Source organism: Phoxinus phoxinus, assembly GCF_949152265.1.
Source record: "Phoxinus phoxinus genome assembly, chromosome: 22".
Lineage (NCBI taxonomy): Eukaryota > Metazoa > Chordata > Actinopteri > Cypriniformes > Leuciscidae > Phoxinus > Phoxinus phoxinus.
This window is the reverse complement of record NC_136897.1, coordinates 3508970-3578176: the sequence shown is the minus strand read 5'-3', so window position 1 is coordinate 3578176 and position 69207 is coordinate 3508970. Positions and strand designations below refer to the sequence as shown.

The 69207-nt window shown below is 37.6% G+C and overlaps 1 protein-coding gene and 2 long non-coding RNA genes across 5 annotated transcripts in view; 2 read left to right on the top strand and 1 right to left on the bottom strand.

Moving 5' to 3' along the window:
- Positions 1 to 14424: 14424 nt before the first annotated feature.
- Positions 14425 to 51355, bottom strand: lima1b (LIM domain and actin binding 1b). Of its 3 annotated transcripts, XM_079597700.1 has the most exons (13): positions 44786 to 44820; positions 44652 to 44748; positions 43077 to 43200; positions 40782 to 40827; positions 34565 to 34770; positions 33487 to 34489; positions 23817 to 23874; positions 23642 to 23739; positions 21384 to 21467; positions 19629 to 19665; positions 17765 to 17841; positions 16694 to 16827; positions 14425 to 15654 (listed from the first exon to the last, which is right to left on the bottom strand). In XM_079597700.1, exons 2-13 carry the CDS (start codon positions 44704 to 44706, stop codon positions 14466 to 14468), a joined length of 3111 nt encoding a protein of 1036 aa, XP_079453826.1. In that variant the 5' UTR covers positions 44707 to 44748; positions 44786 to 44820; the 3' UTR covers positions 14425 to 14465. The 3 variants fall into 3 exon arrangements, with proteins under 3 accessions (XP_079453826.1, XP_079453824.1, XP_079453825.1); XM_079597698.1 differs by having other exon boundaries at positions 33487 to 34770; XM_079597699.1 differs by lacking the exons at positions 44652 to 44748; positions 44786 to 44820 and adding an exon at positions 51168 to 51355 and having other exon boundaries at positions 33487 to 34770.
- On the top strand, positions 44965 to 51464 carry LOC306990611. The gene is made up of 3 exons (XR_013795901.1): positions 44965 to 45081; positions 50926 to 50962; positions 51343 to 51464. It is a non-coding gene; the product is annotated as an uncharacterized lncRNA (long non-coding RNA).
- Positions 51465 to 68915: 17451 nt separating this feature from the next.
- The window catches only part of LOC306990536, a 23062-nt gene continuing 22770 nt past the window's right edge, over positions 68916 to 69207 (top strand). Inside the window, exon 1 of the long non-coding RNA XR_013795883.1 lies at positions 68916 to 69042. This is a non-coding gene — a long non-coding RNA (uncharacterized lncRNA). The remainder of the gene's footprint in view (positions 69043 to 69207) is intronic.

Genomic DNA, 69207 nt, shown 5'->3' with positions numbered 1-69207 from the left:
GATGCCCGCGAATTAGTTAAAATCTCCGGAATCTAGAGCGAGCGCGCCCGCGAGACCGAGACTGTGCTCCAAACCGCGCAGCGCATGCACGGCAGAGAGGGAGAGAGAGCAAGAGACCGCGCGTGTGCCTCATGAAGCGCATCGCGATGTCGATGTTAAAACAGAATATCGTTCAGCCCTAATGCAAATCATGATAAAAACAGAATAACTCACATCACAAAAAATTGGACAGTGTTTTAGAGCTCCCCCTAAATGTCTCAAAGTAGGCTTTCAGGGGAGCCCAGGTCCTTTTCAGGGGAGCCGAGCTCCCCTTAGCTCCCCCGTAATTCGAACACTGACAGGTGTCTTCACCTCTCTACCTTCTACTCTACTCAGATGGTATTTACAGCACTGTACTACAGTATATCACATCACCACATCACGCGTACAGGGTATTGCAGGGTGCTAATGCTCCTTTTGCAGCCAAAGTGGTAGTTTTTGTGAAACATACCATGATTCAGGGTCGTCGGACTGGGGATAAAACCAGTACTGATTACCAGGGCCCCAAGGGGAGAGAGGGCCCTTGAAAAGTCTGGAATATATTTTATTTGGAACATGGGGGCCCATCAGGACTGCCTATCCATAGGGCCCGGGATCTTGTGCTACGCCCCTGCCATGATTACAGTACATGCCCGCATGCCTCTTCTGCAGGCAGTGGAACAGGCCTGCGGCGACATCCAGGTGACAGCAATCCACGGATGGTTTCGACATGCAAGGGGATATTTTGATCCATGAGCCCACGTATGCACAATTGCCATGATTTTATGTGTTTACATAGTATTTTTTCTATTATTTTTTATTTTTTTTGTTTTATCTGAATTCATGTTACTGCAATGTACAATATTGAGTAGGCCTATTTGCTTTTTTGGTTGTTTGAAAATGTGCCTCCTGAAAATATGCCTTCTGAATAAACAGTGAAAATCAAAGACTGCAGTGTTTTATATAAAGTAGACTAGTGTGTTCCCCCTCTTCTGAAAGTGTATGCATATGATGCAAGTATGTGTCATTTTGTCATCAGAGTTATATTTTGACAAAGGAATGTTAGGTTTTGATAGCAGAGTTTAGGTGTTGATAGTAGAGTTTCAATTTGACACAGATGTGAATGGTATGTTTCCCAGTGTTGTGTCATGTTTACTTGTGTGTAGAGTTTTGGCACAATGAGCGAAGTTTTGCAAAATGTATTCAAGCAACGGGCAAAAACTGTAATAAAACATGCACGTGAACATCAAGGTGCGTTCATGCCATGTCAGAATGACCATAATTATGTGATTCTGACTTGTAAAAATACATTTGCATAACAACTTTTACTTGATTTTATCAATTTATTACTCAAATTACACATTTCCATAGGTGTTAATAATGTTGACAAAGAAATGCATAATTCTGAGTCGGAGGATGTGAACAGCTCTGACTATATCTAGTAATTATGGTAATTAAGTTGTGGCATTAACATGAAACGAGGGTGAGCAAATTATATTTTATTTTGGGTCAGTTATGCCTTTAATATTGCTCCAACAAATTTTCAGGGAAAAGCATTACTAAAGTAGTTCCAGGCATAGACATGTATAGAAAGGCTAGATGGCTCAAGGCGGAGTCAGCTGTGTCGTCACTTGGCGGCCATCTTAGGTCAGGAGACTGCGCTGCTGCTCCCTGCTGCTGTGGACGGAAGGTGAGTGACATACGCCAACTAAAATGCTCGTAACTTGCTGAATTCTTGACGGATTTACAAACGGTTTGGTTTATTACAAACCTTATTAACGTGGCTATGATTTGTGCTGATGCCGATGTTTAATAAACTCCGTGGCTATAATTTTTCACAAGTATGCAGTTAAATAGCCGCATCCCTGACGTTTATGACACACCAAGCCGGTTGAAAATTGAGCAAAATATAGTTATTTCAGCACTACATGCACAATAGACTTTAATGTTATAACTGGACGAGCGGTCCTGTCCTAAGATGGCCGCCGTGTGACGTCGTCGGGTCCCATTGGCTCTCAGCGCCGGTAAGCCATCTAGCCTTTCTATACATGTCTATGGTTCCAGGCAGGTCTTGACCACATTATAGTTCCATATCACTCAGCCAATCGATTTCAGTTATTTTAAAGGTCCTTACAGCCTACAACAGCACCAAAAAAACAAAAAGAACAACAAAAAAACACACACAACAACACTGTTGTTTCACATTCACTGCAAATGAATATAGCGAAAAATAGGATAAAAATATTGTCTTTATTAGTCCTATGTTTTATTGTGTACGGTAAGCACAAACTCTCTTTTTCCTGCTCTCACTCACATACATTCTCACAGAAACACAGTTATCAGAATTTAAACATCACACATTTATCAGAAAAATAGTTTAGCAACTTAAAAGCTACATGAAATTTCTAACTAGCGAGGTAATAACGGCGCTGTCTTTGAAGCAGGTAAACTTATAGTTTCGCTATTAGTACAGACGCTGCCGCCGACCACTGTTGAGAGACACACAGACTCAGGTAATTCCCACATGCTCTCTCTCTCTCTCTCTCTCTCTCTCTCTCTCTCTCTCTCTCTCTCTCTCTCGTTACTAGCTCTAAAATTATGTTTTGGAACTACTGTAGCAAAGGAGGCGTGGGAAGAGATACGCAAGTAATTAGCCCTGTACACGAGAGCATTTTAAGGGCACAAACCCGACAAATGTCTTGAAATACAACATCTGAACAATGTTTTGAGGTGTGGTGACCATAGTATATTTGTATACTGAAAATGTGAGTTTTCCTTTTTTTACATTCTTCAACATTGATAATGTGGGCATTTACATCAAGGGCGATTGGCTTAAATCCCGTGGCCACATGAACAAAGATGGCAGATTTCAATTCACAAACTGCATCAACTGAGCAACATCCAGATAAATGAGATTACAAAAAGATCATAGTTGCGTGGATTAATTCCACCTCTATGTCCTTTTTTAGAACTGGAAACTTCGAAACACCATTGACTATTGTATGGACAAAAGAAGCTGAATTGTTCTTGAAATACTTTATGATCTGCATGAGAAGAAAAAACAGAACGAAGGTGGCACATTTTATTTTGGGGTTAACTATTATTTAAAGCGCATATAAAATACATTAGAGAAAGTTGTTTTCAACAGTTTATAATCACTAGTTCATTTGAAATGATCCGATAGTGTGGCAAATACGTTTTTAAAAGTATACTGTATATTCCAATGCATGCATAATAATTTAGAATAAGCAAAATGCTGTTTAAAATAGTGTTAAATATATGTATAGTATGTCACACACAGGAGACCTCAACTTCCCTGAAGTATTTCATTTCAATTCCCATTTTTAGAATAATTGCTTCCTTGCTTTGAGCTCGAGCGCTCGTTCAGATGGGGTTCTTAAGTTGGTGTTTTGAGTCATTTCCAGTGATTTTTCTTGACCCAACTCCTTCCCTAGTGGAGCAGCACAGCATTTCGACTAAATGGATAAAACAATACCTCTGTTTACTCTTAACTTCAGTACACCATGCACTGGTCCTTCCACTGGTCATATACTCCATGTCTCAGGTCACAGGAATCTCCCAATATGTCCTCCATTGGGCTTATACAAATAACAAATATTTTCCTTGGATATTGTGTTTCATAGTGGTCACGCTCCTCATAGCAGACGGAGTGACATTATTTAACAATGGAGCCAGTGACCTCAGCATTCAATAGCGGATTGCATGTGCCATGTGTCAAACAAATTTAGCACAAGGAAACTTGACTCAAAGATGGTGTAAGGTGGACTTTATTTGGAGCTCTGTATTGCATGTTGCATACTTGGACTGTAGAATCACCAGGGAGTTCACCTCAATCTGAAGTCTAAAGGATCAGGTCTACTTCAAGCCAAAGACAGTTTTTGGGAACTCCTTAGAGACAAAACTGAAACATCGTTTGTGTTATCACAGATTTCGAGATGGCATGGTCAGAATGCGCATGCAAGCACACACTCATGTATTATTTTCACTATAGCATTGAAAAAACAATTTTTAGTCTTGATTAGACCAAAGCCATTAACGTGTCACTCAACAACTCAGACAAGGGTCAACAAGAACCCTATTAAAGTTTGGGTGGCATAGTGGCACACATTCATGTCGGCGTGATTGAGTGAATGTCCTGAAATGCCTACATGAAATAAATGACACTTGCACACTTAAACATACAGTACAAAAAAAAAAAAATCAAAGATGAAAAATAATCACTAAATGTCTGGCTGATGCAGTGTTCTTGTTGCCAGGGCAGCAGGTCAACAAAACACAGTCAAGCTCTGTCCACACCTTACATCTGTGGTTAACATTAAAGATAGAAATGTAGGGATCTGTCTGCACGGTTGTCTAATGGGCTTGAAAGGTTGGAGGAGAATCTAACAGGAGAAGACAGGTAACCTTAGCCTTGGGAGGATAGAAAGGTGTGGTGAGTAATAATCAGATCTCTGTAATTCTGTATTACACCATCATCTGCCCTGGAGGGATGGCTCTGGGTGTTATGGGGAAGTGAAAGGGACAGAACCAAATCAAGAATCAAACAATGGAAATTTGCAGAATGTTTCTTTCTTTATTTTAATTAATGGAGGTAAAAGATTCAGCTAACAGAGAGTTAACTTTTTTTTAGAACTTTGTCTAACGCTCTGGCAAGGTTTTCTCAAAGTTATGAACAAACGTTCTTCAAATAAGGTTAGTGTTCATTCAGGGTAATCTGGAGTGTGTTTCCCGTACAACGGCGTACTTCAGTACTATAGTGCGATGCATCTTTGAAGAAATCAACTATAGTCACGACTGTTTCCCGAACTCGTATTGTCGTAAACTGGTCGTTCAACCACGTTGGTTAGTGATGTTACACAAGTAGTGGAGTAATAACTTCTTTAAATTAATCTGTTTGAGATCAAATTAATGCTAGATGTTTGCTATAAATTACGGACATGTCATCCGAGGATTATCTTATATTTTTCTCAGTTAATTCAATCATAGGCTCGGTCTTACATAGCAGAGCACGTTCGCACATGCGCATTCTTTAAAAACAGTGCTTTAAATCTATTGACAAACTAAAAGATGTAAAGGACATTTGATTGTACTGAATGTCAGCTTGCTTATTTGGCTCAAGAAAAGATTTATTAAGTCCACATGTTATAAAAACAAGAAACTATTCTTCTAACAACAGGTCGAGATCTGTCGTTCCAACCTGACAACTTTGCGAAGCTGTTTGCGAATGTTGGAGCGATGGTTTCGGGAAACACAGACTCGTTGAACTGCTGATAACGACGGAACATACAGTCTAAAAAATGCTGGGTTGTTTAAACCCAATTTTGGGTCAAATATGGACAAACCCAGTCTTTGGGTTACATTTTTAAATTACATTTTTAACCCAACGTTTGGGTTTGTCCATATTTGACCCAAAATTGGGTTGAAACAACCCAGCATTTTTTAGAGTGTAGTTGGCTAACGATGCTTTCGGGAAACGCACTCCTGGTCTGTAATAATGTTCTCAAAATGCTAGCACAAAAACATTATTTATACATTATTAATGGAACATGTTTTCTGCAAATGCATGTTTCTTTCAACTGCTTTGTTACAGAGAACATTCAAAAATAACCTTCCCATAATAAAACAATGGAAGGTTCCCTGGGTTAAAGGGATAGTTTTCCCAAAAATTTTAATTCTGTCATTAATTACTCACCCTCATTTCGTTCCAAACCCGTAAGACTTTCATTCATTTTTGTGACACAAATGAAAATATTTTTTATGAATATGAGAGCTTCTGACCCTCCATTGACAGTCTACGCAACAACCACTTTGATGCTTCAAAAAGTTCATAAGGAGATTGTAAAACTAATCCATATGAATTGAGCTGAACTTTCTGAAGAGATTCGATCACTTGATATGGTAAACCAGCCTGATCTCATGAAAATGTGTCTCTATAGCACGCATTGTGTTTATCGTGCAATTTATTTGCATATGATACGCAGTTTTCACATGCATTTGATACGCACTTTATTGCGTGTAATAGACACGCATCCCAGACCACTAATCCTAACCAAACGTATAATACATTAGTTTAGTAAAAACTAATTTTCGGGTATAAATTGCATGATAAACACAATGCGTGTTATAAAGACGCATTTAGTGTGACAGGTTGGCTAAACAGATAAAATTTTTCATAAGTTAATGGGAACATTAGCACAGCATTTTTAGAACATATTTTTTTGTTAGCTGGGAGTAGAATATGGGAGACAACAGTAACATAGATCGCATTGCATTGTTTTAAAACACAAATGCCTTTATTATCTGCACTGTTTTATGCTCAATTTATTCCCTGGCTGAAAGAATGAAGTCTATAAATGCCACTCTCTGCAGACTTATGCGACCGGGAGTTCATCAAGGCTTGAGGGGAAAAAATGAAGGAAGGAACTGTGGAAATAATAACAGACATAAAACAGTCGGCAATGGACATTTAGCAAATGTTGCCCAGCAGGTCAGTCTGTGTGCAATGATATATTGGTATGTGGAAAGTTTGATAGAACGGATTTCAACCATAATAATGCTCCCGAATAAGGTTACTGATCCAGTTATAAACATGCCGTAAACATACTGTTAATATTTTAATCCCCAGTGGATTAATAATGCAATGATGGATGACACTTGAAGTATTGCAGGCCTGAATGATTTTGTTGCTCAATTAGGAATGAACATTTTGCACTTTTAGTATTTTAAGGGCTGATCACCTTCATGGCAAATTTTGGTTACATTTGGCAAATCTTGCATAGATCTGGCATCAAGTTTACAACAGCATTGTGTCAAGTGTGAGTGTGGCTGACCACAAATAAATAAATAAATAAATAAATAAATAAATAAATAAATAAATAAATAAATAAATAAATAAATAAATAAATAAATAAATAAATAAACAAATAAATAAAGAACAATCAAATAATTTTTATTTATTTATATATATATATATATATATATATATATATATATATATATATTATTTTTTGCCTGAACTCTGGCTTTTAAACAAATAAACAATGACTTTTGGATGAAACCTCAAAGTCTTTTTGGCCATACTGCAAAGTTTGTTGACAGCCACATTTCTGTATATGAGAATTGAACTGAGCTGGACGATGACATCACTGTTTTATTTAGAGCAGCATATATGATATATATAGATAATAAAAATGAACCATCACTGAATTTACTTAAGCTGGATTATGACACTATATTCTTCTACATTTGTTGTACAACCGAAACAAACTGTTGCATTATTTTCTTGCTATCATTGTAAAGCTGCTTTGAAACAATCTGTATTGGAAAAAGCGCTATATAAATAAAGGTGACTTGACTTGACTTGAAAAGACAACTTTCTCTCTTTGTCAGGGTAATGGATATGACAATATTGATATGTTTGGTCTTAGCTTGTGCTTCTGCAGAGCAGGTTCGGGACTTGCTACTGCTAATACACACACGACACACTGCTGTGAGCGAGTAAGACATGCCGCTGATGCTGTACAATATAGACTAGCAGATCTATACAGGTGGAGCTGGGGAAGAGGGAGGGTTTCTGAAAGCGCACTGCAACTTCTACAGCAAATGTTGACCAAGTATTTGAATGTTGAGCAGCGAGCTCATTGGCTGCTGATACAGAAGGAACCAATCAGCTGTGCCCTATAGAGAATGGTGTGATTGCAGGCAGATTGACTTAAGGAGCCATCAGCCTGCGCCATCTAGAGTTTCATGACAGAATTTTGTATTTAACTGATGGAGTGAATCATCTAAGTATTCGATGGAAGACGTTACTTGAATTTCCAGATATAGTGCTGAGGGCCGATTAGATTGATTTAGATTGACTGTTTGACCAGTGTTGTCTAATCGAATCTAATCAGCCCTCAGCACTATATCTGGAACTTCTCTTAGCAGTATTATAGAAACACGAATGCAAACCATTTGGCATAGATGTTTATGTCCAATGTAATATTAGATTTCAGTATGGCAATTATTAGTAAACTGCAGCTGATTATTTGTATTTTGTTTTATGTGTTGCAAAAAAAAAAAAAAAAAAAATCTAAAAAGTACTTGAATTCTTAGTCACTGTCTGTTCATGGATCATGCAGTTAATTCTGTAATCATTGTACCTTCATTATAGCTGTCTGTTCATTTCCATCCACTTTTCACATTCATTTTCATGATAATTAAGTTATAGTTAAACAATTTGGTATTAATATTTTTTATGTGAGGACTGATCCTCTCAATACAACAGCTTTTTTTTTTTTTTAGAAAATCCAGTGTTTAGTTGCTCATGTTAACTGAGTTAGAAACATTAAAATATATTCATATTTTTTTAGGTGCTTTGTTGAACATAAAAGAGATGGATGTAAAAGAAATGCATTTTTGCATGTTTAATTACGAGAATATAAGAAATTGGAAAAGTAGCATTTTCCAAGCTTGGCCGACCCATATGAAAGGAAGAATGTGCTCTCACATCTATAATGGAAGATCAGGTGAAGTAAATTTAATACTGTATTTGGATCATCCAAAAAAAAAGTAGAGATGTCCTCCAAACAAACATGTACTGGGAGCATCTAATGACTGGTAAGGAAGTGCACCCCATTAAAATAATCCGTACTATTTTGTTTGAGATGGATTCAATTTCTGATATCAAACTTTACAGACATTTTTTTAATGTTGCAAAATATATTTGCTTTCCCTTGCATGCTGAGCTTGAATGAATGACGTGTGGTTGTACACCAGTCTGTCACCTTTGTTATTGTAGTGACATTTACCAGTCCAGCCCCAAACATGACAATGAACAAAACAAACATGCTTAAGATGTCAGACAGCTTGAATGCAAACTAAACTCAAGCTAAACTCAGGCTATAAATTAACTACACTACGGTCACATAACTCCAATGTCACCATCATTAAGCTTCTGACATCTCTTTCAGTCTTTATTAAAAAAAACTATTTCCTTGAAATAGAGGTCGTTTTTTTTTTTTAGAAATCTAGAAATAGATTTCCTAATTTGAGTTAGTTTGCAAGAGTGCATTTATAAACACAACGAGGCTGTGAAAGTGGACTAGTCGTTGACAAGTTCAGTATGGAGTATCGCAAGGCTCAGTACTAGGACCGTTGCTTTTCACCCTGTACATGCTACCCTTGGGAGATATCATTAGGAAGCATGGCGTTAGTTTTCACTGTTACGCTACGAATAAAACATGAAAATATCTTGAGCTTGTGTTCACCATAGACCTTATTTCAGGCATTTAACAAAACCCATTGACTTCAGGACGATGAAACGTGCTAAAATGCAAGTTGTTTCCAGATTTTGACCTACAAAAATATGTACATCATCCCTGCAGCCTAGACCTTATGCCTGCAGTTAAAGGTCTGGCACGTCGTGACAAACGATGCCCGGAAAAAGTAGGATGCGTGTGTTTCAGTGTCCGTCTCGCTTCATAGAGCTGGTGAGTAGCAGATTGCGTGATCCTATAGTGTAACGCTAACCACAGGATGTGGGGAAAATACATTAGCAAAACTACTTCAGGAATTAAAAAATGAATGGAAGAGGCTTGCAGTGATTCTGAGGCATATGCGTGACGGGCATGAATTCAACATTCACACCATTCTTTCCTCGGATGCATAACTCAGGAAAATATATTGAGTGATGTGGATTAAATTCTCTGTACACTCAGAAATGTGAGGCTTAATGAATGCATAATTTCCAGAGGCATCTGCGTTTGGTGCATCATTATGAATGCTTTTTAAAGAATATTATAATTTGTTTACAAAATAAACGTATTATTTGTTCCCTACACATGACATCAGAGGGTTTTTTTGTGGAACTTTAATTTATAATTAAGCTGTTATATAACAGTAGTCATTTCGTGACAAAGAAAGAAATAAACTGTCTAAAGCTATTGGTGGGCTCCTAAAAAAAAACTTTCATTAATAGTACAAAATATATATTATAATGTACATATTTTGTCTTTGCGACAAAAAGCAATATATGTATATGCTACATTAGTATAGGCTACTGTAATGCTATCTTCTCCTAAGGATAGTAAGGAGGGACATGCTTGGGCTTGTTTTCAAGGAAGGACTGTGCACATTCTCATGTCGTGAGCATTGTGAGGACACAATTTTCTTGCGGCTATAGCAGAGAATGAGAGCACTCATGGAGATCTCCAATCCGACGTCCAGCAGATTTCATCTCCAGTCTGCTCTCAAACACTCTTGGCTGAAAGTTCGTAATACTGAAGATCTTAATTGGCCGTTCGCAAAGACCCGCCCCCTTTAGTTACTGTTGCTATGTCCGACAAGCCACGCCTCTCTCACGCCCCACCATGTTCTCACGCAGTGAAAAATGCAGAGAGGACACTGACAACGCGCTGACAGACAGGACAGACCAGCTTACTCTTGATATAAAACAAAGTCTCAACTTTCAAATTTGGTAATTTTTTTAAGAAATTTAAACAATAAATAGCGTTTTGTGGCTCTTTAATGTGTCGACAGTGTCTGACAGATCGCTGTAGAGCATCAGTTGAAGCTGCTCGTGAACCGATCATCTCTTCCTTCTAGTTCATTTATAGCATTAAATAAACTTGAATGAACATCAGAAGGAATGTTGTTTTAACCGCGGATAGACGTCAGTACACTCCGCTTCTCAAGTTAAAATCCTCCCATGTTAATCTACTAACTCTCCTGACTGCTTTATAATGAAAATGGCGGATTCGGCGGATTATAATGGGTCAGATCGCCTGTCAATCAAACTCCCTGCTAAGGGTCAATTAGTATGGATTTTTAAAGAAATTTGTATGTACCGTTCCCTGGTCAAAACTGACCCGAATACGATAGGAAGATTAAAGGAAACGTAAGAAAGTTAAGTTACAATGGTAAAGATGGAATTTAAATGAGATTTATGTATTTCACATCAGTAATGTAAAAACAATTTGCTACTGTAACTTCTGATTGAGGCTGTACACATTTTCTTAATATTTTTCATATTTACATAATTGTACAGTTATGGGCCAAGCACCAAATGTTCTGTAGTGCCTATTTTAATTGGTACTTGTCTTATTATTATCATTATTCCTCCCCAATGGGAGTCCATGGCAGCCCTGTGAACTCTGTCCACTTTTACTGGTAAGGTTTATAACTCATGAATAGAGGGTTTTCACCAACCTCACGTTCTGGGCGGTAACCCGGATGCGCGGCCATTATGGAGGTAAAAACACGTGGTAGGTGCGAAATCATAATAGAGAATGACTTAGTAAGCAGGAGAGAGCGCAAAATTGTGTCAAAACTAAAGTTAATATGTGGTAAAGATCTGAACGAGGTAACGTTAGCTTCTCTAGCCCTTACTGCAATCCTTCCTTCTATTTATTATCCCAACATAGGCTACGTTCAGATTGTCAGTCCAAAAAAGCACATGGAATCCGTTTCAAGCTACATCCATATGTGGTTTGAAATCCTATTAAAATCACATATCAGGACATCAGCTTCAGTCTGAATGATCGGATTTCGCGTGGTATGTGACTCTCACGCCACTTAAAAATGTAAACGTCAGATGTTGTTATAGGAAACACGCTGAAAGTCGCTGCCGAAACCAGGCTGTGTTGTTGCAAAGTTCCGGGACGAGCAGAAAATTATTATTTCTGAAAACGGCGCAGACAAGAGCGCGAAGAAAAAAAGCTGTACATAACACAACACATAACCAGCGCGGCGGCTACACATTTCCATGTTGTAAAATTGAAATTAGACAACATCTCTATTGCAAATGCAAACCCCTCCATCAATGCAACGTCATTGCCATATTGCCAAAGAGCTGCATGGACACACACACATCGGATCTGAACAGTTGTGATACACAGTGTGGACATCATTTTAGATCATCAGATTCCAATCGGATACAAAGATAATCCGATTTGGGCTGACAGTGTGAATCTAGCCATAGTTAACTACGTCAATATTTTAGCCATAGCAAAGTCCTTTGAGTCCTTATATAAATTGTCTCTGGCCATAGTCAACGCTTAATTTAGACATGTGGCTGATGCTGTAACTTACCTCTCTCAACCACAAACGCTTTTTATCAGTTTTTTGCACTCTTCTCTTTAACTTTTGACAGTCTGTAGAACTCGAAATGTTTTTCCCCGATGCGACCGATTAGAACAGACCAAAACTCAACCATTTTTCAGAAGCAATAATCAGCCAAATTTGTGAGTCCGTTCAGTTCAGTGGCATTGTTTACGTTCAGTGCCTCCAAAATGGCCGACTTCCGGATTGATGACGCGTCGTGAAAACCCTCAAATGGTTTACAGGTGTTCACCCAAGTTTAAGGTTCAAATGTAACTAATATTAGAATATGAAAAGATTAATACTATCTCATGAATAAACAAGTTGTGGCCTTTTGCATCACAACCTGTCTTTTAGCAGATGATTAGATATAAGAAAAGTGACATGAGTTATGACACATTACAGTAATGAGCCGAAACACAAACACAACACCTTCAATCTCACTACAATATTTCTGCTGCATCATGATACAATAATGAATCTGATTTTGATTCAGATAAGTATGAATGATTTATTAAGCAATTATAACATGCAAGTTAAAAAGGTTAATGTGCAAAAGTCACCATTTTAAAATTATGCAGTTATTACTGTCTATAAATTATTTTGAATGCAAACATGTTACCGTTAAAGGTGTTTCTGCTGTTTTATTCAAGTATTATTTAATACTCACAATTTTTTATTGTTCTATTGCTCATCAACAGTTTGTTAGATAGCAACTACAATCTTATAATCGTATGCTGCCTGGAAGTGTGTCAATTTATTTGAGATAGCTGTGAGCAATCCTGTAAAAAGTGCAGCTTATCCTTGTCATAGACTCAGAACCATGATTGAGAAACACTGACCACTTATCAAAAAACATATTCTCCCCATACGGAAATGTAATATATGACATATATATCCCTATATCGCTAGTGACGCCGTCATATAAGCTAAATATAAGACAATATATTGCTATCACATATATCTCTACATATATGTTGATATAGGTTTTTAACATATATAAATTTGCCATATTAAATTAGTATATTGACATATATTAATATGATGTATATGATTATTATTTATATAATACTGTATGTTTTGACCATATATGTCACCGATATGTTTAATTTATATATATGCCAAACTATTTATTTCAAGTCTACATATCCACATTTCATTTCAATTTCTATCTCATTATCAAATCTTATAAATATTCTAAATCTAAATAAAATGTATTATTTATTATTATTTTACCTCTTCTTGACCAGCTCATAAAAACAAAACAAATACTACACAAATTCTATTTGAAAACTGATAATTATATATGTGACATGTATATAAAAAAAACACTATTATACATATATAAAATATATGGGCTGGTTTTATATGTCAATTGTTCCATCTACTAGGTTTTATATATGGGCATACATATTTTATATATGTGGATATATTTCATATGTGTACATATATTACATTTCCGTATGGGTCTGCTCACATGATTTTGTTCTATTTTGCCTAAAATAAAAATAGCAACACATTAAAAATATGACAGAATTGCATTACATGGTCACTTAGTCAACCATCAGAAATATAGTTTTAGACCTTCTAGCTTCTGAAATGCTGATAATTCTCAATCAGTCCCGAGTTCAACTCGCCCTGTTCTGGACACAACTCAGACCTGAGGTGGTGTCGAGCTTAACACTAGATGGCAGTATTATAAAGGTTGCAAATTATGTTTTATAAGCTTTAGAAAACTGTGTGACAAGAAAACTGGCAAATTGGGTGACAAAAAAAAATGCTTGCTAGCATTATATTAATTTAGGTATTCTTTATAATTACACATATTTTGCTCAATGACTTAAACATTCATCATTCAACATGAACCTGAAATTAAGCACATTATATCTCTGTTTGGTATAATGTTTATTGTGTAATTGTCCAATAATCTTTAAAACAGAGGAAAATACTTTAAATATGGGCTAGAAGACTAATCAAAATGTGTTTGGCTGACCGATTAACTGTCAAAGGCTGAGAATAATATGATTCTTTAGATTTGTTAATTAACTGGGATCAACACAACACATTCTTAGATTTAGAAACAATAATAGTGATTTAACAACTTTTTCGTAAACAAGTCATTTTTATACAGCAATCGAAATAAAACATAAATGGCAAGGGAAAAAAATACTTCCAAGCTCTCATAAGAAAGAGGTCCAGAGAAAAAGATGTACAGTAACACACACGCACGCACACACGCACGCACACGCACACGCACACGCACACGCACACACACACACACACACACACACACACACACACACACAGACTAAATAAAAGTTGGAAGGGATTAATGAGAGATATTGTCAAACTATTGCCACTTCCTCATCGTCGTCATCTTCATCTTCATAGTAGCGATTCCTCTTGATCATCTCCTCCACGGTCAGGCCCTCCTCGGCCTCCTCCCCGTCCCAGAAGCCCACGTCCTGGGATTTCCGGTGGGCCACGGCTGGAGAGGACGTGTCCTGGAGCTCAGGGGAAGTCTTGGAGTTTTTCACCAGTTTCTCCTCATCTTCCACACGAGCCTTCGATCCCCTCTGCTGTTGTAGCTCGGGCTCTTTATTTGCTAGTTTAGGCTGGGACTCCTTATTTCTTTGTCGAAGATCAGCTTCATTTGTTGCTTGTTTTGGCTGAATTTCCTCTGGCTCTTTTTTGGTTAGTTTTGGCTCCTCGTTTGTTTGTTTGGGACCAGCCTCTTTTTTGGTGTGTTGTGTCACTTTGAGAATGGAAGAGGGCATCTTCTCCTGACTCTCCATCTTGACAGGACTCTCCGCATCCTCTTTGAATTGGCTGTCAGTGTCCTTTGTCTTTTTATCTGGGATTTTCGCCTCTTTATCTGGGATTTTGACTTCTGTCTTTGGCTTTGACAGCGAGCGAAGCTCCAGCGAGCCTCGTCTGACTGAAGGAACCTCTTGCAGTGGATTATTGGTTGACGTCAGGCTTGGTGCCAAAGAAAAGGGCCGGCTGCGCTCTCTGAGGGACGAGCTTCGTCTCAGGCTTCTCAGCTCTGATCTTTCTGAGCTCTTCTGGGCAGGCGGAGCTTCTTCCTCCGGAGGCCACTTTGCTCGGAAAAGCTTGGATGGACTCTTCCCGCCTTCAGCGACTGGACTGGAGACTTTGGCGCTCCCATCACTGTCTGCAGGAGGTGGCCACGCGACCCTCAGTTTTCTGGTTTCCACAGAGGTGGTTTGTGGTTTTTCCGTGGAGCTGGTCACATGACTCCTGGTCTCTTGAGCTGCAGTCATGTCAGTGTGTTTGGCTGGTCGTGACTCCTCCGCTTTGGGCTTTGGTCGTTCTGTAGGCTTCACAGGCTCTGCCACAAAGGGCTTTGAGTTTTCACTCCCCTCGGGTTCCTCGTCGTTTGTTCGTGGTGTCCACATTTCCTTATGCGGTCGGTGGCCAAAGCCCTCATCATAGTTGCCCTTAGACTTGAAAAGCTGACTGAAGTGAGGTTTGCAGTAGATGTTGCCATGCAGGGAAGCATAAGACAGCAAGCTGAAATGACAAGGACATTTTATTTTTTACATGCAGGATATCTAAAATCTGACCTCCACAGGATTTTAACTCATATCGACTAATTATTTGTATATAAAGACTAAAGGAGAGGTGGGGTAAAGTCATTATTACCAGAGCTTCTCAGTGATTATAGTCCTGTCCGAATGTGCAATCTCAGTTATCATTACGGACAATACCAGTAAAGATTACGGCGACTTTTACCTTCTGTAAAAAGGTCCGGAAAAATAACCTTCGGTAATACAAATCCGTGTGAATAGACCCGCTGTAAATGTGTGCGTAAATATTCCGTCATTTCCTGTTTATAAAAGTCTTTTTCCGTGTTTTTTCAAGTATGGATGCACTTGAAAAGCATTCAGTTGCGTTCCAGACGGTGGGACGAGTCTGTGGCAAAACTCAAGTGTTTTCCAAAAAGAAGGTCGAAAGAACTTGTTAGAGGCACGAAACTTCGTTTAACGTTAGGTAAGTGCCTATTACCAACATAATCCAATCTGAAGTTAATTAATACATCATTCGACCGGACCTAACTGTTATATATATAGGTTATATGTGTTTTCGCATGATATCAGGAAGCAACGTACAATGCACATGACGACAGGAGTGATGGCGGTGTGTAAATCGAGTTACTCTCCCACTTCTGCTAGTTTTACTGACATTTCTTATCCCGTGCGAATTGTCCATTATTATTAAAGACGGCCTGTGGTAAAACTGCATTACTCAATCTACCCTTGTAAAACTAATCCTGTTCGAATAGGGCTTAAGGCTTTCAAAATGGATGTGTTAATATATGATTAATATGTTTTTTGCCACCATTTACAGTTTCTATTTGACTTTGTTCTATTGCATATTCATAAAACCGCGTATACTAAATGAGGCAAGGGTGTAGAGTTACATTCAAGCTATTTTAAGGCATAAAGAATTTGTTTTCAAGGGAAAAAATGGTTAAATATGTCATTTTGGTGACTACAGGGGGACTTAAGGCAATACATAATTAAATAAATAAATAAAGGATAAAATATACCTGAGTTTGGTACTACAATGGGCACAGCGGAAGCAAGTCTTGTGGTAAATCTGCTGGTTGGCAATAAGTTTTTCCACCGGATAGACAGTCTTTTGGCAGCACACACATCTTTCCTGGACAGGCAGATTAAATTTCTGTCCAGGGAAACACAGGAGTTATAAACATCTCTTTTGCAATGCAATCAGTATGAATATTTTTCTATGGCATAAAATCACATATTTCATACCGGCAATTGGGTATCATAACTTTAAATTAATTTAATATTCATATTCTACACGCTACCACCATGGATGGGCAGTATTTCAGAAATACGTATTTAAAATACAAAATACTATTTTGTATTTTAAAGCCTTTGGAAAAAATCATATGTAATTTGTATTTAAATACATTTAAGATGACTATTTTCAAAATACATAAAATATTTTTTGCCAGTTAACCTTTTTATCAGGGTGCTGATTTCGTGCATCAACTAAAGTTTTGTGCAAAAACAGAAGTTCACACACACACATCAGCCGTTTTTCTGGAATAAGGTGAGGAAGGATGTCATGATCAATTCTACTTGTTGATTAAAGTTAAAATAGTGCATTATTCAGATTTGCCTTGAAGAAAGAATAATAGAGCACAGACGAGTGGGAAATTAGCGTTAGCCAATAAGTCTTGATCGGTTGTTGATTTTTATCAACTAGCTTGTCAAATGTGTTTAAAGCATTACTGCATGTTAGGACATGCAAAGACAGACATAGAGGGCAGAGATAAGGTTAGGAATTAAAAGTTATCAGGCACGTAGTTTCTTCATTCACTGTGACCTATACCTGCACTGGATGGCCAATTTCAGTGTATTTTCAAAAATACATAATACTGTATTTGTATTATTTTTTTTAAAATTTCGCACCATATTTTGAATTTGTATTTAAATAATTTTTTTACACAGTATTTAGTATTTCTATTTTAAATGTATTTCCATGTATTTATGCCCATCTCTGGCCCAGGTAGAATTAAATCTGTGTATGCACATAAGATCAATAAGCATTTAAAGATCAATAAACAGAAATGAGCTTGTAGTCCACAGACCCGGAGCACTTTAGGGGGGTCCTTGCTCTCTGACGCAGGGTTTGCAGCGCTGGGACTCGCTGTGTGTACATGCTCTCCTAAAGGAAACACAAATACAGGACAGATCACGACAGTGCACACTACACTATATACTCATACTGTGCTGAGTTTTTGATAATGACTTGTTTACAGCAGCACCGGTAATCTCCATCCATGACAAAGAAAAAAACAAATCAACAATAAAATAAGCAAAAGGAACCAATCTTTACTCAAGTCATTTCATTCAAACGTTATATTTTAGTGAGTTTGTTTTTCTTTTTCGAAGTGTAAAATCACGGAGGATTTCCAGAGCCACGAAGGCTCAGACAGGTATGAAGCGGAATATTAAATTCTCCTGAAGTGAATTAATGCAAAGGGAAAAGTCCCTGCACACAAGCGTTTCAGCAGCTGTGGAAATTATTGTAACTATACTCCTGTGTCATTTTTCCAGGCCTTTACTCCGAGATGCATGCAGAAGTATCAAGTGCATCGTTCTTTTTTAACTCCGTGTCCTGCAGCTGCTTCTGGAGCCTTCAGTAAATCTCGGAAAACTGTGATTTTATAATGTTCTCTACCAAGTCTGATCCTTCCACACATGTTAAAGGGGAACTGTTGCCAAAATTGAACCTATAGGCTCTTTTTGTTAATCTACCCGAGGCAAACTTTAGTGTAAAAGCATAATTATAATGGAAACGCCACTTTTAAGATTGACCGTGTTTTCGTTTTAGCTCAAAATGCCTTTTGAATGGGAGTGCATGGGGCACGTATATGATAGCATCAAAATCGATATTTTTAAAACACTGGCGGCTCGACACAACATGAAACTGTGCTGGAAGTGTCACCAGCGGCTCTACACATGAACTCCAGAATTGACTACATTGGTTTGTGTGCACAGAGTTGACTAAAAAGAAAGGTTTTGTACGACTCACTTTATCTAACTTTAACACAGTTAGTATTTCTGGTGGCTGGAATTTTGTCAGTCAAAAGTAGTCGATCTCCGAATGCAACGTAACATGAGGAGAGTAAAGATGGAAAGCTCCTAAAGCTTAGTTCCATATAAATTCCCGGATAATTTGTTGTTTTGTCGTTAGTGAAAATAAATATTGACCTTGTATTTGAAAAAGGATGCTCATTTAATAACGAAATGATTCAGTGATACAGATCGACTACTTTTGACTGACAAAATGCCGGCAGCCGGGAAGAACAACAGCTACAGTGAGTTGGGTTAAAACCTTTCATTTAGTAAACTCTGTGTACAAACACTGTAGTCAATTCTGGAGTTCATGTGTAGAGCCGCTGGTGACATTTCCAGCACAGTTTCATGTTGCGTCGAGCCGCATTAGTGTTTTAAATATAGCGATTTTGAGGCTATCATATACGTGCCCCATGCACTCCCATTCAAAAGGCATTTTGACTAAAACGGAAATACGGTCAATTTAAAAAGTGGCGTTTCCATTCTGATTATGCTTTTATACTAAAGTTTGCCTCGGGTAGATTAACAAAAAGAGCCTAGGTTAAATTTTGGCAACAGTTCCCCTTTAAGGCAGCTCTCTTGAGTCTATAACTTTGGGCTTTAATGAAGAAACACCACGTTCGTATTTTTCAGACATTTTAATATTACAGCCATTGAAAGAAAAGACGCCTTTGATGTCAAGAACACATTATGAAATACGTTTCTGCTCTCTTTTCAGAAGCCTACTTATTTATTTCTGTCTTCATTTCGTACAATTACATGGTTGGTTTGCAGACCAGAAACTCATTTCTGTTGATAACCACCCTCATATAACTATAACTCACTATTTATAAAATCAGCTCCTGAATCATAATGGTAAACGCATAGACTCACCATTGATCTTCGCACAGTTTGATGGAGGGAGTGTTTTCTGTAGAGAGAGAACAAACAATGATGACAATGACAAACAGGAGTCTTGTTAAATCTTAAGGTAAACAATTTAATGTTGTGACAAACATTCATTACTGGTCAAAAGTGTGGAATAATTAAGATTTTGTTTAAAGTTTTTGAAAGATGTCTCTTCTGCTCACCAAGGCTGAATTTATTTAATTAAAAAAGCAATAATTTTGTGAAATAATATAGCAATTTAAAAGAACTCTTTTCTATTTTAATACATTGTAAAATGTAATTTATTCATGTGATCAAAGCTGAATTTTCAGCATTATTACTCCAGTCTTCAGTGTCACATGCAGAGGTGGACAGTAACAAAGTACATTTACTTGAGTGTTATTTTTTCTGGAAACTTTTTACTTTACTACATTTCTGTCAAGGTCCTTGAGTAGAAAGTAGTAACGTCAGAGATTAATTTTGGTTGCAGGGGATGCATTTTGGTTGTAAATGAAAGTCTGGTTGACGTCAGAACTCGACTGATGTTGGTTTCTGACGTCAACCGATTTTCAACCACAATACACCATTGGAGATTAATGTCAATCTGACATTGGATTCTGAAATCAACCTGATTTTCATTTTCAACGTTGGGTTTGGTCTTCTAAATGCAAAATTTGTCATTATTTTGGAGCACACTAGCTTATAGATAACAGTGAGGCTAACATATTCATATTAAAGGCCAAAAAACTGGGAACAGCCATGTGGGTGTGGACGTTATTGAGTACACTTATTCAATCCCACGACTGGAACTGTGTGTATTAGGTATTAATGCAACAATAATAAAACAATGCATTGACATTTACTTTAATACTTAAGTATACTGTACTGGAACTGTGTTCTAGAAATACATTTGATATTCATATGAGGCTGGGTAGGCATAGATTCAGAGGCATAAGGTACTATATTTAAGTATTACATGCAACAATAATAAAACAATGCATTGACATTTACTTTTATACTTAAGTACTTAAAAAAAGAAAAAGAAAAAAAAGAGTACTTCTGTACTTTTACTTAAGTAAACATCTGTCTTTACAACTTTTACTTGTAACGGAGTAATATTTGACCAGTAGTATCTGTACTTTTACTCAAGTAAGGAAGTTGTGTGATCCTTCAGAAATCATTCTAATAAATATGATGATTTGCTGCTCAATTATTATTGGTAATCAAATATTAATAATTCATATTATTATCAAAGTTGAAAACAGTTTTTGATACATAATTAATACATTTTTTCCAGGATTCTTTTATGATTAGAAAGTTATTCTTTGAAATACATTATAAATGTTGCTACTGTCTCTTTTGATCAATGTAACATGGTTGTGGAATAAATGTATTCATATTTTAAGACTTACCCAAAACTTTTGAATGATTGTGTATCACGGTTTACACAAAAATATAAAGCAGCACGTTTTGAACATTGATGATAATCAGAAATATTTCTGATTTCTGAAGGATCATGTGACACTGAAGACTGGAGTAATGATGCTGAAAATTCAGCTTTGATCACAGGAATAAATTACATTTTATAATATATTGTAATATATATACAATATGTATGTATTCACATAGAGAACAGCTATTTTAAATTGTAGATAATATTTTTACATAACAGTAAATTCAGTCTGAATACATCATTAAGAGAAGTTTGTCTTTATGGTATATTTAAATTGTAGTTTTAGAAGGAAATGAGAGGATACGTACCACTGTGTGTCCGTCACCAGCAGGAGGAGAAATCTCCTTACGATCCACGCAGGGAACGCTGTCCTCGCTTTCTGACGGCTTGGCCTGAATCAACGTGACAACCACTGCACATCAGCACACTTTCAAAACAATCCAACAATGTAAACATGATAGTTACACGTTTTTCTCAGTTTTTACAGTACACCCTCTCTTCAGATTCTTCATTGTAAAGTGCCCTTGATCATTGGAAATGTGCTATATAAATGATTATTATTATTATATGCTGTGGCATTAGATGTCCTGAAAGAAGGATTGTTTATCTCTGTGGTTAAATCATTTCTATCATGCAGATCAAGATACCGTTATTTATCATGACAACTCTCAGAATAGGTTAGGATTGGTAATGGATATGTTAATGAACATGTATTGGGTCTTGGTGGACTATATGCTACACTGCTGCTGCAGAGCAAGTACTTAGACTTGCTACTGCCAATAGACTTACTGTAAGACACACAACCGCATGCATTACTGAGCCGTAGCAGATCGTGTGTTTCTGAAAGCGCACAGCAAGATCTGCTCACTGCACACACTGACTGAAACTATAGAACTATAAATATTGATGAGTAAGTTCATTATCTGCAGATGCAACAGAGACCAATCAGCTTGTAGTGAGAAGGACCTGTCAGCCTGCGCAGATATACATTACAAATATGTGTGACCCTGGACCACAAAACCAGTCACATGGGTCAATCTTGTGAAATTGAGATGTATACATCATCTGAAAGCTGAATAAATAAGCTTTCCATGATGTATGGTTTGTTAGGATATGACAATATTTGGTCGAGATACAACTATTGTAAATCTGGAATCTGAGGGGGCAAAGAAATGTAAACATTGAGAAAATCTGCTTTAAAGTTGTGCATTTATGTTCACGATTGTGCTGCGTTCACTCACAGAAATACAGTGCTATGCATAAGTTTAGACACCCATGCTAAAGTTGACTAAAAAGAGGAATAAAAAATCATCTTTTGGAAATTGAACTTAATGCCTTAATTTAAAAAAATAGGAAAAATCCAACCTTTAAGGACACCAATTTTCTTTGTGAATGAATAATGTATCGTAAATAAATAAATGTTCTTCCTTAAAATACAGGGTGCATAAGTTTGGACACCCCTATGTTAAATTCCCATAGAGGCAGGCAGATTTTTATTTTTAAAGGCCAGTTACTATATGGATCCAGGATACTCTGCATCCTGATAAAGTTCCCTTGGCCTCTGGAATTAAAATATCCCCACATCATCACACACCCTTCACCATACCTGGAGATTGGCATGGTTTTATTTCAGTTAGCCTAACAGCTGGTTTGATTTGCATTGAGAGATGATCTTATGGAAAGTACTCCATGCCAATCTCCAGGTATGGTGAAGGGTATGTGATGATGTGGGGCTATTTTAATTCCAGAGGCCAAGGGAACTTTATCAGGATGCAGAGTATCCTGGATCCATATAGTAACTGGCCTTTAAAAATAAAAATCTGCCTGCCTCTATGGGAATTTAACATAGGGGTGTCCAAACTTATGCACCCTGTATTTTAAGGAAGAACATTTATTTATTTACGATACATTATTCATTCACAAAGAAAATTGGTGTCCTTAAAGGTTGGATTTTTCCTATTTTTTTAAATTAAGGCATTAAGTTCAATTTCCAAAAGATGATTTTTTATTCCTCTTTTTAGTCAACTTTAGCATGGGTGTCTAAACTTATGCATAGCACTGTACATGTTTTATATATTTACGGTAGGAAATTTACAAAATGTCTTCATGGAACATGATCTTTACTTAATATCCTGATGATTTTTGGCATAAAAGACAAATTGATAATTTTGACCCATACAATGTATAGTTGGCTATTGCCACAGATATACCCGTGCGACTCCAGACTGGGTTTGTGATCCAGGGTCACATCTAAATAATACAAATACTAATTTTCTTGGACAATGATATTGTTCACAATTAAGAGAGCATGATATTTAACTGTGCAAGTATTTCAGGAATGGTATTAATTTTTCCTCTCTCTAATTGAAACGACAGTTACAGACTTTAGTAAGCCTACAGATAGCCAATCAAGAACCAAACATGCTCAAAACCATGCTTTTCATTTCTACTGGTTATTAAATTACAGAGAGATCTGACTGCACTTACTCCAATGTAAGCCGTATATCATCTTTATATGTTTCTTTGTTAGTGTGCACACTGTGGACCGTACAGTAATCATACTCACAGAGCGTGACACGGGAACTGGAGCCGTTCTGTGGACCGCTAACTGATATTTGGCCATCCGGTCCCGGACAGAGGCGCTGCGCTTCAGACTGGGCGTAACTATGACAGAATATATCTTTTTAACTTTTCTTTTCAAAACAACCTTTGTTTGACTGTGTATGTTTCTTGGTGTTTACCTTTGTTGGCCATTTGTGTGTCCATGTCCTCTGATGTGCTGTTCACGTCAGCTTGCTCCTGAAGAATCAAGTACAAAGTACAGTATGTAAAGCAGTGACAGATGCAGACATGCAGCATTTACATGTAGACATAGAAGAAACGGCACCAACTCCGCTTGTCCTCTGCTCCCTTCCTTTTCCCAGGAAATATCCACTACTGTTAACCCTACTCAAGATAATTCACTTCAAAGTGAACACAAAACCAAAAATAAAGCCACTGTTAGCAACACTAAATGAGTATAGCAATAAAGGGAAGTTTGAACTGGAGTGGGAGACGTGGCTTCGGTTCACTTGCAACAATATATTATTGTGTTCAGTCCAACACAAAATGGCAGCACTTCCTATGGATAGCCCACTTTAGACATTACTGTGCAACTACATGCTAGCTAGCAGTTATTAGAGTATTAGACGACGGCTACTTAATATCTTTATTTTGATGCTCCTCAGACATTCTACATGTCAACTTATTTTATTAACTCATAAGCCATAAAGTAATAGTCTACTAATACTCGAATGAGAGTTAGTTTACATGTTGTAAATGAATGGAGTTAAAAAAGTTACTTAGTTACTAGAATGTCTAAAGTAGACTATTGAACTATCGAAATAAAGTGTAGCCCTTTTTGTAAATGTTATTTTTCTATATCAAGAATTTAAGATGTATTGAATATTTCTAAGTAATATTTGTGGCAAATAGTTTTGTCTTTATAGTTTTTATATTGAACAACTAATTTGTGCTTTTGTATTTGGAATGTAAATTATTCATATATTTCACAACATACTCAGCCGTAGAGTAACACTGCTTACCCTTACCCATTTCTCTATATGTATTTATTTATTTTTGAGAAGTTCTCCGTCTATGCTATAATCCCATTTCTCCTTCATACAAGACAAAGATAAGTTTACCCCTACCATAAATGCAACAAGATGGTTATGAAGACTATACCTCAGATGCACAACACTTTTAAAGGGGTGGTTGAGTATGATTTCACTTTTCTAACTGTAGTTAGTGTGTAATGTTGCTGTTTGATCATAAACAACATCTGCAAAGTTACAACGCTCAAAGTTCAAAGCAAAGGAAGATATTTGCTTTTAAAGAAAAGGACTACAACAAACGGCTGGTAGGAACTACACGACATTCCTCCGGGGTTAGTGACATCACCAACCCTAAAATGTACATAAGCCCCGCCCACGGAACACACAGTCGATGTTGAGAAGAGGAAGAGTTGTTGTAGTCGAGAACATTTGTGAGTCAGCTCAAACTTTAGCATCCGTCTTTTCACATGCAATAGAAAGTCACTCTGTGTGCGTCTCACAACAGTTCCTATACGAGCGATTTATAGATTAGCATGACAGAATATGCTAATTGAAGATAGTTAACTCCACATCAGCAACATAAACTCATCAACTAACCATTCAGAGACGTCCTGTTGCTTCTACATGTTGTCACTTCCTCTTGAGTCTCTCCATCTTTGTCTGACTCCGTTTTAACATTAAAGACAGAACATTTTAAAGTTTCTGTCATTTTAGTGTGTGTGCGTGAGGTAATCGCAGCTGCTAACACACACACCAGCTCTTGAAACCCCGCCCTCTGCAGCAGCTCATTTGCATTTAAAGGGCCAGGCACAAAACGGTGCGTTTTTGCAAACCCTCAAGAAGTGACTTTAACATGCTATATAAAAATATCTGTGGGGTATTTTGCGCTAAAACTTCAAACACACTCTAGGGACATTAGATATTTATTTAACATCTTGTGAAAATGGCATTTTACCACCCTTTTAAAAACAAAGACAGGCTCTGCAAGATTAAGAGACTGATTTCATCTCTGAGAACAAGGACTGCCTTACAGAAAAGTCACATTATGCATTTATAACATGATCACAGAGGTTTTGATAAACCAGAGAGGGGAAAGGCAAGGGTACGGATGGAGAAACAAACGGTGGAAGGTTTTATAGTCCTCCAGAGACCTGCTGGGGTTTTAAAGAGTGTGTGTGTGTGTGTGTGTGTGCATACCAGTCTCATGACATCATCACCACACAGCACACAACACAGATGAAGCGAGCAGATGGGACTGCCATAGGAGAGTGTGGCAGAACATTTCTGTGTGTAATACGGTGAAAAACACAGTATGCATACAACAAAAAAGTTTTTTTTTTTCCAGAAGCCCTCAATGTAGTAAGATTGAATTTATACTCATCCCTCAGTTTATTAAAACTAAATAAAAAACCTATTAAAAGTGCATAAGTCTGAACAATGGAAGTCTAGGGCCAGAAACGCGTACGAAAGCGCAGACACAAGCGCTACCGATGCTTCCGTGTTAGTTTGACGGTTTAGGTGAGATCTGTGCCATTAAACCAGATGCATTGATATTTGGGCAAGTAAATTATTATTTTTAGAACTTTAAATTAAGGCAACCGTCCATGAAATTGAGTCTGCATTTGCCATTCACATTTTTGGGTAGAATGTGTTTTGTGCATGTTTTAATTTTTTATTTGGTTACGTTTTATTTGAATGTGACATTGTTACAATGTAATTACACATAATCTTAATTAACAACATGTAGGGCTTGGCTTAGTGTTAGTTGCATATGCATTATTAAATGTTTATGATATAGTAAATCCGTGTAGCATTTGAAACAATGGCACATTAAAATAGTGTTACCGGTACTTTTTTTATTAGGTTTGCACACATGCATTTTTATTACACTAGTCTTAACACATAGAAGTCTTGATACTGTCATTTATTCTGGTGCAATGTAAATGACTGTAAACGTGTCTTTTCCTCTAATGTTTTCACAAACTGAAAGACTATGTGAAAGGATTGTTTGTGCTAACCGACAGCATGTTGAATGTAACTTGTTTTTAATGTGTGATGGTCAAGAGGGACTCGTCTACTGCATCTCCAGCATTCTCTTGCCTTTGTGTTTCCAGCCAGCGTTCAGGAGGCAGGAAACACTCACACAACTGCCTCACTGTGTGGGACAATAGACACGCTTGTCTCTGCTTCACACCAGGGGCGGAGCGGGGGGGTGGCTAATTGGGCTTAAGCCCCGAATGTTTTGTCAAAAGCCCCGAATCTTTTAGGTTTTTTTAAATAACTTCAACTTTGTTCCATACCTTCTCAGTCTTTCTGACTGGAGCGGCAGAAAATGAAACAAAAGCTCTATTGCCGTGCGTGGTGGCGGACGGTAATGCATCGCGCATCACTCAGCTTGTTTGCCAACTGCCAATAAAAACTAACGAAGAATATAAATCTTCTTCTTCGTCGTTGTCATCAGGGGCTGGCGGGCTATTGTATGTTTTCACCTGCGTAGTAGCGAGCTTACTGGCTAACGGCTGAAGTTAATATTATGGACATAACAAAGTTTTTTTATATGGAACACTAACAGTAAACCTCACCGGCCGGAGAGAGATTCAGAAGCAGCGTCGGACGAACCGCGGACGAGTGTGTGCTGCGTTCACACCCGTTCACACCGAACGTGAAAAGAGCGTCTGGCGCGAGTGATTTCAATCTTTAAGTCAATGTGAAGACGCGTTTACGCACGTCTGGAGGTCCTGCAGCGCGAATGACGTTTAGCACGGCGCGGCCGCGAATTCACCTCATTCGCGCGTCCAGTTTTTTTTTTTTACTGAGTAGGCCTAACTATCATCATTTTCCCAGATAGTGTATAGATTTTTAGCCATTCTATTATCTCAAACAGCCTGAAAAAATAGTGCATTTAGCTGACGTAAATGGTAAAAAAATCTCCCCGGGGGAGTATGCCCCCGGACCCCCCTAGGTTTGGGCTAAGCCCCGAATGTTTAAATCATCTGCCTCCGCCCCTGCTTCACACCCCTTTGGATTGGGGAATTTTAAAGAACATGACACAGAGCCCGCAGTCACAAACTCCACCTAGCTAGCTAAGTAAGATACTTGCTTATAGACCACGTTAAAAATACAAATAAAGAGCGAAATCTCACTGCGTGAATCTCACGAACCGTCAAAGAACATGATTGGGTCATTTTTCACAACAAAATTAACTTTGAGAAATGCAAACTATTACTATTTTTTTTCTATTTTTAAAATTTTAAATGAAAATTTAACATTTTCCTGCTCAGTTTTCACTTGCAAAAAGGAAATAAAAATATGTCTGTAAAATTTCCCTAACATTTTATATCAAATTATATATTTTCAGTTATTACCTTTTCATTTTCTTAATCTATTAATTTTACAATATTAACAGGATAAAGACAGGAGGCAGAACAGAGAGGCTCTTCCTTCAGCGGTCCCTGTAGACATCACAGCCCTTTATCCTCCTGAAGAAGTGAAACTAGTCATTCACTTTCAGTTTATATTGTATTTGCCTTTGCAGGACTAAGCTTTGAGCTAAGCCTGTTGCATGAAGCCGCATTCAGTTGCTACAGGAAAGTTTGACATTATCATCAGCAAACTCAGTTTTTTCGGGCTCAAAAAGGTGAATTGGTTTTTAGCAATGTTCATTACCATTGTAACTTGCACTACACGGCTAATAGCAATCAGCTGTGGACATATACAGTATCTGATGCAATAAAGCCACGCTCTCTATATCTCTCAAATTACAGCAGTTCAGAGAAAGAGTTCTAGAGACAAAATTGCCTTTTTCTGCATGCTGTTTATAATTCATTAGATTATATTAACTATAATTATTATATGAATAGACTAATATTAAACTGCATTTAATATATAGGCTACATATAAATACCAGCTTTAATATATATAGCTTTTAAATTACTAACTTATTTTCCTTTAAGCTCTTTGTGAACCTAAACTATTATATAAATTCAGTTGATTCACATGCATTGATAGTCAGATATTTTCTTGCAGCTGCCGTCTGCAGCTTTCCTGTCTTTTTCATAACAATCTCTTCGCGCAATAAGTCAATCAAACTGATGTTCGCAGCACATGCTTCATTAATCTCAAACCCTGACAGAGAACGCTTATATCTAGCGTTGTGAACCCGCTGAACCTGATCTAAACCAGGTTGGATGTGTATGGTTTTGTTAACTCTAGACCTACTGTAAACTCAGCACTTGTTCAGCTTTATGCATCATGATGTTGTACAAGTACCGGAGTTGTAAAGAAATGCATGAATAATCAAAGGAAAAAAAGATCTCTCTCAGTTAGCAAAGATGGTTTCAGCAAATAGGAAAAGGAGGCTTTTGGTTATTCTTTGTGTGATGAACATGACTGACAACACAGGTTAGAGAAAGAATGATAAAAAGCACACCAAAAGCAAGTAGATTTGAATGAGAAACCTTTTCCCTGTAATCAAGGCTAAGATACAAATAATCGGTAACACTTTACAATAAGGTTCATTAGTTAACATTCACTAATAATGAACTGCACTTATACAGCATTTATTCATCTTTTTTAATGTTAATTTCAACATTTACTAATACTTTATTAAAATATTGTTAACATGAGTTAATGCACTGTGAACTAACATGAACAAACAATGAACAGCTTTATTCATATTAACTAACATTAACAAAAAATAATAAATAGGCCTACTGTAACAAATGTATTGCTCATTGTTAGTTCATGTTAGTTAATACATTAACAAATGTTTAATAAATTAACCTTATTGTAAAGTGTTACCAAATAATCCCTTACATTTAATCAAAATGTCTTATCAAATTTTAGTTTTGCAGCATAAAAAGGACAGCTTTTATTGAGTGCTAACTTGTATTTTACTGCGCTTCCATTACCTAATAACTGCAGATTACCGGTATTATGAAGACAATGCTAGATTCGGTCACTGCTTCAGAGATTGCAAACTGAGACATTCCAAAAGATCCCAAGAAATCAAGTAGGAATGTGAGCACATGCCTGGCCTCTGGATACGACACCGGGGGATGGGCAACGAGGTAAAGCCCAGAAACATATATCCACCGACACATATCCGTATCAAGTTATGCACAGGTCAGCTGATGAAATCACCCTTAAATTGACTCTTCACACTTGTAGTTTAGTCAAACAAAACAGCTTTTGACGTATTTTCTTTGTGACGGAACTTACTGAAAACAATGCTGTGTGTTGGACTAAATGTGCATAGGAATGTGCATAGTTTTGGTAACACTTTACAATAAGGTTCGTTAGTTAACATAGTTAACTACATTAGTTAACATGAACTAATAATAAATTGCACGTATACAGCATTTATTCATCTTTGTTAAAGTTAATTTCAACATTTACGAATACTTTATTCAAATCTTGTGCACATTAGTTCATGCACTGTGAACTAACATGAACTAACAATGAACAGCTGTATTTCTATTAACTAACGTTAACAAAGATTAACAAATAGAGTAACAAATGTACTGCTCATGGTTAGTTCATGTTAGTTAATACATTAACTAATGAACCTTATTGTAAAGTGTTACCGAATTTTTTTACCAGCCGAGAGCTTGTGAAGAGCTTAGAAAATGTGTAAAGGAGTCAAAACCCAAACGTCACTCACACAAATGAAGATCTGCTGCGAGGAGGCGGTGTTTCCAGCGACTGTACAGAACTAACAGAGCAGTCGCACCAGAGTTCAGTTTAATTGAACCAAACCTGCCAAGTGTGAACACACCCTTATTTAAAACAGAAGTAACACGCCGCTAATTTATCTATTCAAATCAGTGAGCCGGTTTAACCTGTTTGCCAAAGCACGGACAAGAGCTTCAACAATATCATCAAAGATCCCACATTTAGAAAGAAGTTATGCCAGCTTATCCTGCATCTGTTCCATAGGCAATGCAGCGAATACATTTAAATTGGGGTTTGAGTAATTATTCCTCTGGTAAGGACAGTTTCTGTATTTAATGGGGTGGTATAATGCCCTTTTTTCACAAGATATGAAATAAGTCTTTGAAGTCTCCAGAGTGTGTGTGTGAAGTTTTACCTCAAAATACCCCACAGATATTTTCATATAACATGTTAAATTGTCACTTTTTGAGGGTGAGCAAAAATGCTCTGTTTTGTGTCTGTCCCTTTAAATGCAAATGAGCTGCTGCTCCCGGCAAAGAGGGCGGAGCTTCAACAGCTCGTGTTCTTTTACCTCGCACACACATGTACTGAAAATTTAAAAAACTTTTACTGTACGTTCACACCGCCGCCGGCGAGAGCGTCAAATTGGCCGGAAGCCATTCATTTTCAATGAGAGCCGGCGGCGCGTCTTGGACGGCGAGAAGAGTTGAAATCAAGTCAACTTTATGGTAATAAGCTATGACACGGTCCAGCGGCAACCAATCGGAATGTAGAAGTCCTCCGCCTGAGAGGATACCAGAGAACACAATCCTGTAAACTTTAGTTCCGACCATATTAGTTCCTAAGCAAAATGGAGGAAAAGTTAATTATTTCTGTTGCGGGTTTCCCGTTATTGTGCGACGTGTCCCTGTTTACATACAGGGACATTAATAAAAAGAACGACGAATGTAAAAGGTGTCTGAAATTGTTGGTGTTTTGTTACTTTCACATTTAAAAGATTTGAATAGGTTAACTTATACCCTACGTGTGGCCAGTATGCACAAAATATGATACTGATTTATGTTCAGTTCTTATTTGCTTTGCGGCTCCTTTAAATAAAGTTAAAGAAAAATCACGCATTCTAAAATCTACGTCAGAGCGCCAGAGAGTCCCCGAATCTCACGGCGTCGATGGCAGGGCGGCGAGAGCGAACTTTGCCGCTCTCGCCGGCGGCGGTGTGAACGTACGGTTAGCCTTTTATGTTCAAACCGAAGTCAGAAATATGGAGAGACTCAATAAGAAGTGACAACATGTAGAAAACATTTCTGTTGGTGAATTTGTGTAGTTATCCTTGTCATTGATTAGCATATTCTGTCTTGATAATCTGTAAATCTTCTGGGGGCGGGGTTTATGTAAATTTAAGGTTCATGATGTCACTAACCCGGGAGGAATGTCGTTTAGTCTCTACCAGCCGTTTGTTGTATTCCTTAAAAAGCTATTTCTTTAAAAGCAAATATCTCCCTTTGCTTTGAACTTTGAGCGTTGTAACTTTGGAGATGTTGTTTATGATCAAACAGCAACATTACACACTAACTAAAGTTAGAAAAGTGAAATCATATTTAACCACCCCTTTAACATGAGGTTCTGCCATAAGACTTTAAAATAAAATGCATATTACTGTGTACGACACCTTCAAAATTGAACATGTACATTAAGTTAAAAGATTTAGTCCATCCCAGAGGCCATTTTCTCAATTTCACAACAGAACAGATTGAACCGCAATCACAAAGGGTTAAAAAAAAAAAACTCAAGGGTGTCAGTTTTTAATATGCTAAGTGTAAATATCTGCCTTCAGGATTAGATTTACTGTCATTAGTTTATGTTTACTTACTGTACTACAGTACTGGGAGTGAGATTTCCCCCACACATTACATAATGAGAATGGGATTTTTTCACTTTACCGTAATGTAATTTGCAGGGAAAATGTGCTGAAAGGATAATTCCGGTATTTAACACCTTGAGTCTATATTGTAGTTTGTTTTGGATGAACAAGAGTGGTGGACAAAATTTTTTTGACAATGGTTCCTCTCTCGAGTTTTTGACTATAATAGAATTGGCCATGGACCCATTTAACATTGGAGTCAATGGGCATGTCCGAAAATGTCATTAAAACAGCCAATAATGTTCGTTTACAAAACTGTGCAACTCACCGAGTGATTAGAGATGTTCCAGAAACAAAAAGTTTTGCGAAATACAGTTTCTGTCGTGTTTTATTCGTCATTTTGTAAAATCCCATTGAATTCTGTTGAAGGACTGAGTGCTCGTTAATATAAATGCGCTACCGGGAACGGAAAGGGGGCTGTTTACATTTGGTCGATGTAGTTTTTTTGCTCGCTTCCGTTTCTCATAAGGCTAGCGAGCAGAGCAACTGTGCTCCGGGAGAATAAGTGAAATAAACAAACAAAACCTTGAAAATATTGAAAGACGTGACCACTGACCAGTGCAATATGAAGTTGAACTCGACTGTGACCGTGAGTGTCCCGCGAGACATAAACATCGGTTATCGCCATCAAGTGGTCGGGAGTGTGCTAACGCTTCAGATTCAAATATTGAGCGGAAGTTACACGGTTGTGAAGTGTCTGAAAAAATAGTTCCACTATAGCAAAATAAACGGATTGGAATCATATATTGCGACGATATATTGTTTATAATCATCAACGAACACCACTAACCACTCGGTGAGTTTAACAGTTTTGTAAACGAACATTATTGGCAATTTTAATGACATTTTCGGACATGCCCATTGACTCCAATGTTAAATGGGTCCATGGCCAATTCTATTATAGTCAAAAACTCGAGAGAGGAACCATTGTCAAAAAAATGTTGTCCACCACTCTTGTTCATCCAAAACAAACTACAATATAGACTCAAGGTGTTAAATACCGGAATTATCCTTTAACTCTCATTAAAGAGAATGTAAATAAGCCTTAATTTCGGATTTCTTTCTTTTGATTTTGAGGTAAAATAGGACCTGGGTATTTCTTTTGAAGATTTGGCATGTAAGTGAGAAAAATATTACTGTTATAATTATGATTATGGATATGCTAGGAAATATAGAGAATACAGAGACAGGTACAGTAATATATTTCATCTGTGACATTCTCACCTGGCTTTTGCTCTTTTCAAACATCCTTTTGAGGTTATTGAGAGGCAAGGCTGGTTTCTCCAAAGGGGAAGATGGAGAAAATGGATCGGATGCAGATTCGTTTTCTTCCTTCTCTTCTACCCACTTCTTTTGTTTAGTCTCCATGTCTGCCTTTGTTTTGGCAGGTCTCTCATGGGACGTTGGCTCCTGGGTCAGGCTGGCCTGTCGCGCAGGTTTGCTGGAGGAAGCAGGAGGTTCTGGGAGAATGCTGGGTTTGCTGGACGCAGGAGGTTCTGAGAGAATGCTGGGTTTGCTGGAGGAAGCAGGAGGTTCTGTGGGAATGCTGGGTTTGCTGGAGGAAGCAGGAGGTTCTGAGGGAATGCTGGGTTTGCTGGACGCAGGAGGTTCTGAGAGAATGCTGGGTTTGCTGGAGGAAGCAGGAGGTTCTGTGGGAATGCTGGGTTTGCTGGAGGAAGCAGGAGGTTCTGTGGGAATGCTGGGTTTGCTGGAGGAAGCAGGAGGTTCTGAGGGAATGCTGGGCTTGCTGGAGGAAGCTGGTGGTTCTGAGAGAATGCTGGGTTTGCTGGACGCAGGAGGTTCTGAGAGAATGCTGGGTTTGCTGGAGGAAGCAGGAGGTTCTGTGGGAATGCTGGGTTTGCTGGAGGAAGCAGGAGGTTCTGTGGGAATGCTGGGTTTGCTGGAGGAAGCAGATGGTTCTGGGGGAATGCTGGGTTTGCTGGAGGAAGCAGGAGGTTCTGGGAGAATGCTGGGTTTGCTGGAGGAAGCAGATGGTTCTGGGGGAATGCTGGGTTTGCTGGAGGAAGCAGGAGGTTCTGGGGGAATGCTGGGTTTGCTGGAGGAAGCAGGAGGTTCTGAGAGAATGCTGGGTTTGCGGGACACAGGTGGTTCTGGGAGAATGCTGGGTTTGCTGGAGGAAGCAGGAGGTTCTGTAGGAATGCTGGGTTTGCGGGACACAGGTGGTTCTGGGAGAATGCTGGGTTTACGGGACGCAGGAGGTTCTGGGGGAATACTGGGTTTACGGGACCCAGGAGGTTCTGGGGGAATGCTGGGTTTGCTGGAGGAAGTAGATGGTTCTGAGAGAATGCTGGGTTTGCTGGAGGAAGCAGATGGTTCTGGGGGAATACTGGGTTTACGGGACGCAGGAGGTTCTGGGAGAATGCTGGGTTTGCGGGACACAGGGGGAGCCACGCTCAGCTGAAGACCAGATTTCTCCGGAGGCGGTCGTTCCCAGCGTTTCTTCAGCACACTCAAGTTTCCCGATCGCACAGAAGAACTGTCAAAAGACTGAGAAAGAGTTTGAGGTTAATTTATGTGGACATTCATTTCAGACATATAATAAAAAACAACACCCATGTTGTATTCCAACTACTTTTACTAATTTTTATTAACTATTACTTACAAGGCGAAAGAGCTCAAGATCCTGGTCCCTAGATATGCTTGGTGTCCCTCCTTTAATGTAAATACCTGAGATTTGTTTTGCAAGTAAAAACTAAGTCTGATCGTTTAGCTGCTTTATGTATATCATTCATTTCTGTAAATTCCTAAATCAAAATGACTTTATATTTTATATTCTTCATCGTAACCCTCTGTCTAGATTACGGTTTTGCATAATCTAGTCTTTCAACTAACTTCACTTATCACTTGTTGAAACTTCAAATTTATCCAGTTTACAAATGCATGCTTTGTAAAGAAGTTTATACTTTACATCTACAAAACTAATTTCAATCATTTAAGCATAACCCTTTCAGGGTTATTATTGTTATTGTTACTAAAATTATTTTAAAAAAAATTTGTTAGTTGAAAAAAATAAAATAAAAAATAAACATCAGATGAAAACCTTAGCTAAACTAAGTACAAATTTTAAATGTTACCGTCACAGTATGAGGCTCTGTAACTAGAGACTATTATTTTGTAAAAGGACTCTTGTTATGACACTGGACTGGACTGAGAACATACTATGCGTACATACACACTTTTAACACCAGTTAACGCAGATGTGTGTGTCACTGATTGTGTTTTGTTTAATATTGTTGTTCCTGTCCTCACGTCCTTTTTCTTTAGTTTAACATTTACTGAGTCACTAATATCACTATGTTGATTTATGTATTGTGTTAAGAACTCAAACAAGACCGGTTACCATGTTAAATGTTTATTGTTTTCAATTAACCACTTTCATAATATAAATTGTCCTACTCACGTACTGGAATATTTTCCCATACCAAACAGACAAACCCCGGTCACAGTAACTGCCACCATTTTTGAATATCTCTTTCCCGCCAAAAGAAGGCACAGTTCATTGTTCTTGTGTGTGAGGGGGAGATTGGTTCTCTGTTTGATTCTTCGTTAAACATTGTTAAACATTAATAATTAGTTGAGTTTGTTTTTTCAATGTTTATATATTTTTGTATTATTCTAACTGTTTATCTCTTTGTTACCGTTAAATATTTTTTTTTGTCTTTCTTAAATTTCTTTATTACCTTTAGTTACTAAATGGTTCAGTCCAAGTAGGAGGGGCTTAGCCTTTTTAAGATGGCCTCTCAGTGTTGATTGGAAGCTGGTAGAGTGAGTTGGTTGGTAGTTATTACAATTTATTGACATAGCCAAAAGTTTGTTTGCGAATAACTTTGAACAGTTTATTTTATTTTTGTTTGTTTTGTCTCTTTTGGATTTTCACTGTAAATACCATTTGCACTCTATTAGAAAAACTTTGTTTGACAATTGACCGTTTGCAAAGACCTGCGCGTCCCCCTTAGTTACTGTCGCTATGTCCGACAAGCTACGCCGCTCTCACGCCACAACATATTCTCACGCAGTGAAAAATACATCGCGGAGCAGAGAGACACTGACAGACAGGACAGACCAGCTTACATTTGGGTTACTTTTGATATTAAACATATGTAACAAAGTCTCACCTTTCAAATTTGGTCATTTTTTAAAGAAATTTAAACAATAAATAGCGTTTTGTGGGTCTTTAATGTGTCTGACAGATCGCTGTGTCGCCTCAGTTAAAGCCGCTCGTGAACCGATCATCTCTTCCTTCTAGTTCATTTATAGCATCAAATAAACATGAATGAACATCAGGAGGAATGTTGTTTTAACCGCGGAAAGACGTCAATACACGTTCAAGTTCAAATCCTCCCATGTTAATCTATTAACTCTCCTGACTGCTTTGTTGGACAAAATGGCGGATGGCGAAGTATGATTGGTCAGATCACCTGTCAATCAAGCTCCCTGCAAAGGGTCAATTATTGGAATAAACACTAAACTTTTTGACTTCATCACGTCACTTAATTTTTACGCCTCCATTTGCCGGTACGGATCAGTGGTGCTGCTACTGTTTGAAACATCGTTGGGGCCATCTTTGGCATATGAATACTTTTTTTGCAATCTTTTAATTTTTTTAATTACAAAATATTTCGTTTTACTCTCAAAAACAGCATATTTATAAAAAAAGGGAACTCCATATTGGCACACCCGTCTCTATTACAGTTATGACAACAAACTGAAATAAGTTAAAGTTAAATCATTAATGACTAAATGGAATTAAATAAAAGCTGAATCTGACCTAAAAATAAACCTGAATAGTAATATAAAATAAAGACAAAAAAATCACAAAACGATATGAAAAAATAATAAATTTAACTATAGTTAAAATGAAAAAGATAATAATTAAAGCTAATAGTAATGCTAATAGTATATATGAAAGTATATAAAATAGTAAAATAACACTGAAACCTTTAGTTTACATCAACACATTGTCCGTTCCAAACATTTGCCGGTTATGTGCACAAAAGAGTTGTTACCACTAAACTAAAATAACATTTGAAAGTTTAATTTAGGATATTTTGTCTGGAATAGAAGTGTCAAGGTACGTCAATCCCCCAGAAATAGACATGACGAGACAAGAGAGAATATCTCCACACGAGGATAATGCAATAATGTAGGAAACAGCTGTTCACAACACCTCCACTAAACACAGTTAATCGCAGACGTCCCCTAAAACACTATCATTTCATCAAGCCACTAAACATTGCTCTTACATCAGATTTTTGGTGGTTTCTTTTAAAGTGTATTACATCACCGCTATCAACATACCAACACAAACTCAGCCCAATAGACTATTCAAACAAAGAACAGCTGTTTTCTATTGCACCCTGTGTCCCTACTCCACATCAAGCTCGGAGACGGAGGACTGCGTTCATGCAACAGTCTCGGGGAAAGCATGCTGAAGCGAGACACCAGAAAGAGAAGTTGTAGGAGATGAGAGGAAAGACCTGGATGGACTCTTTACGTCTGTTCTCTGCTCTGCTGTCTCCGAGCTCCGTGTGCGCTGGACATCAGTGATAAAGCTCTACCAGATGTGAAGCAGGCAGGAAACTTGCACGAACTAGTCCAGCCCCCGTGAAGGAAGGAAAGAGAGAGAGAAGTGAAAGGAAAAGGGGGGAAGAGGGAATGAATGTGTGTGAGATGGAGGGCTCGGAGATGATTAAAAGGCGCCTGCAGTGAAACCTGCATACAGGAAATGATGCGTGTGATGAAATTTAACTCTTTCTCGTCTCGGTTTCCTTGTTCCTCATACATGAAATTGCAAAAAAAAAACAAAAAAACACACATATACATATATATATACAGTGCTATGCATAAGTTTAGACACCCATGCTAAAGTTGACTAAAAAGAGGAATAAAAAATCATCTTTTGGAAATTAAACTTAATGCCTTAATTTAAAAAAATAGGAAAAATCCAACCTTTAAGGACACCAATTTTCTTTGTGAATGAATAATGTATCGTAAATAAATAAATGTTCTTCCTCAAAATACAGGGTGCATAAGTTTGGACACCCCTATGTTAAATTCCCATAGAGGCAGGCAGATTTTTATTTTTAAAGGCCAGTTACTTCATGGATCTAGGATACTCTGCATCCTGATAAAGTTCCCTTGGCCTTTGGAATTAAAATATCCCCACATCATCACACACCCTTCACCATACCTGGAGATTTGCATGGTTTTATTTCAGTTAGCCTAACAGCTGGTTTGATTTGCATTGAGAGATGATCTTATGGAAAGTACTCCATGCCAATCTCTAGGTATGGTGAAGGCTATGTGATGATGTGGGGCTATTTTAATCCCAAAGGCCAAGGGAACTTTATCAGGATGCAGAGTATCTTCCAAAATATGATTTTTTATTCCTCTTTTTAGTCAACTTTAGCATGGGTGTCTAAACTTATGCATAGCACTGTATATATATATATATAAAGCTCTGTTAAATACATCCTTGTCACAGTTGTCATTTGACATCTCTGGCAGTGATTTTGCTGTTGTGAGAGGGATGTTGTTGATGTCTGTTGTATTTTGTAAGGTACTTTTGTATTTTTGATGTTTATATATTTTATATATATTTTATATATTTACTGCAGACTCAGAGAACATTCAAAAGCAGTTTTTCAACGTTCCCATAATATTTGCAAAATTATCAAATGGAATAACTCCCTTAACGTTCGTATAACCAATATTTTTTTGTTTGCAATTTTTTAAAAAGACGTTTTGAACATTCAGAGAACATTCAGCAGAGGTGGACAGTAACACATTTACTTGAGTACTGTACTTAAGTACACTTTTTGAGTATCTGTACTTTACTTGAGTATTATTTTTTCTGGAAACTTTTACTTTAACTTCACTACATTTGAAAGACAATTATCGTACTTTTTACTCCACTACCTTTCAGAAAGTAGTAACATCAGGGATGATTTTGGTTGGAAATGAAAGTCTGGTTGACGTCAGAACTCGACTGATGTTGGTTTCTGACGTCAACTCGATTTTCAACCACAATATAACGTCTGTCCAACGTTAGAGATTAAAGTCAATCTGACATTGGATTCTGAAATCCACCCGATTTTCATTTTCAATGTTGGGTTTGGTCTTCTAAATGCGAATTTTGTCATTGTTTTGGAGCACACTAGCTTATAGATAACAGTAAGACTAATGTATTCATACTAAAAGCAAAAAACACTGGGAACAGCCATTTGTGTGTCCGAAACTATTGTGGGCGTTATTGAGTGACTTATTCAATCCCACGACTGGAACTGTGTTCTAGATTCAGAAATAATGTTTTCATAGCTTAGCAAACGTTAGCAAGGTGTTCAGAATATATTTTTGTTAGCTGGGTAGCTACTGAGATTTCACAGTAAACCACTTTTCACCACAATGCCGACTATGTGGCCTTTCAGTTTTCAACAGTGAAGGAAATGAAACGGACAAAGTTCTGCTTGGATTGATTCTGAAGTTTAAAGAAAAAGTCAAACCAAAAATGAAAATTATGTTATCATTTACTCATGCTAGAGCTGCACGATTCTGGATTAATTGAGAATCACAATTTTTTTGCTTTAAAATAGAGATCACAATTCTCCTACGATTCTGAAAAGACAACTACACAAAACGTAATTTACTAAAGATTCTTACATAATATTAATTGCTGCAGTCAATTTAAAACATTTAATTCATTTGAATTGATTATTGAAAAAAATAATGGTTTAAAGTGAATGATTCAATGACTCACTCATAAAGACGTCACTTGTTTCATTACTAGATGAATCAGCATTTTGTATTGAATCTCTTGAATGATTCAACGACAAACCCATTATTAACAGCCACTTGTCGCCACCTACTGGTGTAATGATGTAATTGATACAATCTTTATTAGAAGCACCAAGTTACGTGCAAAAGGTGATTTACTCTTTGATGGCTAACATAGACATCAGTGTTTATATCTTAACTATGAGCTTTTATCCAAGCACTTGTAATATTTTGCATTATTGTAACAGAAATAATAATACTGTGTGGTTGAAAAGACTGAATCTGTCTCATACCTAAACATGACAACTGTTCTCTCTGGATCAGCGGCAGTGCAAACACAGATCTGGATGTTCGCTGTGATCGTACTTGTCAAAGGTTTAACAGACAATTGAATAAGTGAATAATTGTCATTTAGGAATAAGATGGCGTGGGTGTTTGAATCGAGATCGCAATCTTTTAACGATTAATCGTGCAGCTCTAAAATGTCATTTCCAAACTTGTACATCTTACTTTCGTGAGTGAAACACAAAAGTAGAAATGTCAATGATTTTGTTTTTTTTCATATAATGAGATATCAGTACATTTCTCATTCTATGTTACATTGAAGAAAGTCAAACACGTTAGGAACGAGGTCACGTTTACATTTGTTCATTTAGCAGACGTCCAAGAGTGAATTGAAAAAATATCTAAAAGTTTTCGTGACACATTACATTAATAATAGTTACCGGTTTTTTCTTGTCTGAGCTCGCCTCCTCAGCGGCTTTCTGATATCTGAAAAGAAAGAGAGGGAAGACAAGTATGAGTAAATGTTAAGAATGGTATCATTATCATATAACCATAAACAATTTCCAATGTTGGAATGCAATTTCCTCTTATTAAGTTTAAAAAGCAGAGAAAACATGCAAGCGTTTTGTGGTTTGATTTCTCTGAAAAGTATAAACACTGTGGCTCATTCAAAACATTGCTCTGATTTTTTTTTTTTTTTTTTTTTTTTGAGCATCCCGTCCCATTCAGCACAACATGAGTTTGGTGTGGGACTATATTTGTCTTATCAATAGCAGATTGTGTTCAGGAAACCTGTTTGAAAACCATTATTTTCATTTGATGCCATTAAAGGCAAAGAAATACACACTTTAGAGAAAGACAAGGAACTGTCTAGTTTGGTGTAGTTAGTTACAACTCACAAAATATTTAGTGATATCGATATCACAAACTTAGTGTAAAGCAAAACACAAATCAAAACCAATATGTGACCCTGGATCACAAAACCAGTCACATGGGTCAACTTTTTGAAATTGAGATTTATACATCATATGAAAGCTGAATAAATAAGCTTTCCATGTGTGGTTTGTTAGGATAGGACAATATTTGAAAATCTGAGGGTGCAAAAAAATCTAAACATTGAGAAAATCTCATGGTGTAGCCTCAGCCATTACATATTTAAAACAGTAATATCCTATACTAAACCTAAACTAATCTTGACAAACTATATATCATTTGAAAGCTTACAATCTAGTTTGACTGATTTTCAAAATAAATTACAGAGGAGCTGTAATTTATCAATTTGCAACAAGAATATGTTCATACTCCTAATCGTGTTCAGACCTTTATTTTGAAATAGTGATGAACATGAAAAATCATGAAAGAATGGTAGAAACCTCAGTTTGTTTTCATGCCAAGAGTTCAAAAGATAGCATCCATTCAATTCTTTTAGAAAAAAAGGTCTGAAAATTTGTTTAATATAAAGAAAAAAAAACATTAGTGATGTGGCAACGAGCTATAATGCACATACGTGATCTTTCTGTGTTTCTTAGAGGTTGAATTCATTTCAAAATCTGCCAAACTTCCAACACTACTTCTGAATAGGATGTCTACTTCATAAATTGTATGAAAATTGTGAAAATAATGGTTCGGATCACTCAAACAACATATGGAGATGGAGGCGCCCTTATATGGGCAGTAATGTCCACTAGTGGAGAAGTGTGGTACTGCGCCCAAACTAAATCTCACTGAAAGCTTATTTCAAGAGATATCAACCTAAAATTTGAAACACAACTTGTTCAGATTTTTGCCTTTGATTTTTTTTGTGCATTTTTACAGTCCTCCAGGTTTTTAAAATATATATTTTATATAAAATATGAATAATAAATTTTTTAACATTGTATATTTTCATAAACTCAAACTTCTATAACTTTTTCTCTGTTTAACTTTCTTAATTTATCAAAAATCTGCCAAATGTCTTCTTTAAAACAAGACCAATCTTACATCTATTTTCCAAAGCATTCTTGAATTACAACCATGTAAGTTCGGACTGTGCATTTTCATGTCTATTAAAAAAAAAGGGGGAGCCGCTTAAGGGGTTAAAGTTGTGCATTTATGTTCACGATTGTGCTGCATTCACTCACAAAATTAATGTTTTATATATTTACGGTATGCAATTTACTAAATATCTTCATGGAACATGATATTTACTTAATATCCTAATGATTTTTGGCATAATTTTGACCCATACAATGTATTGTTGGCTATTGCCACAAATATACCCGTGCGACATGTGACTGATTTTGTGATCCAGGGTCATATATGGTTAATTACGTAGCTAACCAACAACACTGCTTATTGACAATTGTATTTAAAGCTTATGGCTCTCAGGTGAAAGCAAGGATGGAAAGATTATGATTGTTGGTCCAAATGGAGTTGGCAAATCGTTGCCCCCTACTGGCGGTCACTATCTGCAAACATTCATCACCTTCATGTTCTCGCTTCTTCCACCCGAGGGCCATAAGCAGCTGAGCTGTGCAACGCAGCCAATATCTGGTCCTCAACAAAAGGTCAATAGGATTTTTCCATGCCATTGGCTTTTTGATTACAGTTGAAAAATAGCTCCGTGACCAACAAAAGTTTATGATGCTTACACGTGACGTTTCTTTCATCAAGATAATCACCACAACTTTTTTCTTCAAGTACTCCCCATGTGATAAGCAGTGTTAATATGAAGAGGTAAAGGGAACAACACTCACTTGGAAAAGCGCTCAGTGATGGCATTGTTCTTGCCACGACCCCCAACCAATGAGAGCTCTTTGGCTGTGATCCGTAAGGACTGTGTCGCCCACTGTCTCCTGCTAAACGGCCCCGCATCCATCTCTGGAAAACAGTAAAGCAGATACAGTATGAAACTCAAAACAATTAATGGGACCGGAAACATGCAAAAGGTTCCAGTCAGAAATCTCAAACTATTGTTGTGACAAACATTCTAATAAATGGTTTGGCCAAAAAAATTGGTTGAATTAATAAACAGTGTTTTAACAATTAAAAGGCGTATGACAACTTGCCCCATGAGAACAACACAGCTTGAATGTATGAGTGGGGTTTTCTATTTGAATATACTTTCATTTATTCCTGTGATCAAAGCTGAATTTTCAGCATCATTACTCTTTAGTCTTCAGTGTCACATGATCCTTCAGAAATCATTTAATATGCTGATTTATTATCCATGTTGGAAACAGTTGTGCTACTTAATTTTTTTGTATAACATTTGATAATTATTTCAAGATTAATAAAAAAATTAAAAAAGAGAATAGAAATAGAAAAATATAAATATTTTGTAACAATATACTGTTCAAAAGTTTGGGGTCATTATTTTTTTCTTTCTTTTTGAATGAAATCAATATTACTTTTATTCAGCAAGGATGTGTTAAATTAATAAAAAGTTATAGTAAAGATTTATTTTGTTAGAAAAGATTTCTATTTTGTTGTTTGTTTTTTCTATTTCCATTATGCTGTTCTTTTGAACTTTTTATTAATCAATAAATCCTGAAAAAAGTATCACAGGTTCCACAAAAATATTAAGCAGCACAATTGTTTCCAACATTGATAATAAATCAGGATATTAGAATGATTTCTGAAGGATCATGTGACACTGAAGACCAGAGTAGCCTAATGATGCTGAAAATTCAGCTTTGATCACAGAAATAAATTATATTTTAAAGTATATTCAAATAGAAAACCACTATTTTAAATTGTAATAATATTTCACAAAATTTATGTTTTTTCTGTATTTGTAATCAAATAAATGCAGACTTGATGAGCAAGATGAGACTTTCAAAAACATTTAAAAAATTGTTTCCAAACTTTTGACCGGTACTGTAGGCCTACATTATCCCGAATATTACACGGCTACTTCCCACATGAGTAAATAATTGGACAGAAAATATAGATTTTTGTTGTATTACAAATACATATTTTATATTTTATTAGCTGAACGCAACGTTCCGCGAAAAAACAACAACAACAGTTGCTAGCAAAGCTTTAAGCCAAGACGACTGAAAGGATAAAGTACAGTCATATCACTTATTTCACGGCTTTTCACCAGATAAATAAGTATATATGGGGACAATATCACTATATTGATTTGAGATAGAAAAATAAAAATAAATAAAAACTGCTTTGAAATCTTACCTGTTTGTCTCATAATCAATTACAGTAAGTTAGGCTACAAAACAATCGTCTAAGAAAAATTATGAACACAGCAACAATATTACTGTAACAGTTAGGCTACTGAGTAGCCAACGTAATAATTACTACATTAAACTTACTTATAGGACAGAACAGAAGTTCTCCGATTTCATTTTCAGTGCAATCGATAAACATAGCAGGACCGACGCAAGATGGCAGCAAAACAAGCGAGCGAATTTTTTTTTTATTTTTATTTGTTAACAAGCGAGCGAATCCGCGGTGTGATGATGATGCGATTGCGTTGGCGAGATGAAAGTTCCCGGATGTTCCCGATATGTTTATTCAGCGTTGCTATTGACTACGATGGATAACACGCCTCCGAATGTAGAGACTGACCAATCAGAATCAAGCATAGGCTACCCTTAATTTAGGCCTACCTGATAATTGTTAGTGATGTCATGTGGTTTTGCTACAAATAATCCTGTCAGTTTGACTGAATTAGCTGGTTTAAAATCAGGATGAGCAGGGTGAGCTGGCCAGGCTGGTTTTTCCAGGAAGTAGACCCACAAAGTAGGCCTAAGTTTTACTAATACAAATGTTATGCCTGTGTGAAACTATATGTGCTGCTGTCTTGACCAGGTCTTGCTGGAGAAGAGATAGTAACATCTCAATGTGATTCTCCTGGTTAAATAAAAAAAATGCATTTTATGCATCCAGTTTAAAAGGAGAACAAGGAAGAAAAAAGTTTAGTAGGAACGTTGCGTTCGAAGGCTTTATTCAAGACATACAGGAGAAACGCAAGCAACAACAAGGCATCCAAATAGAGAAATGAACCACTGCATATCCTAATGGAGACGGAGGCTGGGACTAACAATATCAGGAGCAACACTGTTCATGCAGAGCTGGGTATCTCTATTCACTTCTATAATCATTATTACAAAGCAAACGGGCTACGCGAGTATAAAGTTGTATTTATTAGCAGCGTGTGCTAGCGTATCAACAATTAGGGTAAAGAACCGAAATCATAAATCTAAACCAGCATAAAACTGTCTAACAAGTGTAACTTCACAGTAAGGTTAAAAGCTAAATGTATCCTAGAGCACAAAAGTGTGCTTGTTGATCTTGAGGGGTTTCGCTGACTGAGGACGTCCACACAGTTTAATCCAAAAACGACACTTGTCAGGATTTGACTTCGGTTTTGGGAAGGGAAAAAACGGACACCCCCTCCAACCTCTCTGGGAAACGCGTATCTGTGTTACAAATGCCCCAGGCACAACGTCTAACCATATTTCTGATAAAACTATGACGGTAATAGCCTGCCGAGACCAAAAATATGAGACGCCGGTGTTAAAGTCAATGGAGCGCTGGGAAAAAGTGTCGGACCTCTGTGGGAGCTGCGCTGTGATTGGTCAATCTACATTCTAGGGTGTGGCTTAGCCAAAGGCGAATTGCTTGATCTGAACCAGTTTGATTTCTTCACCCTGCTGGTCTCTGTTCACATTGTATTAGCCTATTTAGGTTCGAACCGCGGTATCCTTGCGTCACATCACTTTTGTTGTTGTTATTTTTTTTAACCTTTGGTTTTGTTTCCAAAACACCAACACATAACGGCACTTGTGCCTGTCTGCCGCGAATGTACTGCAAATGTTTAAAGAGCGCGTTCACTTTAGCAGTGAAGCGTACCAGAGTTCACATGAACCGTACACCTCATCACCTTTTTTATGCAGACTCGAAAACAGCGTTCACATCATCCAAACTAACCGAACTCTGACGCCAATTGACCCTTCGCTAAGCCACGCCCGAAAACCGCCACTGGCCAATCGTGGCTTAGCAACCGTAACTAGGCGCGGGAGGTCTGGCAAGCTTTCGAGCGAGGGAAACATGCCGAAGCGTTGTGCGTATGGATTGTGCAAATCTTCTGATACCTGTTCGCCAAAAATGACTAATTATCTCCTTGGGAATGTCTGACACCGCTGCATACACACTGTGATAGACGTGCCAGGCGCATAAGCTTGTCAGGCGTAGCAACAGTAACTAAGGAGGGCGGGGCTTAGCGAAGGGTCAGTTGAACCCATGGTGCCCACCAAAAAAAAAACGTATTCAATCCCAAAATGTACTGTAATAACAAGTGTACAAACACTGCATGACTAAACTACCCATAATGCATTGTGAGGATCTTGTTGAATGAATTTCCACAAAGCCATGTGTGTGCACAAGGTGTTTTATTTACTTGTGATGTTTATTGTTTGAGTCTTTTTGAAATGACTAAACACACTGGCAAGTGGCAACATGAAGAAGCCTGTGTTAAATGAGTTTTCTTGGAGAAAACAAGTGCACTCTACTATTGCGAGGGTTTTCTGCCTGGCTATGATGCTTACATTGCTTAGACAGACACAAACATTTGGAAGATTTGGCTGAAAACTCAAGGAGGAGTTAAAGTCACATGGTCATTTATCATTTGATATAATTAACTTTTAAAGTGGCTTTTATAAGTAACTTATGGCAGTTGAAGCATATCAAATTACTTGCAGAGAGACTTTGTTTTGGTCATTTTGTGGGTTCGGATTCGCTATTCGGTGTGTTCTTGAGGCACACCGGTGTGTCCGGGTTACAAGTGAACGCCTTATCAGGGCGAATGTCACGAATGACATCAATAATCCTGCCGGAGCCGCAGCTGTGTGGGAAAGTGCACTTTAGGAGACGAGATTCCTGGCTTGAGCTTCTTCCCTGGTCTGAATTCTCTCTCCTCTCCCATGATATCCCGTCTGTCCTCCCACTGTCCTCTCGAAATAAAATATACCCAAAAATCGAAACTTAAAAAAACTCCCTCACTCCAAAAAATAAGCAAGTCAGTAAATAATGGAAGACGACAGATATCTGAAAAGATGCCTGTGACTCGTTGAAAACAATTGCTGTAAAATATCTTTGCAAATATTGCTATTCATAACAACAGGTGGACACTAAACTATTGCAAATTAGTTTGTATTATATTTGTTGGATAATGGATCTAATTAGTAACTGGATTAGAGACTGGATTACCAACAGAAACAATGTTTTTAGTGACACTATGAAAAACCAAGCCGATGCTCTTTTCTCTTTTCTCTTTTCTCTATTTGGTTGAGGTTCATGGCTTCAAACTGTATACCTTCCACATGTAGCCTGACTGAACTTCTTTCCTATTTACTGATTTACTGTTAGTTTCCTAAATAATAATTAATTACGTAGGCAAGAACAAAAGTTCAGAAGATGGATTTATCATGTATTCATTCAATATTTAAATGTTGTTCATTTCAAACAAAAAAAAGGTACATAGTGTACTTTAAAAATTGTATGAATACTTGCAAAGCAATCTCTATTGTTATCAATGTATTATTTCTACTTATGGACTGATTCAGTGTTACATAATCACAGCCACACCAACATGGGCAGCGGATATTAACAGAGACTTTGACCCGAGAGGTGCGACTGACAGACTAACCCTAACCTTATATTTCAACACAGGTTTAAAATGCATATATATTATATAATAAATAGATATAAACTAATTGTTGATTAATATAGTTTTAGAACAACAAATATGAGAGAACAGGATGAATATGTGCATGCGATCTGTGATTAATCTAAATTTACCTTGCAGTGTTTTGTCCTGCTGTTAATATCTGCAGTATCCCGATATTCTGTAGTCTGAACGTTTTCTGTGTGATTTTTTTTTTTTCTTTCTTTGCGATTCTATGTCTGACTTTCCTGGCTTCACAGCAGTGAAAATACTTTCCAGTCTCACTCACATGCTCAGTCTCCAACAATGGCCAAGAAAAGCATCAAATAAAAGTCTACAATCCAGCAAAAAAATTAACAGGGTGAACATAAAAACCCAAAGTCATTTTTATCAATACACCAATATACCAGAGATAAAGACAGAAAGAGGTTCATTTTTCGATTTATTTACTAAACCAAATTAATAATTATAAAGAGAATTAGATTGAGAACCATCACAACCATGTCTATACACAACTTTTTGAAATGAAAAGTAAAACGACACAGGATCAAACATATGCATATCAGGAAGTCAAGTTTCCTGCAAATAATGACCGTTGATCGTTCACTTTGATAAACACCTTCAGTAATGATTGACATAACCAAAGCAAAGACTTAAACACTGAATCATCAGAAACACAACCACCTCAACACACATGATGTCAATGCATCGAATGGCAACAAACATAACATTAAATTCCCTTCTCAGACACTACTTGTGTAGCCACCCATAAACAAGACCCAATGTACTTGTATACATATTGTTATATTGTAGTTACACTTAATGTAGCTCCATGTAATTACAAATATAGTTACAGTGCAACACTAAAGGGGTAATATTATAAATAGGTATTATACCCCTATAATAAAGGGGTAAAGTTCACCCAAAATATGAGATTCTCTCATTCTGTCACTTATTGCTTATGCCTTTCCGGTTACACTTTATTCGGTAACACTTTATTTTACAGTGTCCTTGTTACGTTACATGTACTTACAATAGTAATAACAATAAATGATGCATAATTACATGTAACTAACCCTCAACCAAATCCTAATCCTACCCTAGCCCTACAGTAAGTACATATAGTTAATTAATATTACTCAGTACTTACATGTATAATTACACAGAGACCTTAAAATAAAGTGTGACGATTTATTTTAAGGTGTCGGTGTTACATTGTAATTAATCATTCAAGTACTGTGTAATAATAATGAACTACGTGTCCTTACTCTGGGGTTAGGATTAGGGTTTGGTTGAGGGCTAGTTGCATGTAATTATGCATAATTTATATTAGTTATTACTACAGTCACTACATGTAACGTGTAACAAGGACACTGTAAAATAAAGGGTTACAGCTGTTCCAACCTCATAAGACTTCTGTGCATCTTCGAAACACAAATGAAGATATTGTGAATGAATCGTAAAATCACCCTGTAGTCAATAATGTTCTCCCTTAAAACTCATCTTTGATCACGAAATGACATATTTAGACGTTTTTTCCTCAAAAACAATTCTTCATGCCTTAACCTAGCTTAAATGTAACTCTACACCCTTGCCTCATTCTATGAATATGCAAATGAGCCCCGCCTCCACTCACTCACTCACTCAGAGATCCACTGGTTGACGATCACACGTTGATCTGATTGGTTACAACGTAGTGTGTGACGTCAGAAACACCAGCGATTTCAAACAGTGTTTTTGAGACTGTCTTTGGTTCACTGCAGTTTTAAGCAGAAAATACTTAGCAATGCTGTCGACTTATGAATTTACACATGGTTTGTTAAAGAAGATTAAAAACATCACATAGACATATAAACAACATTAAAAACTTGATTTTCACCACAGGGGGACTTTAAGAGATTTCCGTCCCTCCACAGATTAAAGTCCACGCAACCATTGTTCTCTATGTGTGTGTGTTGATAAATTGTTTATATGTGTATAAAATCCTATTTTAAATCTGCTCATCAAATAAAGTGATCATGTCTCTTCAGAAGACTTGGGTTAAACCGCTTGGTTATATTCGTTTAGATATCTTTTTGTACTTTGTGGTTGTATGGACTTTCAATGGATGAACAAAAATGATGAGAAAATATAAAAAATATCTTCATTTGTGTTCCGAAGATGCACAGAAGTCTTCTGTCTTCAACGACATGAGCGGAAGTAAATGACGACAGAATATTAATTACTGGGTGAACTATCCCTTTAAATCTACCCTTAAACCTAGCCTTCTAACCGGTATCCCAAAGTTAATAACAGCACATGTTGGTTAGTGTGTATAAATAAGCAGCTTACATTTGATAACATTAATTATTAAATGCAAGTACATAGTAGTAAAAGATATCTAATATAAAGTAGGATCTAATTAATTAACTTTAAAAAAAAAAGATGATAGTAAAGCTGATAAAATAGACAGACATGCAACAACTGTCAGATTACTTTTATATGGGAATATAGAATATTATATACACAAAAAACGTTATGTGATTTCAAACACAACTCTAAACCTTTTCTTTATGACTTTTGGTTTACAAACCAATAATAATATAATAAAAAATAAAAATAAATGGAAAGGTGTTACTGAGTCTGCATTATTTATTAGACCTTTTGATGGAGATAAAACAAAAACCAGTGTTTACTTGGCAAGTGAAAGAATGTGACGTGAATATGAAAGTGAAATAACCATTGTAAGATCATTGATATGACCCCTATATGTTGTGCAGTGTGCTTCAGAAAAAAAATTACGTCAAATCTAGATAATACTTTGGAAACCAGTAGCATTTTTGTCTTGTCAAAACGTGTGTAGGATTGTCTGTTTTATGATTTTTAAGACACTAGGCTATGACATGTCACTCTGAACACAAAGACTTCCTTCTTCCTAGGAGGTCTGCTGGTCAAACTGGATCTTCACCTGACTAGGTGAGCGCCGGCTGACAAAACAGCTGCTAAAATCCCTATTCAAACACCTCGTCTGCTTGTTAAATGCAATATGATCTGCTCGAACCAAAGGTATAATCTGACAAATGTGTAAAATTTAGCAGTTGGCACCTCTTTTGTCCATGAAACACACAAATGTTTGAAGCTCACCTACACACTCAACACAGGTAAATGAGGAGAGACCCACCTCTGTAATTCAAAAGGAGTTCCTCCTACTGTATCTTCAAGAGTTTCGGACTTCAGCGTCTTTTTCTTAATCCAGCCAGAAAGTTTCGATTATGAATAATCACAACAGAATTTCAATGTGTCACCTGATTCTGAAGAAAACTCTGTGATATCTGACACTCCTTGTGCTTGTGTAGGAGTTTGTCCCATGTGACGTTAGTAAGGGTGGAGTCTGGAGAACCGTCCCCCAGGACTGGTGGAACTGTCATCATGTGACCATACGCACCAGTGAACCCAGGCATTGTATGTCACCTGGCAGGTGTGTATTGAGTGTGTGTGTGTGTGTGTGTACTTGTGCTATTCCTGAGTATCTACTTTCCTGTTGTTCTTGGCAAATGAGTTAACTGAGCAAGTCAAGCTTCAGAGACGACGGACTCTTTCTGTAAAGTGTAAACTTTTATACAATGGGAGTAAAGGGTGGAAATTAGCTATTGTTGCTATAACCTGACCCAAGACATATTCTCTTGTTTAACAAGTTTAATGTTTATTTGTGCATTATCCCCGTTTCAAATGAAATAATTTCCAATTCCAAATGCACAGTGGACTTTTGTTGCTTTCAAATCAATGTATTAAGCTCACCAAGAAACAAAAACCAAAGGCAATTTACCAATCCATATTTTAATATACCATCCATCAACAGAAACCTTTACTTAGATTATGCAATATCCACCCCATTGTAAGTGATGTTTGATAAGGCATCACTATTAATATTTCTTCTATAGTGTGGGTTTTGCTCAAATCCATAATTCAAACAATGTAACTAGTGCACAATTCGTCATGTACCATTTGTGTTACGGGCATGAACAGCACTTTCAATTATTGACTTTTATGTTTTGGCAGACACTTAAATTGAAGAAGGGACACTTCTTCAGTCTAATATACATCAGGTTGCCTCATGACCCCCCCCCCCCCCCCCCAAACTGGTTAAGGACAAGCCCTGCCCTGCAGTCACACAGTCACCTGTCATCAAAAGGTCAGACTTCATAGATTCAGTTCAGAGCTCAGAAATGTCTTGGATGGATCATGATAAACAGTGATGTTATCTATCAGGATGTGCCACCAAGGCTTGGTAATGTCAGTCAGGGGTGTCCGATCCTGCTGCCGGAGCGCCGTTTGCTGCGTCCCAATTCTCCTGCTTATACTACGGCCTAAAAGTATGCACTGTATGCACATACTTTTGAGTGTGTAGCAGAAGAGTAGGCAAGCTTTGGGACTACATCGTCACAATTGCGTCTTTAACGGACCTCTCTCGTTCATCATTGTCACCGTGTAACTGCCCTGTCAATCATCTTATCACAGTTCAATTCCTCCACATTCAATTTAATTTAATTTCCTACCGTATCAGAGAGAAATGTTGTAGCATTGTAGACTCTCCTCATGTGTTTAAATATGATGCATTTAAAACTTAAAGTCCCCCCTGTGGTGAAAAAATCTAGTTTGTAATGTTGTTTATATGTCTATGCAATGTTTTTAATATTTCAAACTGTAAAAAAAATATTTAAAACCTTAAAACTGCAGTGAACCAAAGACAGTCTCAAAAACACGGTTTGAAATCGCTGGTGTTTCTGACGTCACACACTATATTGTAACCAATCAGATCAACGTGTGATCGTCAACCAGTGGATCTCTGAGTGAGTGAGTGAGTGGAGGCGGGGATCATTTGCATTTAATTTGCATAGAACCGCATATACTAAATGAGGCAGTAGAGTTACATTCAAGCTATTTTAAGGCATGAAGAAAATCTTTTAAGGAAAAAAACTTTAAATATGTCATTTTGGTGATCAAAGATGAGTTTTAAGGGATACACTTATTGAACACAGGGGGACTTTAATGTCCAAACGTATCTTTACAAAAGTTTGCAATACTGTTGCAGATGAAATATAATGTGGGAAACATTGTATAAATATATTTTCATCAGGTTAGATACTCATTATTAATCACTCAAACCCCTTTATCTAAACCTCAATACGCAACCGTTGGACTCGCACATCTGCCATGCTTGTAGTTTTTAACACTTTTTATTCATGTTTGTAGTTCTAATCAAATCCTCATTCAACTCGCAATGGGTTTTGGGCAATATTAGCCATTAGAGCGTGTAGATCCACTCTCTAAAAAGTAAACCATCCGGGTATCTTTGAAATACTCAACATACTAGGATTTAGGACACACTAATTCTAATTTCGAATACTATTTAGGACGGATAGTATGCGAATTGGGACACAGCATTTAGCTCAAACACACCAGACCCACCCAGCGTCTCAATGTCCATACTTTCCATCCTAAACAGTAGACTATGTGAGATTAAAATAAGTGTGTCCTCCTAAAGCATATGTTGAAAAGAGTATGCCAGAAGTCTACTATTTCCGGTGGTTTTTGCGAAGTGTGGATCTGAGCTCACTATAACAGCTAATATTGCCCACAACCCATTGCACTTTGTTGGAGGATCCAGTTCAGAACTACAAACATGAGTAAAGAGTGTTAAAAAACTACAAAACATGGCGGATGTGCGAGACTGACAATTACTGTAAGTTGAAGGGTTTGAAAATTACTAATAATCAACATTTAAGCTAATACAAATATTTCTGGAATGTTTTATATTTCATTTTTATATATATTTTCATTATACACTCTAAAAAATGCAGGGTTATTTCAACCCATGTTTGGGTCAAATATGGACACACCCAACTATTGGTTTACATTTTTTAATTACATTTTTAAACCCAATGGTTGGGTTTGTCAAACTTGGGTTAAAACAACCCAGCATTTTTTAGAGTCTAAAGATCCTTTTGGCCATTAACTTTTAAATGCATCATTATGCAGTCTCCGCATGAAAGACCCGCGACTGCAGATCAACGTGCTTCTGCATTTCTCTCCGATACAGTAGAAAATTTAATTCAATGAAATATGGAGGATTTTATCTTTGAAACGATGATCAGGCCAGTTTACTGTGACAGGATGCGACAGAGATTCAGATTCAGATAACTTTATTAGGCTACTTAGTCCCTGAGGGGGCAATTCAGTTTTACAGTCAACCCACCCATTAAGGGTTAAAGTTAAAAGTGCATTAGCACACAATGTATATAATATAATGGTAAAAAATAAAATAAACAATAAATAAGTACTGCATCAGTCACACATCCCCCTGTAAGAGAGCAACCATTAAAAACGCAATTGCATGACGTGATAGTCTACTCTTCTGCTACATTCAAAAGTATGTACCTTTTCCTTTTACAAAAAGAGTACATACTTTTAGTTACAAATGATCTTCTCTTAGCTGCTGATTCTGGTTTCCTGTCGATTCTTATTCTTTTAGATAATAGTGCTGCCTTCGACACCATTCGTCATTCAATATTACTTGAACGCTTGGCTTGGATTTGCTGACAATGCACTCCTTTGGTTTTTATCCTATATAAGTGTCAGGAACAGTTTGTCCATATTGAGAATGTTCGATCAGAGTCTGTTACAGTTACTCAAGGTGTTCCACAGGGGTCAGTATTGGGTCCGCTTTTATTTATTATTTATATTCTACCCCTTGGTCACATTTTTCATACTTATAACATCAATTTCCATTTTTACGCTGATGACACACAATTGTATCTACAAAATCTAATGTTTTCCATCCCCCTTCAGTACTCACTGAATGTTTGGAGAATGTTAACATATTGGTGACCAACAGTTTTTTAAAGCTAAATACCAGCAAAACTGAAGCTCTTCTTGTTGGGTCTGTTTTATTTAAAACTAAATCCTTTACACTGCTTATTGATAACTGTCCAGTTAATATTTCCAGTCATGTGTAAAGTCTCGGTGTTATTTGCTTTCTTTTGGTTCCCATATTAATATTTCACATACCGCATTTTTTCAATTACGTAATATTGCTAGACTTCATCCATCACCTTCTCAGAGTAACGGTCATCAGCTGGAGTGCCCCTGAGAGCCACCAGAGGGCACTCCACATCAGACTGTCATGATTCCCTCACAACTATTTCCCATAACTCACTGCCCGGACTCTTCATCCATTATCACATTCACCTGTGTCTCATTATCTTGTTTAGCTCATCCCCATATAGCCTGGTTCACCCTAACACTCACGGCAAAGTTTCGTATGTTGACCCATGTTCCTGGCTCTTGATATCTGCCTGTGTCCTGGTTTTCCCGCTCCTGTCTCGATTTGTTTGTTTGTTTGTTTGTTTGTTTGTTTTTATAGACTGCCTACCTGTGTATGACCCCTGCCTGGATTTTGGATTACTCTATTAAACTGCATTTGGATCCTCAACCTTTGTGTCTTGGAGCAGTTCGTAACACTCCGCATACTGGAGTCCTTATTCATACTTTGGTTACATCACGGATTGATTATTGTAATTCTCTTTTATTTGGCCTTCCTGAAAAACAACTCTAGTTGTTGGATTCAATTTCCCTGTTTAAAGCTCAGATTAAAATGTATCTATTTAGAATAGCTTTTAGTTATTTACTGTGTGTTTGATCTGTTTGTCTGTCTGATTTGGATAGCTTTGTATTTTACTGATTTAATTTTATGTTGTATGGAGCCTATAAATAAAAGGTATTAAAAATGTTATACTTTAAGAAAAAAAAAAAACAGGTTGGACATGGAAAGCATGTGTGAAAATGTGGCAGTGAGACATGCTGACATGCTTATATTGCTTTTGTACTGCTGGGAAAGTTTTCATTATATTACAATGACACCTACATATGATAGGAACTATCCTAAAATCATATTGTTCTCATGATAAAAAGCGGAATAAAAATCAGTGTTTGTCATTACCTGGATGATCCATGACCTTGTTTGTTTCTGAGAAACTGACCGCTGTTCTCCAGAAAAATCCCGGGTCCTGCACTTTCTCTTCTTTTCTTCCTGTTTCCTCCTCATTCTTTGGTTATATTCTGCCAATTTGAATCCTTTCCAGCAGTTAATGGATTATTTTAGGGAGTTTCTATTATTTTGTTCAAAAAAGATCATATTTTTCTGCTTTATTCCCATGTTCCATTGTCTCTCCTCCCGCACTATTGATCTCAACACACACACACACACACACACACACACACACACACACACACACACACACACACACACACACACACACACACACACACACACCATCAATGGCTTTTGTTGTGTTTTGGCCTCTAGAGGTCCTCATTGTTCTCGTTTGTAAATCAGTGCCATCGCCTTCATCTCTTGTCTCATTCACCTTTGTGTATTTAAAGGCCCACTGAAGTGTAATACAAATGGGTTTATTTCGATTTACTTATTTTAGTTTTTGTTTGGTTCTAGAGCTAAAATGTAAGTGGAGTATACAGCAACATATATTGATGTATAAAATTTGAACATACAGACAACATATTTAGATTTTTTCAGTGACATTTTGATACTCTGAGTGAGTTATTTTGTCCATTCAGTTCATGTGTATTTGTGACAGAATTTATCACAGGCTTTTGCATTATCGGTGTGATAATGTGTAAATTTGTGATTTAAAAGGAATGTGACTGTGTGAATTTCTAACATGAACAATCAGTCAATTTGAGCTATTTTGACTCTATAATCCTATTCTAATGAAACCCTTAATCTTTTGTTACTTTCACAAGACTTTTTTTTTCTTCAAAATTGTTTAAATAATAATTTTAAATAATTGAATCATGTGTGAGTATAACTTAGAATTTTAAAGTAATTTTCTACGGGAGAAGTACGTATTTAGTGACATCAAAGCGGCCTAACTTCAACAACTTCAAGCCCTTGACACGCATATGAATGTGGGGAAGATACATGTAAACAGACACCTAAAGGAGGCTTTGCCAGCATGATGACGATGATGACTGACGCATTAGTGCAATAAGGCCCACCGGCCATGATTTCTTCGTCATAATGACACATTAAGACGTTTTTTCCTGTGACGAAAATTACTTCATGCCTTAATACAAAACAGCTTGAATGTAACTCCACACCCTTGCTTTATTTCGTAAACTTCATTTTGCATACATTAATATGCAAATTAGCCCACCTCCACTCCCTCACACCAGCTCAGAGATCCACTCGCTAAACTTCACTCAAGTTACTGTGGTAAACGCTGCACAATGGTATTGACTTTTACAACATCGCACACATAGGACGTTGGATTATTTATATATTAGGCTATATTATATATCTGTGACAGGATGCGACAGAGATTCAGATTCAGATAACTTTTAGTCCCCGAGGGGGCAATTCAGTTTTACAGCCTGATCCACAGGGGTCAGTATTGGGTCCGCTTTTATTTATTATTTATATTGTACCCCTTGGTCACATTTTTCATACTTATAACATCAATTTCCATTTTTACGCTGATGACACACAATTGTATCTACAAAATCTAATGTTTTCCATCCCCCTTCAGTACTCACTAAATGTTTGGAGAATGTTAACATATTGATGACCAACAGTTTTTTACAGCTAAATACCAGCAAAACTGAAGCTCTTCTTGTTGGGTCTGTTTTTTCTAAAACTAAATCCTTTACACTGCTTATTGATAACTGTCCAGTTAATATTTCCAGTCAGGTGAAAAGTCTCGGTGTTATTTGCTTTCTGTTGGTTCCCATATTAATAATATTTCACGTACCGCATTTTTTCAATTACGTATATTGCTAGACTTCATCCATTACCTTCTCAGAGTAACGTTCATCATCTGGAGTGTCCTTGAGAGCCACCAGAGGGCACTCCACATCAGACTGTCATGATTCCCTCACAACTATTTCCCATAACTCACTGCCCGGACTCTTCATCCATTATCACATTCACCTGTGTCTCATTATCTTGTTTAGCTCATCCCATATAGCCTGGTTCTGAAACCTGAAACCCTTAATCTTTTGTTACTTTCACAAGACTTTTTTTCTTTCAAAATTGTTTATTTGTTACAATTTAATCATGTGTGAGTATAAATTTGAATTTTATTTGAAAAGTAATTTTCTACGGGAGAAGTACGTATTTAGTGACATCAAAGGGGCCTAACTTCAACAACTTCAAGCCCTGACACGCATATGAATGTGGGGAAGATACATGTAAACAGACACCTTAAGGAGGCTTTGCCGGCATGACGACTATGATGACTGACGCATTAGTGCAATAAGGCCCACCGGCCATGATTTTTTCGTCATAATGACACATTAAGACGTTTTTTCCTGTGACGAAAATTACTTCATGCCTTAAAACAGCTTGAATGTAACTCTACACCCTTGCTTTATTTCGTAAACTTCATTTTGCATACATGAATATGCAAATTAGCCCCGCCTCCACTCACTCACACCAGCTCAGAGATCCACTCGCTAAACTTCACTCAAGTTACTGTGGTAAACGCTGTACAATGATATTGACTTTTACAACATCGCACACATAGGACGTTGGATTATTTTAGAGTTTCTACCTGTTTTACCTAGAGTCACACACACACACACACACACACACACACACATGCCCACACAGGCCCACACAGGCCCACACACACACACACACACACAGTTATTTTGTCCATTCAGTTCAAGTGTATTTGTAACAGAGACAAATTCGGTAATTTATCACAGGCTTTTGCATTATCGGTAGCCTGGGAAAACCCAGACCACTCTCAGTTGTAACTGAGTTAGGGTCTGGCAAAGCTCCATAGACAATTCATTTCCACAGGGGCGTCACCAACGGACGTCGGATAGATCTAAAACCAATCAGAGCGATGAATGACATGACGTATGCAGAGCGACGGAGAAACATCTCGAGACTCTCAGCAATTCTCTGTTTGTGATAACGAAAATTACAATTTTAAATCGCTTGAAACAGACGCGATAGCTGATTCGAACGAGTGATATTGTGATGTTCAACGGCGGCATCCATCTTTGTAATGTACAAAATCTGCGTCACCGTCTCTGCTCTGTCGTCATCGTGTAAAGCCCGCCCAAACGTTTCTGATTGGTGCCGCGATTTCGACGGATTGGAAATGGGTTTCAATGGGCTCTTTGCCAGACCCACTTGCAGAGCAAATCTAAATTTGCCGGAAGTGGTCTGGGTTTTCCCAGGCTACAAATATCGGAGCATTATTCTCACATTCCGAACAATCTTTAATCCTATTCTAAATAAATATTAAACAATTTTTTAAATCCTTTAAATTTTTTTTCTTTCAAAAGAGTTTATTCGTTACAATTTAATCATGTGTGAGTATAAATTTTAATTATAAATAATTTTCTTCGGGAGTAGTACTTAGTGACATCCGAGGGCATAACTTCATCAACTTCAAGCCCCGACACGCATATGAATGTGAGGAGCTTCAGGAAGATACATGTAAACAGACACCTATGGAGGCATTGCCATGCATGATGTGCATCATGTTTTCATAACAGCTTGTTTTCTTCGTCATAATGACATATTTAGTTTTTTCCTGAAATGAAAATTACTTCATGCCTTAAAATAGCTGGAATGTAACTCCACACCCTTGCTTTATTTCTATACTTCCATTTTGCACATATGAATATGCAAAGTAGCCCCGCCTCCACTCACTCACACCAGCTCAGAGATCCACTCGCTAAATGCGATGAGGTTCAGAGTTTGGAAAGAAGACGACAGGGTCGGCGTGACTGGGACTCGTATGTTTTATTTGTACAAACTCAAAACAACAATAAACAAAACAAAAGGCGCACTCAGAGCGCATTCACCGTAGTAAAACTACAGCTCAAATCACTCAAAACTCTTTCCGCTGGATCAGGTCAACTCTTTCCACTTCTCTCTGCAATTGCTGACGGCATACAAGTCCACAGTCCTTCTCTCTCTCGTCTCTCACTCCACAGCGGCTTATATCCGGTCTCTCCACGCCAATTACTGACATAAGATAGATTTTATTTGTCCTCAAGAGGAAATTTGTTTACACTGTAGATACATAATACAAACACACATAACATATTAAGAACATGAACATATAAACAAAAAAAAGCATACATAACGTATCAGTGGCCGATTTCCTATGTGTTTATAGCTCGTATAGATACTTGTACAAAACTCTTACTAAACTTGGCCTTTCTACACATCGGTAACCTACACCTACGGCCAGAAGGAAGAAGGATAAAATATTTGTAAAGTTGGTGTTCTGAGTCATTTAAGATTTTTTGTGCCTTTAGCAACGTGAATGTCGAGACGCTATCTCATAAATTAGGGGTAGGGAATGGGATACCAATAATTTTACTTGAGTTATAATGAGATATCTTTAATAAGACACAGGTGTTCGTCATTTACACTTGACCTACTTAAGGCCATTGCACACTGAGTCCGAAATTCGCATCCGAAATTTTCGCACGTTAAAAAATAAATACGACCTCACGTTATGTCAATCACGCTTGCACACTGCCTCCGAAACTTTCGTCCGTCATAAAAAAAAAATCTGCGTTTTTCGCATCCGTAAGCAGTTTGAATGGTGTTTTAATGGTGCTTTGACAATTCAGAGCCACCGAATCACGAATACAAAAAAACGCATACGAAAATTTCGGACTCAGTGTGCAATGGCCTTTACTCGTCTCTTTTCTCCAAAAGTCAGGAGAATATAAGAGCGGCCCACCACACAGGGAAGCCTTTACCTGATACCTGACCTCCACCCGCCCAACCGCACACTTTTTCAGGTTGGCCGTTAGTTGACCCCCTTTCAGCGACCTCAGGTCAGCCTGAAATTCTGCATATGACGCTGCCAGTCGTTACTATAGATGATAATATCATCCAGATAGGTAGCGGCATATGCAGCATATGGCCGGATAATTTTGTCCATGAGACGCTGAAAGGTGGCCGGAGCCCCGAACAACCCGAAAGGAAGTGTCACAAATTGGTGTAATCCAAACGCAGTTGTGAAAGCGTTTTTTCTTCTTCTTTGGACATAGGAGATAAGATTGTCTTTTTGTGTTCGCCTCTGGCCCGAGATCTTCCTCTCCGCTCACCACCGTCGCCAGCCTCACTGATTCCGCCTCGCTCCATCTTTTAAAGAGATTGAGATGGTAAATCTGATGTGCCCCGTTCCTGTCTGTTCGCGTTACCTCATAATTGAGATCCTTGTGACCTCAAAGGGTCCTTGCTACTTCGTGAGTAATTTAGAGCTAGAAGTTGGGAGCAATACTAGCACTTTATCTCCCGGTGTAAATTCACAAAGTCTAGTTCCCCTGGGTAGGGTTGCACCAGCCGTTCGTAAGTTCTTTCTTAAATTGGAACGTAAAGTCCACATTAGAGGCTTAGTAACTACTAGCTAGTTTATAACTAACTCTGTACTTTATTCCGTTGCACCATTTGTTCGTAAGGCAGAACCTAGCTAGTAGGTTGTAAGCTCTCCGTAAAGTAATGCGTAGTCGCATAATATGACGTTTAGCCTCGATGATTCAATAGCAGCCTTCAAATACGTGAGCAGAAGTTGTGTTGAAATTACGTGAATTTCAGTTTATCCTTCATTCTAACTTTTTTTGCCTCACGTTACTAACAGTAAAAATAAATGTCCATTCAATACAATACTTGATCATGAATAACACAAGTGTTTTTATATGTAAATAACATTCAGAAACTGTATTAGAAATTAAATTAATAAGGATCAATAAATAAATATTGATAGCGGCGCGCTGTTTAGGACGGACCTCGCGGAACCACGCCACACTAAACTTCATCTCTTAATCTCACTTAACCTGACATTTTTATCTGTTCTAAATGCACCTTATATTAATACTTTTTAATTCTCTAATCAACATGGGCATGGACAAATATGGATGCTTTATGCAAATGTATGTTTATTATTAGTGAAACCATACTCAACATAGAGCATGAAAATTAGATCAAAGGTAATAGATTTTTTCAAAGAAACGTGTTCATGTCTATTAGACACATGAAAAAAAAGAACCAGATTCCCATTACTTCTCTTTCTTTGCACTGAGCAATTTACTTAGACAAATCTGTTTACATTTTCGCACGACAGGGCAGCTCACTTCTTCAGAACAAGCAAAATGTACCTTTATTATTACTGAAACCACCCTAAACACATAGAGCATAAAGAACATTGACATGTTTCAAAGACTGTATACATGTTTTTCAAAGAGCTTGTACAGTAGATGTCTATTAAACACATGGAAAAAATAACATAGAAAAAACATTTTCATTACTTCTCTTTCTTTGCACAGAGCCAGTTGCTCAAACAAACAGACAGTCAAACCGTTGCTTGTTTATATTTTTAGATGCATGCCCTGACAGTGAAAACAATCTTTCACAGGGTATGGATGTGCGGGGTGTGGATAAGTATCTGCGTGCAAGGTAGGCCATCCCACTGTGTGACGCCCCTTCATGCACCACCACTGCAGGGCACAGTCCTCTATGCCAATAGACCCCTTTTGCGGCGACGAATTGTACATCAGGACTAGTGGTGATGTAAATCTGCGTATCATCCGTGTAGCAGTGATACCCAAAACCATATTTCCTGATGATCTGCCCAAGTGGAAGCATGTAAATGTTAAATAAAATTGGACCCAACACTGAACCCTGAGGAACTTCCTGTCGAACAGGTACGGTATCAGATTCATAATTACCCAAGCTTACAAACTGGGCACGATTCGTTAAATAAGACCGAAACCAACTGAATACTACTCCAGAAAGACCCAGTCAATTTTCTAGCCTATCCAGCAAAACAAAGTGACACAGAGTGTCGAAAGCAGCACTGAGGTCTAATAAGACCAACATACTGCATGCACCAGAATCTGCCGCAATAAGAAGATAATTTACGACCTTCACTAGAGCTGTCTCAAATATGCTGTCCCATGATTGATAGATAACAGAAGGAGGCTTGCGCATGAAGATACAATCTAGGACAAACATGAAGGTGGGACTAGAATAAGTCCCAAAGGGGGGATGTGTTGGAGATTTTCCTTTGTCTCATGTAAAAGTCTGTATTGCTGTGTCTCAGTCAGAAACCAGGTTAAATCAGGATAAATCATGTAAAATTAGGTCAAAAGGGTCTGTGAGGATGGAAAATGAGTCGTTCATTCAGTGTCTCATCCGATTTATGAATTTGTAAGACTGAGCGGGACACTGTGGAGGATTCCACTCAAACCCGACAGCCTCGGCAGCCCTTTTCAGCATAGCTGACATTTCTGGATCTGGCTCGGGCAACGTGCACATGAATTCTACGGGATTTCTGTGGGGGTTTTGATGAAAGGCTAAGTTAATCGCTGATTTGAAACAGTATGAGGATCAACAAAACACATTGACACGCTAGACAAACAAATACAGGCAACATTTGCACTCAGTCTTTGTGAACTTGCATAGCGCATCGCTGGCGTGACGGTAGCTATCCGCCCCGTCACAGACTGGGTAAGGCGTGGCGTGGAGATGAAACTCACAGCAGTGGACTACAGCATCAAAAGACTACTGATAACACCTTAACCAATGAGAACGTAACACAAAGGAAAACAAAAGCACATGGCATGAACACAATGGAAACTAGGGAACCACACGACATGACAACAAACAGCCCAAGCAACCACCAGCCTTACATATCCCTCTCTTTAAAGGGTGTTTCCAGAGCCCCAACCCTAACACAACAAAAACATTAACAAGAGTCAACTTGAGGGGGGCAACTTGACACTGATTCCAGGTATCCTGAGAGGATGGCCATGGGTATTCATGTATTGAATCACCGTACTGTGCAGGTACTGTTCACCAGCACGTTTCAAAAGTGTGATAAGAACGGACTAATTATCTGCGCAATACGACAGAAGCCAGTTTTATTTATAATATCAATAATGTGAGCGCAGCTGGTTCCCTAAGGATTCAACCCCAATCCCAATGAAGATGAAAACGTAAATTTTCTAGTTGTCATACTCTCATTAAGTTACAATTGAAGCAAGTGAGTCCATGCTAATGTACAAACCTAAATAGCTTACTGTTCTCACGTGATACAGTGTAGGTCAAAAACACCTGATGGCTCAAAAACATTGACGACCTTGTAAGGTTGGAAATAATCCAAGATTATTTCAATGCAACAAAGACACTGCTTTTCATTAAGACATTTCCAGCATAGCGGTGATATGGGCCTGTGGGCCGGAGGTTTGGGACAATGGGGGAAATTGTGATGGTCTGATTGGTCGGTTTGAATGTCTCACACCTGGGTGTGAGGTCACACGGTCGGGGAAGTGACAAAACAGTAACTGTGGTTCTCGCTCTTCCTTTGGGATACTGAGCTGGTGTGGAGAGGGTCTCTCTCTCTCTCTCCCTCTCTCTCTCTCTCTTTCTCTCTCTCTTTCTTTCTTTCTCTCTCTCTCTCTCTCTCTTTATATTTCTCTCTCTCAGGTAACATTTTACATTTAAATGCTGGGTACAAATGGTTTAAATTCTCATTACATCCATGTTGTAACTATTTAAGTGTAAACATAACCTTATTGCACATTGAACTTTTATTTAATTCATGGAGTCAGATTAAAACGAGATAATTGCATATGAGAACCTGTGTCTTATTTAACCAAAATTCCTTTAAAACGCTGGAAAGACTAGAACACGCGCTTCCTTTACCGGCTGTTTGGAGACCGGAAGTTGGGCCAAATAGCCGGCGTTTTTACAACCTTAACATTAGACTTCTCCCACTTGCATTGTGATCTGTAAACCCTCGCTTCCAAAGTAATCGTGTTAAAATATTTTATATATCCCTCCATGGCATATTTAAGTCCCACTTGAATGCTCCTCGACAAGAGGTCGTCCTTCTGTGTCCAAAATGTATCAAAAACATTGTGGGACAAGGTTTTCACACTGATAGCTGTCATTGTAAGATAGTTAGCAACTTTGTCCAAGAATGCTGTTAAGTCGGCTAAAGCCATGTACATGATTATGGCAAACCACACTAGACCAATGGTTTTATTTTCTGTTATAAACTCTGTTTTAAATCCTCCGGTAAATACAATGTCTGGTGGTGTTTCGGATGAGCTATGTGAAAGCTTCTTGAGATTTTTTATTGACAAAATATCTAACTTGAGATGCAATGCCAGCCGCTCTCACACTGAACGCTCTTGGCAGTTGTTGACTTCTGTTACCTGGGATGCTTTTGAGCCCATCACTCTGACTCTCCTCAAAGAAACTATAGCCAATATGAAACCTTCGTACTGCTCTCTTAATATAATTTCTCCTACATTTCTTAAATTAATTGTTGATTCAGTTGGGCCAGGTTTGGTGTCCTTTGTTAATAAGTGCCTCCTCACCGGCTCCATCCCTGCTGCCCTTAAGGAGGCCACTGTCACTCCGTTACTCAAGAAGCCTTCACTGGATCCTGCCGTGCTAAATAACTTTCGTCCTATCTCTGTATTGCCTTTTGTCTCGAAGGTGTTAGAAAAAGTTGTTCTTGACCAACTCCAGCTCTTTCTAAAATTCAATGATATTACTGAAAAATTTCAATCTGGTTTTAAGTCTGCTCACAGTACTGAATCTGCCCTGTTGAGAGTTTTAAATGACATCTATCTTTCCACGGACACTGGTGACTCTGTGGCTCTTGTTCTTCTGGATCTATCTGGTGATACTGTCGACCACTTTATCCTGATATCCAGACTAGAGTATGATGTGGGGCTAAAAGGTATCGTCCTCCAGTGGTTCCAGTCTCATCTCTCGGGTCGAACTTTCAGAGTAAAGTTAGGAAATTCCTCCTCTTCTGTTGCGCATCTAACCTGTGGTCTTCCGCAAGGATCTATCTTAGCGCCTTCTCTATTTTCTCTCTACATGCTACCACTGGGCACCATTCTAAGAAGACATGGGGTATCTTTTCACTGTTATGCAGACGACACTCAAATGTATGTTCCAATCAAGAGAAATGATCCCTCCGCCCTTTCATCATTACTTGGTTGTCTAGACGAAGTAAAATTTTGGCTGGACCAAATTTTTATATTTTTAAATGAAAACAAAACAGAGATCATTGTTTTGGGGTCCACTGTTAATCCCCAGGCTGCCACATTCGACCCAGGCAGACTATCTGCTTTTAGATCTTCAAGTGTACGGAACCTGGGCGTTCTACTGGATGAGTCTTTACATTTTGATAAACAAATTTCCTCTGTAATAAGCTCTAGCTTTTATCAACTTCGTCTGTTGTCAAAAGTCAAACCCTTCCTCAATCCTAAATCTCTTGAGATGGCTGTTCATGCTTTTATCACCACACGTGTAGATTACGGCAATTCACTTTATTGCGGTATCTCGAAAACTCAAACTGCTCGTCTTCAATTGGTGCAAAATGCCGCCGCAAGATTCCTCTCAAATAGTCGGAAAAGTGACCATATCACCCCAATTTGAAGGTCTCTTCATTGGTTGCCCATTAATCTCAGAATTGATTTTAAAATCCTTTTATTTGTGTACAAATCTCTATGCAACCAAGCACCGAGCTACCTATCTGAACTGCTACAACCATATACCCCGTCAAGAAGTCTGAGATCAAGTGACAAGAATCTGTTATTAGTCCCGCACTCCAGACTTAAACGCAGAGGGGATTGAGTGTTTTCTGTGGCTGGGTCTCGGCTGTGGAATAATTTGCCCATAGAAGTGAGGATAGCCCCTTCGGTGATCTCTTTTAAGTCACTTTTTAAAACGCACTTGTTTTCTTTGGCCTATAAATAAGGGCTGTTTTATTTTTATTTATTTTTTTCCTTTGAGTATGATGCTGTTTTTCTATTTATCTAAGTCTGATACTGCCATTTCTGCTTATTATTGATGAGTCTGACACTGTTTTGCGACTCCTGTTTAAGGCTGTTCTTAGCTTGATGTACTTATGTGTTATGCTCTTATGCATGGTATTATTGCTTTTTAATTTTGTAGTTCTGTAAAGCACTTTGGTCAGTCGGTGGCTGTTATAAAACGTGCTATATAAATAAAATGAACTTGAACTTGTCCAAGATAGCAACAGTAACTAAGGGGGGCGGGGCTTACCGATAGGTCAATTGTTCAAAGGTGCTCTTTGTTAGTCAGACTCCTTGTGTTTAAATATCTCTCATGTTACCATTGTCTCTTTACTAGATTTGTTCAATGCTGTTGGTGAGTTTCTGTTCATGATTCATCCTCAAGTCTGCTCAAGTTAAGTCATTGTTTTGTTCTGTTTTCTTTGTATTGGTTTCACTTTTTAGTTAAATAAACTGCATTTGGGTTTAGTACACTCACCTTCAGTGGACTAATGTTACAAGTCACCTGGTCACTGTTTATACTTAAAAATACTATAAAAAACCCAGATACTTTTTATTTTATTATCAGCTGTGTTTCTCTATTTAAATCACTGCCATTTGGATGATGTCTATACAGTGGGGGCAAAGCCAATTTTTTGGGCATGTTTTTTGTTCCGAGGGTTCTGAGGGTGACCATTCAATATTTTATTTTATTATTATTATTTTACAATTTTTGTACTAGTTTTTTCATGATGTCCGAGAGAGGACCGTTTAGATAAACCGATTCGCTAGAATGAATCAGATTTTCCAAATCTACACATCAGAGGAGGACCATTTAAAAACAACAACAACAACAACAACAGTTCAATAGAATACTTTTTTACCAGGGGCCTGTACCCAGGGACGGACTGGGACTAAAAAACGGCCCTGGACTTTGACAAGGCCCGGCCCAAAGCAATCGGCGCACGGAAACTCGTCAACAACAACAATAACGCCTGGCACGAGTGTCACAAGACTTTGATTGTGGCTCATGATACTAGGCTATACCATCCAAATTATATATAGCAATAGCACTGATGTTGACTAGATGTTTTGTTAAAAGCATATTATTCTAGATTAACTTTATACTACATATAAATGGAGGTCTCAACAAACTGCAGTCCTGTATAAAAAACCTCTAGGCTGTGACTGTCTGACTTGGGGCGCTTAAAGTAATTTAAAGTTGATCTGGAGTGGGTGTCTTTCTCTGCTCTTGGTCTAAGCTCAACCTGAATAAACAAGGTTGAGCTTAGGAATGGAATGGATTTAAAAAAAACAAAAACAGGTTTGTAACAGGTTGTATTTATGTTAACAGGTTGTATTTATTACTTAATAATATTAATTAATTTATGCAGTAATTAATCTTACTGCACAAATAATAATACCAGATCTAAATGAAAATACACCACTACAAATGTAACTTCTGTATTAAAAATCTTCAAAGTTTGTAAGCATTAACTGTAATGTTACCAACATTTTAAAAAGTAAAAGCACAACATATTAGCTACTGCATGTGACATTTTACAGCTAAAATGTTGAAGTTTAGCGGTTTTAACTTCTGTAATCATTAAAAATATAGCAACCTGAATATCACTTCCTAACATCATCCCTAGCAAGTAACTCTCTTTCTCCTCTCGTGTTCCATACTTACTTGCCCTGGATCTACCAGCTCATCTCTCTGTCCCTCATCATCACTGGTGGCATGTTGCTGCACAGCTGTCTGCCTCACTTCTTCACTGCTGCTAATATTTAACTGCGAAGTGCTGCTGCTGCTGTGCTGCTAAATATTTCAGTTAGTTTGCGACATTTAGCGGCTTCAGTATCGAAATTCCGCAAAAAAAAAAATTGTCTCGCCTTCTCAGCCCCACCCTTTTCTTTCCGTTTTTTACCCGTGGCGAGAAGCACCTGGCTGCAGCCTGCAGATTTGGGCGGGGGTGCATCTGGGGCGGGGCTGCACGTGCAGCTCCGCCCATAATGCTTCTCATTGGTTAGGGGCAAGGTGATGACGTCGATCGAGGCGGGGCTGCACCTGGGGCGGGGCTGCACGTCTCGTCCCGCTAACATCTCTTCTCATTGGTTAGTGGCGTGAAGTCATGACGTCGATCTAGCATGTTTTCATTTCCGTTGTTCATCGCTGCATGGTGAGTACAGGCAAGCTACTCTTTTTTTGTTTTGTTCTAATTAATGGTGCTTGCCTATAGGCAAAGCAACATTAGTGTTCTCCTCCATACTTATTAATGGTGCTTGCCTATAGGCAAAGCAACATTAGTGTTATTGCTCATACTTATTATTTTTTTTTTTATTAT

Coding starts and splice junctions, on each gene's coding strand:
- lima1b (XM_079597698.1), bottom strand. CDS start 44,706: ATGTTTATCGATTGCACTGAAAATGAAATCGGAGAACTTCTGTTCTGT. Junction 17,842..19,628: donor AAACTGTGCGAAGATCAATG/GTGAGTCTATGC, acceptor TGTTTCCTTTAG/GAGAGCATGTACACACAGCG. Junction 15,655..16,693: donor CATTGTAGTACCAAACTCAG/GTATATTTTATC, acceptor TTGTCATTTCAG/CTTGCTGTCTTATGCTTCCC.